The following is a 55,801-nucleotide window of genomic DNA, read 5'->3' as shown; positions in this document are numbered from 1 at the left end:
TAAGAGAACCGCACTTTCAGTTGATATTGCGGGGATCGTGTATGCCGCGGTTGCAGTTCCTCTCTTCTTGTCAACTGAGCCGTCTGTGTAGACCTCAAGATGTTCAACGTATTCATTTTCGAGAGCCACTGCGGTAGCTGTGCGGGCGACAGTTGGGTGAATATCTTTTTTCCGAGGCAGGTCTGGAAGTGTTTCTCGCACGTCTAGCGGTGGGCTTATGAAGTGTGGGGGACGTGAAGAATATAAAACTCCAGGGCTTCCGATGTTACGCTGAAATTGTGCAGCTAGTTGACCAAGATGCGACGATGGTCGTTTCAGCAGGTTGGCAAGAATGTACTGTGCCGACGGGGTCGTGTGAATTCGCACTAGGGAATGCATTGCCACTCTTTCCTCTCGTAGGATGATTGGCATCTTCTTGTGCCTCCGTGAGCGTTGCCACGTTTTTCGCGTATGGGGGAAGTCCCAAACAGAGTCGTAATGCGACAAGGTGAAAACGTTCGAGCGCGTCTAGCTGGGGTCGCCTGATATTGACGAATGGTAGTGCGTATAGGAGCTTCGATTGGAGAAGACCTTCGTAGAGTGTCAGCAAACCATCCGGTGGGATACCTCTCTGGCGGTATGCACGGAAACTCCGGAGGACGCCCAGGAGCTGTCGACACTGTCCTAAGAGTCTTTTCACTGCCGGCCGCCATGTCGCGAGGTCATCGATTAAAAGGCCCAGGTAGAGGTGGGACCTACTCCTTGCGATTTCTACGCCGTCGAGTGTAATTTTAACGGTCTGTCGCCTGCTCCTGTTGGTGTAGAGGAGAGCGGTCTTTGAAGCAGATAATGTCAGTCCCAGACGAGAAATTTCTTTTGCTGTTTTATCCAGAGCAAACCGAAGAATTTGCCCAGTCATGTGTGCCTGGTTGCTTAACCCAACCGTCTAAATTGCGACATCATCCGCATAAATGGCGATGCTTGTCCGTGGCGTAAGTGGAAATGTCATTGGCGGAAGCACAGCAGGTAGTGACGCCATTGCCAAATTGAAAAGAAAAGGACTTATCACGCTTCCCTGCGGTACTCCTTGGGTCACATATCTTGGGGCACTTGTTGTTCCCCGGACGTTTACAATAAGGGTCCTGTTTTGAAGAAATGCACGGATGTAAGCGTAAGCTCTACCTGCGATGCCGAAGAGAGTGAGCTGGTGGAGGGTGGTGGCATGAGGTAGAGCGTCGAAAGCCTTGTGGATGTCCAAGAAGGCACAGCACATCGTTTTCCCAGCAGCCCGCGCGTCTTCGAAAGATGTTGCTACTTCTCCTATGGCGTCGACCGTAGAGCGATGTGTCCTGAAACCAGACAGTTGGTCAGGAAGTGTCTTGTTGGTGCCAAGTTGCCACGTGAGACGGCGAAGAACGAGGCGCTCAAGGAGTTTACTGACGCAACTTGTCAAGGAGATAGGCCTGTACGATGACAGCAACGCGTGAGGTTTACCAGGCTTCGGGATCGGAATAACATGGGGGACTTTCCAGACAGCGGGGAGTTCTGCAGTGCGCCACACCTTGTTTTTTGCCTCCAGGAGGGCGGGATAGTGACTCTTATCTAAGTTTCGCAGTGCCTGATATGTCACTCCATCAGGTCCAGGAGCGCTGCGCTTCGTGCACTTCCGTAGCGCGTATTCTAGTTCGCCTCTGGTGAAGTTGTTATCTAGCTGCATGGGGCCGCCGGCATCAGACGGGCGAGTTTGTGGCTCTTGGTATCCTGGGGGTAGCGGAATAGCTTTTGAAAATTCATCCGCCAATAGTTCCACCGTTTCCTGCAGAGGCTTTTGAAGTGCAACGGCGAGTCCGGATATGGGGTGTTGAATCTGCTTTGCGGAAGACAACGCCTTTGCTATTTTCCATGCTTTAGAAAGGCCGCCTGCCGATCCGAAGGAGGCGCAGAGTTGTCCCCATTGCTTTCGCTGAAGACGAATTGTATGTCGACGAAATTCGGCATCAATCTTGTGGTGAGTATTCCAATCTTTTGGATCTTTTGTTCTTCGTGCCTTTCGTTGAGCTCTCCGGCGAGCGGCGCGGAGGTTCAAGTATACCAGGTCTGGCGCTGGCCTCCAGAGTGGCACCTTTACCGTCCTTGTCGAGAGGCTAAGAGCATTGGCGATTGCTATGATTAGGTCCTTCGGAGGACCTGCTGCTAGGGCTCTGTCAAGCTGCCGTCGGTACATGTCCCAGTTTGTGACCCTGCATCGTCTGTACTTCGGTTTACTAGCGTTGGGAGATACAATGTTGATAGGAATATGGTCACTGCCCCATGAGTCGGGTTGTGGAGTCCAGTTTGCAGCTACATCCGGTGGGGCAGAGGATAGATCAAGAACACAGGTGAAGCGAAGACGTGACACACTCGAGCGATCTGCCTCTTGCAGTAGTTCGCCTGTCACCCCAGGCAGAGTTATGTGCGTTAAAATCGCCGCAGTGCATCGAATGGCCAGGGCATTTAAGCGCTTATTTAAATCTCCCGCGTCCCAGCAGTTAGCACGCCCAGGAGCAACATATGCAGAAATTATAGTGAAGAGCTCGCCTTGGACCTCAATCGTGGCAGCTGCAAATTCTGCTTTCTCTGTGGTGAACGATGAAAGATCAACCGGGTTGTGTGCTAGTCCTGCGGACACAAGGAGCGCTCCTCGAGAACGACCTCCCTTTCGCGCTGGCGTACTGTGGTGAATGACGTAAGGGAAAAACCTGAAGTCGCCCGGTCGCGTCATCGGTTGTTGGATGGCCAGGACGTCAACAGGAGAATGAATCAGGTGCTCTTGTAGGTCGGGAAGACGCTTTCGAAGGCCACGTGCGTTCCATTGGAGGATGGATGGACAGGTTAAGTGGGTATTTCTTCGTCCATGACGTGCAGCACGCACAGACACTGCCGGGGTCGCTCTGATCGAGTCTTGTGCATGAGGGGACGATGACACTAACATCCTTCAAAAAGGGGAAACAGAGCTTGTATCATGGTAGTTAGTATCGTTGCCCAGGATGTTTTGAGGCTTCTAAGTAGGATGAGAGCGATATTGACTGCTGCCTTGACTAAAGGAATCCATCCTGCAGAGTCCCCGGAACTTGACGGCTTCGCATCCGCCTCCCTTACTTGACGGCGCTGGCGCACAGTTGATAGCTGCAGATCAGACTGAGGTGTCTCAGGGGGTGGTGCTTCCGACACAGCAGGCATTTGTATACCCTGTGATGTTGATCCGTGTCGAACTCCTTGAGATTTTGGTGCCTTGGGCTTAGTTGCCTTGAGAACCGACGCATATGGTGTTGCCAAAGCTGTCGGCTTTTTCGAGTGTTCGTTCTTGTTCCCTGCAATGTCCTTGAAGCCAGAAGCACCAGCCAGCTCTTTCGTGACACTGCTGTCAGCAGGAGTGAACTCAAGCGCCGGAAAAAGTTCCTCGTGTTCTAAGGCTGTTTTGGCAGCGTGGAAGTCCACCGAGTTTGCCTTCGAGTAGGTTTGAATCGTTTCAACCTCCCTTCCTTTTGGACAGGACCGTGCTGTGGCCTCGTGGTTTTGCCCACAGTTCACACATTTCGCCGACAATGACAGGCATGTGCTGTCCGTTTGGTCGTGATGTTGTGAGCAGTGTCTACATGTTTTCGAGCGTTTGCAAGCCACCTGTTTGTGACCAAAACCAAAGCAATTAAAGCATTGAATTGGTCGGGCCTTGAACGGAGACACTGGGTGGCGCACATGCCCTAGCAGAACCTAGGATGGGAGTCGGTTTCCACAGAACGTTACTTTTACAGAGCTGGTGTTTCCGAGCCGTCGTACGCTGCCAATCTCTGCATCCGCCCTCAAATTTGAAGTGATATCTCCAATAGAAAGTTCCTTGTCGACGCCATGAATCAGTCCGACAACAGTTGCTCCAGCCAAGGGAGAATAGGAAAGTACAGGAATGCTGCAGAGTGTTGTCATGCTCTGTAACTTCTTGGCAGCTTGTCCATTCAGCGCATCAACTGCAATGAGGTTTAGTCGATGGTTAAACCGAACCTCGCGAACGCATTTGGGGAATTCTTTATCTAGTGCATTTGATACCTTCAGGCTACTGAGATCTGTGAGCACCTTTTCGGCTTTCCCAGGAGCGAATATTACCGTGAGCCCCTCTTTGTCAGGCTTTGGCCGTATAATCGTGTCCGAGCTCAAAGCAGACAGGCTGTTTGTGAGTCGCGTTCTTTTTCTGGTTCGAACTTCGTGCCATATGCCTCCAGCGTCGTTTTCGTGGTCCATGTCGTCAATTTCAGTTGAGGACGATGTCCTCGATAGATCAGAAGAACCAGGTTGTCCTTCCATCGGTGTCATTGAGGGCGCTCCATCTGTTGCATGCTGTGCAGGTGTTATGCTAAGCGCCATATTTTCGACGTCGGTGACGTTTCCTTGGGCCGATGTCATGCCGGGTCACATCTATGGGGAGCAGCGATGGAAGGCTGCAATTCCTCCGAGGTGCGTCTGCTTCTATACGGCGTTTGGGACACTGATATATATATATACCTGGTTCGCAAATATTTACAGGTATCTGGAGACTACAAGGCAAAAGAATTATCGAAATTACTGGGAGCGGAAGATTTGGCGTTCCTCATACAAAACACTTCGTCGTCTTCCTCGCGCGCCAAACGCACCCCCCAAGTCGACTCGGTCGTCTGCGTCGCCGTCCACCGTTGATCCTGGCAAGCTTTTTTTGCACCACGTTTCACAGAAAGGGAGCTACGCTTTGTAATTTTACAAGAAAAAAGCGACCTGCAGTGAAATACACATTTGACCAAAAATTTAGATGGCTCCGTGCAGGCGTCGATTTTTACGGTCCATTTTAGATCGAGCCTGGTGATTTGGTATACAGTTCAAAAGGAAGGTTAGCAAAAGGAGGTGGTGGAGCCACCTCAGAAAGACCACGCCGTTACTGTCAAAGAAATCTTTTAAAAATATCGTCTCTTCTAGTGCTTCCTCCGTGATCAAAAGAGATCGTCTGCTATTTTCCGTCATCGCTGCGATGTTTTCTCTTAGCCTTTGCCCAAGGGCCGGATTATCCCGGCCGTTCCAAAATCGAGTCGAGGATCGTTTACTCGTGATGTCACGGGGTATTATCCGCTGACGTAGGAGACAGGTTACTCGGTTAAGATTTGGAACATAGCCATGGTCTTGCAAGTAGTGTCAAATTGGTCAAATGCGCCAATGCACGAGGCCCGTGTCTCGAGCGACCCTTGGAAGCAAATGGCGACGGAGCACTGAAATGAGCGGCCCTTGGAAGCGAATGGCGGCGGAGCACCCGCTCGTGGCACGTGTCTGGAGTGTTTCCACGGCAATAATCGGCGCCACTTATAAAAAAAAAAAAAAAAAAAAAAAAAAACGCCTTTATCAAGGGGCTTTAGGAGGAACAGCACCAGAAAATCAGGGCCCAGGGGCTGCTTTGAGTTTTGTTCTTCATTTAAATCTGAGCTGTTAAACAATAACCAACTCGCTTTTTTTCTTCTTCTAATTTTTAGGGGTAAGCACGAAGCCCCGTAGCAGCCTAAGGGCCATGTGATGCAGCCCCCTAAGCCCGTACCCTCATCTTGCCACGCTTAGGGGCTCTGTGGATTGCTTGGGTAGAGTGAACCCTATTTTAAAACTCCCTAATGATGCTTGCAGTGGACGAGCGCGCGAGATCAGCAGGAACGCTGAAAACCCGGAGCTCGCTGTTTTAGCTTCCTGAGAATTCGGAAAACCACCGATTCTCGAGCATTTCAACAGAATAGAACCCTTCAAAAATTACGCCCTCTTACAGTCGATATGAAAATACTGCAAATAACGTGCGCAAAAAAACATCAAAATGGAAGTGACTATTATATTAGTTATAGACTTGCGAGCTTGTTGAAGCTTTTTCTGCACGACACTGCAATATTCTCCGACCGACCGCAAGGGGGCGTAAATTTCGAACAGCCACGGCACGCGGAATCGTGCGTGGAAAAGCCGTTCGATTTCGAGACGACCCCTGCCCTTCTTTTCGACACACGGAAGCGGCGAGATGCCCGCCCTTCATGAGCTCCGCCTTGACCAACAGCTGAGTCGGAAGACCGGTAGAACCCGCTTCTACGAGGCACAGGAGGCCAGCACCGCGCTGACCACCTTGGACCAGAGTTCCTTGGACGAAGCTGAAAGCCAGACCACGACTACGGAAACAAGACAGAGCCTCAGTACCACGAGGGTCAGCACCGCGTACCATCGGAAAAACAAAGACGAAACAACCAACGAAGAAATATCGCAAACGAGCGATGCCAGCACGAATGTACCAGAAGGCGACCACAGTTCAAAGGGACGACAAAGTCCCGGGCGCAAAAAATGGTACCCAGACTTTCTTCGACGGCACAGCGGAAATATTTTCACTGGCGTCATCGCTGGGTCTGCGTTACTCCTCCTGTTTCCTGTGTGCATACTGTACTACACGGCCGGCACGCTGGCTGCACGCTTTCCGGCGCCACCCAACATCGGAAGAGACGATCCGGTCAATTACGCAAACCCCGCCTGCGTCGATTACCAGCCCTTGTCAAGCAACGGTCCTAATTACGCCGAACTTTCCTTCGTGGACGACGACTTCGTCCCTTACAAAACCAAGGTAAAGAGCAGGAATGCCATCTTCTGCGTTTACCAGAACGACGTCTTCGAGCGCTTCCCGAAACTGCAATATCGCGTCACCGACGTCCCCGGGGCGTATTGCACTCACCTGCTTTACTATAAGGCGGGCGTCACGGCAGACGGTACCATCTACAGCAAGGACCCCACGTTCGACGAGACCTACGAGGGCTACAGATCGGCCGCGGAATTGAAGAACACTTACCCGCATCTCATGGTTCTTCTCGCCCTCGGCGGAGGACCGGATGCCCGAGACACGTTTCAGTTCTCGAGCTTCACGTCCGACGTGAACCGCACCCGCACCTTCGCCGACAAGGCTTATTGGTGGCTGGTCGGAAAGGGCCTCGATGGCCTCCACATCGACTGGCGGCAGCCGGGAGGAGAGTGCGGCAGGAGGAACGACAAGCAGAACTTTCTGAGACTGGTCCAAGCACTCAGGGAGAGATTTGGCGTCCGCTCCCTCCTAACCATCGCCGTGCCCCACAACGGGGAGCAAAGGCACCGGGGATACCACCTCCCGGCCCTCGCGGACCACGCGAACTACCTTTTGGCAGTCACGCACGGTTTCCACAACACTAGCGCGCGGCGCACCCAGTGCCCCAGCCCCTACGAGGCTGCGCCAAACTACACGGGTCCCACGGTACGCGAGGTTGTGCGCACGCTCAAGCACGAGGTTCCCCGGGAACACAGGGAGCGGCTCTGCTTCAGCGTGTCGCTAAAGGGCCTCTTCTGGACGCTCAAGACTTCTAGCGCCTTCAGGGTCGGCAGTCCGGCTGTCCGAGGGGGTCCACCCGTGGGCGGTTCTCACACCCGGGGCCTGGTCGAGTACCCTCTGATCTGCAAGTACCTGCTCAAGGGCAGCCTGGATGAGGTTGGACTGTGCAACTACGCCGTGCGCTTCCGGAACTGGGTCAGCTACGAAGGCACCACGTCGCTGCGTGTAAAGCTCGACCGCATGCGCCAGGACATGGGCACACCGGGCCTCTGCCTCGCAGTCTGGGACATGGAATTTGACGACTTCTTGGGCACTTGTGGGACGTCCCGGTCCCCGCTACTCAGGACAATCTTTCTCGCGCTAGCTAGCTGAACGGGAGGCATTGAGAGTTCAGGGGATGGAGTCACCCCCAATATTTTCTTCACAGCAGCACTACACGGTGTTTCTTTTATATATTTTTTTTAATCTTAACAGATTCGTTTTACAAAAAAGCCGTGAAAGCTGCTTATGCGGTTTGTGCAGGTGAGTTATCGGTAAAACCTTTTTCTTTTACACTCGTCCCGAGCCACCTAGTAGATAATGGGTGACGGTTACGCTTATATCCTAAATGTATTATATTGGCGTGGCGAGGGCAAAACAATTTTTTCGCCCATACAGGAAGTGACGATATTTCAAGATGGCAGTGCCCTCGTGAAAAATGTCTTAATTAGCCGACTCATCGTGCGATTAGTCGGCTAATTAAGTAAAGCTTGTAAACTTTTTAATTAGATAAAATAGACACATGGTTCCAATTAGAAACTTGCTGAGCGTCATCGAAAACCATTACATATTTTTTTTAATACTTTGAGCTCGTGGGAAGCGCAGTAGTGCGCTAAAGGTACTGTACAAGCAGGAGCTCCGAGACGGAAAAATCGCGCGGGCGCTTTATCGCTCAGTCTTGCTCCTACTGCGCGAGAGAACTTTAGCGCACTACCGGGCACCGCGTTTTCTAAAAAAATTACTGATTTAGTGGTTTTCAATGACGCTCAGCATATTTCTAATTGAAAGCATCTCTATTTTCACTAATTAATCTTTTTTAAATTTAATTAGTCGACCGGCTGTTCAGATTAGCCCCCTATACTATCCCCCTGGTCGTATAACTCACCTGCACAAAGCGCGTAGGAATAGCATTCATGAATTGTTCTCATTTTGTAACCTGTTAAGCTTCAAAAAAATTAATACAAAACACCTCGTGTAGGATATAATCTACATGCGTGACTTGCTGTAACGCAACTTTTACGAAATATTTACACTAAAGGACTAAGTTTGAAGATATTTATTACAGAATAGGTGGTTACAGTACGACAGACAAGCCAGAGTTCCATTCACAGGCATAAACATGGACATTTATTGCACATTTCAGAAAGTTTTCAATTTTTGTTGGATTCCATTAGAGCTAGTTTCTCAGCCAAGAGGTGTGGGTCGGCCTTGTGCTTCATCAGGAACTCTCCATTCAAATGAAAGACTGGAATGTCATAGCGGTAGCACTGCCTCCAAGCCTCGTTTCCAGGCCCCTCGATGTCCACTTCAACAAAATGAACTTTAGGTAGGAGCTCACGCAGCTGTTCTTTCGCGACGTCGCAAAGGGGACAGGGGTGCTTTGTGTACAATGTTAAGGTGGGTAGGTCAAGCTGCCTGCCATCAGGGTTCCTGTGCAGAAATTGGGACAATCTTAGCTAGAACTTGCAAGACAATGAAGCAGCTGGCATCATAATATGGGCAAGTCTGTGTGGCATGTCTTAGCACTGCTCCATCTTCCCTCTGTACAGCATTGCACTGAACGCTACAAGCAATGGCTCCGACAGCTACGTCTAATGCTAGTTGGCCTGGCAGAGGCATATATCAAGCGGCGTCAGCTTCAAGCTATACTTAGCTGCATTCCTCCAATGAGTTGCAGATCTACATCCTGTTCATTTGACCGAACTGAATTTGCTTACTGGCAGAGTATTTTGATGTAAACCCAACAGACCATTAATCAAAGTGGCTAATCTTCCGATTCAGTACTTGGAACCCAAATTAAACACAGAGCTTTTAACATTTGTTAAAGAAAAAATGAGTTTCAGAAATTCCACTTACATTTGGGTTGAATATCCCTGTTGCAGATACTGAGATGCTATAACCAGCATGCAAGTCTATTTGAAATTTCAATTTTATATTTTATTGCAGCTGAGGTACCAAATTGAGCATTTTCTCCCTACTAGCAAAATAAGCTTGGGTTGAAGTTTTCTACTAAAACAACAAAAAAAAATACATTATGAAGACTGCAGAATATGAATTAAAGCTTTTTCCTAAATTCAATTGTGCGAGCTTCTTTAAAGGACTATTGACAACCCCAGCATCAATAATTTTTTGTCTCAAAAGCTTTAGAAGAGTAATATAACACAACCCCCCCCCCTCAAAAAAAAAAAAAAAAAAAAAAAATTGGGTTGATGAATTAATTTAAATTTAATTTGGGAGATTATTCTATCAATTGTACAACCATGCAAACATAGAAAGTAGTTCATGCAGTGGAAGCTGCTTACAAGGCTAGAGCTCTTGTACTTGAAGTGAATGTTTGAACCAAACCTAGTGTGTGAATAGCGGCAACAGCCAGCCTTACACTACATCATACGCAAGCCAGTATAGACCACCTCGAAAAATTTTGAAAAACATAGATGGCACAAGCACACAACCTTACAAAAACGCTTCGCTTACGCAAGTGCCTGTGCAAACAAGGCAGTCCACACCTACTATGCCTCCGCTAACGCTGCAGAGGGGTGGAGGGAGTACAGTACTTATCTGGGCATGTGCCGTCTACACTCCAGTCGGCGGAACCCCCCAGGAATTCGAAAACAACCAACATAGAAAGGTATCAGGCTTTATTCTCAGACACTCACACCCACAATTATATTACTAGTCATTTACAGTTGTCGCAAGCAGCAGTTGCAATGGCCCCCATCCCGGGTAATCCTACCCTCCAAAGGTGCCTCGGTATACAGGAGCGAGTCGAGCAAGCCGAGCCCTTTCAGCCTGGTCGTACCAGACTTACAGCTTCTCGAGCAGCAAGGCAGAGGCGCCACCACCGCCATTGCAGATGCCGGCGAGGCCCAGCTGTCCGGGCTGGAGCTGCACTGCCATGCGGCCCACGATCCTCGCTCCAGACATTCTGAGTGGGGAGAGGGGAAAAGCCAGAGTTTCACCCGCTGGTTGCTACAATATCACACACTTCTATTGCGTGCCAGCTTAGTGGCTCATGAATGGCATGCTCAACATGATTCTAAATTCATCAGAATATCTGAACAGGTTCAAGTCAGTGTTGCTAATATCAATGGCAGCTAATTTCAAGTTATTAAAGCTCAACAAATATAAAATATCTGACTTGTGCTACAGGTACAAACAACTCTTCTTGCCCACAAAACTTCCTTGTGTGAAAACGTTAACCCTTTAACCACCCGGCCCGAGCTGTACTCGTCATGGAAGGTTGTACCAATATCGCCGATGACGAGTCACTCGTCCAGCCAAAATAAGGGTTTGTTTTCACTGCTAAACACGAGACAGGTTCATCCATCCATCCAGCCACCCATCCATCCATCGCGTATCTAGCCTTGTAACAGTGATCAGAGATGGCAGCACACTTGAGTGATGCCGGTGACGGCCCTAGGAAACGGGCTCTCTCTTACGGCAGTTCGAACAGTAGCGACTAGGGATGTCGCGAACCACCCTAGGTTCGATTTCGAAAGGTTTCGATATTTGCGAAGCGAACTGAGGTTCGATTTAGAAAAATTTCGATATTTTCGTACCGACCGAGGTTCGATTTCGAAAAATTCGCAACTTTTGTCCACAGCGGAGTTTCGAATTCGAAAATTTCGAAGCTTTCACGGTTTCTAAAATTTCGAATTCGAATATTTCGAATATTTTTTTACTTCAGGTTCGATAAATTCGAAGATTTCAAAATTCTTTGTAAAAAAAAAATTCAAAAACTTCGAACGCTTCGAATTTTTATAGACATAAAGTTCGAACAATTTGAAGATTTCGAATTTCTTTTGGCATAAAGTTCGAAAGTTTCGATTCTCTTTTAACGCTAAATCAAAAAAAAAAAAAACAAAAAAAAAACCTTCGAAGATTTTGAATTTTTTTTTAATCCAAGTTTTCAAAGTTTGAAGTCCGATATTCAAGTTTTTCTACAGTTTCAGTTTTTAAATAACGTTTTCACGACTCACTGGTTTTCACAAAATCAAGTTTAGAAAAGTTAGGGTGTGATATCTAGATTCTGCGAAGTTGGTCAGGCAATTAAATGAGACACCAGTGTCCCGGACGTGCTAGAATATTTGCCAGTGCAGAATTGTGACCGCCAGCCCCGGGGGGGGGGGGTCTTTAACCTGCATCACGCAGTAGTGATTGCACGAACACACTGTTTTACGAGACTCATCCAGTTCGAAACGGCCAGGGACGAGCAGGAGGTTGAGGCTCAGAAAAACCTTGAAGCGACCTGGCAAACTACCTCGCCACCCCTTGCACGCTGGTAGTAATCCGATCCGGTGAAGTTTATAATTGTCCTGGAGGTTTATTTTCTGGGACGGAGGAATCGCCTCGCAAAAAGCACAAAAGCCGACACAACTCGAGGTCGAGGAGCGTTCTACCATACAAGTGGCGTCGGAAGAGGAAAAACGGGGGGAAAGAGGGTAGCGGGGGGGGGGGGGGGGGGGGGGGGCGGGGGCTTCAGCCTTTTTTTTTCCCTTGCAGGTATTTCAGACTGTTAAAGAAAACAATACGGCGAAAGAGGGCGTGGTCGAGCTTATTTTAATCTGAAATTATTTATGCATATGTATAGCTACTGTCGCTCTTCACTGCATAAAAGGTTGCATAGATGGTCACTGTTAGAAACTCGTTGTCAGAAGGCACTGCTCGTCACATGCTTAGTGGTTCGGAAGTTCAAAGCTATGTCTTTTCGACCTAAACACCTGTGCTGATAGTAACAAAAGAAAAAAAAAAAAGAATAAATGCGGGAATAAAAAGCAGGAGAAAAAAAAAACTATCAAGAATTCGTCGGAAGTGTTCTATTCTTGCATATTCAGAGGTTCAGAACTTCGAAACAAGTTTCTTTTATTAAAATGTGTACAGGCTAAAAGAAACACGTCCCAGGAACGTGAAGCGAAAAAAAACAAAAAAACTTTTCTTTTAATGACGTGCTGAACTTGAACACTACTAGAAATCTTCTGCAATGAGTTAATTTATTCCTTAACGTGAAAAAACAATAAATATATTATTTTGTATTCTGCAGATGGCAATGATATGTACTGTCTGTGGTGATAATTTAAATGCGATACCTCAAACAACTTAGACGAAAATAAATATCAAGTTTAGGTCATAATTGCATGCCGATACATGTTTGGACATTTCTTCGAAACTCAGGTTGAATAACAATAATCACATCTTAAGACGGCACTTACCTAGGCTATACATAGATCATTCTTAAAAAAAGTATAACATATCTACCATAAATAGCTCCGGCTGCAGCGTGCTTCAAATCTGGCACAAACGATAATCGTCAAAAACCCGTCGTCTGTCCTCGCCCCTTCGGGGATTTATTTCTTTAAACCTAAGCATGCCAGAACATTGAAATAAATGCAATTGTCTTTCGTAAGAAACGCAGCACCGCGTGTAAAAGTTCGAGAAAAAAAAAATTACGAATGTACCCCACTACTTGAAATCAAATGAAACCGTCCGCCGGTCTTTCGAAGTTCGACGAACGTCGAACTTTTACCCTAAAAGTTCGAAGTTCGTCGAACTTCTGACTTTTCAGAATTCGAAAGTTCGAAACTTTTCGAATTTTCTTGATAAGTAAGTTCGAAAGTTCGAAATTAATCGAATTTTTTGGTCAGTCAAGTTCGAAAGTTCGACAAGCATCGAACCTTGCAGCGCAATAAGTTCGAAAGTTCGAAAAAGATCGAATTTTTTTGCCTAATAAGTTCGACGGTTCGAAAAGCGTCGAATTTCTTAGCTTAACAAGTTCGAAAATTCGACCTCCGTCGAATTTTACGATATAGACAATTCGAAAAATCGAAATCTTTCGAACCTTTCGAACCGCTTGATTCGATCATCGAAACTTCGATTCGAAAAAAGTTCGCGGAATCCCTAGTAGCGACAATGAAGACATTGAATTTGTCTCTGGAAGCAAGTCGGACATGGATTTTGAATACGAAACGGACTTGGACGACGATTACAGTGATGAAGAAGACGACACGCTGGGTAGTGTTCGAGCGTGGCAACGCGTAAACACTGAAAACCCGCCACCCGTGTCTCCAAGGTGTCCCATTTTGTGCAGTGCCTGCGATTCTGCGGAAACCCACTGACGAAAAAGACACTCTCAGCTGGTTCGAGATTGTTTTTTGTTTTTTATTGGGACCTTGTCGACCTCACTGTGACAGGGACAAACCGCTACGCGGTCTTGCATTTCACAGTGCAGGGTTCTTCATGGAAACCAGTGGATTGCAAAAAGATGATAGTGTTCCTTGCGCTAATAATTTCGCAAGGAATCGTTGGCAAACCGCAAGTTGAGATGTATTTGTAAGCGCTAGTATGAAGAAACGTCTAGGCACTTGACCTTTTGTTACGGTGCGTATGTTCAAATAAATACTGTGCATTTCAGCACGTGTTATTCTATTACTCTTACATGCACTGAGGGAAACCTTCTATAAAAATCAACTTTTTATTTTAAAAGTTTTGTGTTAATACCAATCAGAAACCAATCATGTATTTGCAATATCAGAACGACGTAAGAAAGAATATGTGGAAATAAAATTTGGGAAAGTTTGTACATTTTTGTTTCGAAAATAACTTGGTGGTTAAAAAGGATAAAAAAAAAAAGCCATTTACACTCTGTAACGCCAAATTGGAGCATAGCTCTTGAGGAGATGGAGGGAAGGCTACTGAGGGGAGAGTTATACCCCTCCTCCCTCCTGTTCTGCTCCTCCTTCAAGCTCCTCCCCTCCTCTCCTCCTCAACTCCCCCTCGTCCCCCTCCTCCTCCCCGTGCGTTGCATTACGGGACATTTCCCATAATGCACCGCGCGGTCACGCCGACGCCACTCAAGCCGGAAACAAGCGCCTAAACACTGTGCTCTAAAATAGAAAAAAAAAAAAAAAAGAAAGAAAAAAGCTAGCCAAGTAAATGAGAGAGGGATTAAGAATGCACTTACTTTCTACTTCATAAACTGATAAATGTCGAGCTAATTTTTGAAGATTTATATTAGAAATGTCATTGTTAGCAATCTACAAACAACAAATGAGTTTCACTGACAGATGGGGTGCTGTGGGGAACAGCAATTGGGCCCGTTTTAACTAGGAGGAGTGCTAATTAACCACACAACAAAAACAATCAGGTTTTCTCCGAGTTATTTCAGGGGCAATTTTAATAAGCTTTCACTCATAGTGTCCATCTTAGGAAATGCAGCAGAAAGAATACATGAGTGGTAGCTATCTGTTGGTCACCTCAAATACTAATCTAAAAAAGTTAACCAATCAAAAGCACATAGCAGTACTTTAAGCATTTTCCAAATTGCTGCTGTACATCCTTCTTTTGTTACTGTTGCATCTGACTTCCAGCAGTTGTGCCTCGTGCTGTTCATGTGGGCATGAACAGCACCATGCACAATTCATGCAGCAGGAAGGGATGTTGTTCAGTAGCAACTTCTAGCTACTTGTTACATTAACACATATTCAGTGCAGTATTTGAAGTCACTGGTGTAAAAAAAGACACTCACCCAATGGGGTGCCCCAGGCTGACAGCACCACCGTGGACATTGACTTTGGACTGGTCTAGCTTCAGGTGCTTCATGTTGCACAGAACGACGGAACTGAAGGCCTCGTTTATCTCAAACATGGAAATGTCCTCCAACTTCACGCCAGTCTGCTTCAGAACCTATCGAAACAAACCCCAAACTAAAATGTTGGCAATCGGAAAAAGAAAAACAAAAAAAAAAAGGCTTGTAGGCTTGACCATACCTTTGGCATTGCGTAGGCAGGAGCAATAGAGAAGTGCACTGGCTCGACTGCAGCGTCTGCAAATCCTGCAAGAAGCAAGGGATCGCAGTAAATCTTTGAGCACGGTAAAAAAATTTGACGCATCAGTACAAGAGTGAGCCACATGTTCCAGCTCCTTAGAACCTTAGCAGACTGCTCCATCTGAAAAGGTGTTTCGCCCTGGATGTTCTAATGTTGCAACTGAAACAGGCACTAGCCGTCATGTGGATCAGCAATGCGGGTGTTTCCACGTTGCATGAAATGCCCGTTGCAAGACTTGTGCAACCACTGCACGTCTTGTCCCGAGTTAGCATCCAGCTTGACAGGCATTTAGCAGGTGGCACTGATAGTACTGATAAGCACTGATAGTACTGGTATTGGCCAGGATAGTGCTAGGCAAGTACGCAGCTTCTCGTTTTAATTTGGGTGTTCCATGTTTTCAGAGTTTATTTTGTGCCCAGATATTATCAGAGTTCATTTTTATTTAATTCCCAAATCACCGAAGTTCAGTTTAATTTTGCTGTGTTTCCTATTAAAATAAATACATAAATATTATATGGGTGTAGACGTATGCTTGACAAGAAAATAAAATATGGTTGTATCAATAATTTGTTTTCAGCTCGGTTTAGCACTGGTGTTACTAGTATTCAGAGAGCAAGTCGTCTGCTTGTTGTGCAGGTGGCTCCGACTGGAAGGCTCTCATTGGAAGGATAGTGGGTAGACCTCAATGCTAGATGCCTTGAGGTCTACCCACTATTTTTTTTCAATCAGTCCACAAGGGCTTGGCATTCTGACATCATCGCAACCTCTGTGCAAGAAGCAAACGAACTTGGACTTTGTGTTGCCATTGGCAGTACTAATTTGTCGAATGACAATGGTTGTACATAAGTGTTGCTTCGATAAACGTCCCTGTCTCATAACCAATAAACTTCTGGGCCCGTTTGCTCGAAGCTGGTGAACTAACCGCGGTTAACCGGATTTCCCTACGAGAGGGAATTTTAGGTCACGTGACCGGCAGAGCAAGGACGGCGGGGAAACATGGCGGTGCCCCGGTGAGTGAGCGCCGCTCGCTTTGGAACTAATACGTCGTTGTAGCTACAATATCGGGCGCGTTTATCAACAGTGAATGGTGCAGGAGGCTTTTGATTTGTTCTACCTCACTTAAAACGCAAAGCATGAGCAATCACCTCACCGTATTTTTCAGATAGTCTTTCGATTCTGGCGATTCCTAGGCCTAAATGAACGCGATAGTTGTCGGCATGGCAACGTCTTTGAAAAGTGGATTGCCTTGACTCAATCGGCCGGGTACTGATAGCACACAAAAGCAGACAGCGTCCCCATAGACCTTTTGCCAAATTTCCCAAGCACCGAGGTGCATGCTGCGATACTCCATTTCACCTTATGTTGTACCGCGGAGAAGGCTAGAAGCGCGAGCTCATGGCATTAGCAGCTGCTCTCAACGCACGCGAGCTTGTGCCGCCGAGATGTGCCCTAGAGCAAGGAGCTCGCGCTTTTAGCCTTTCCTGCGGTACATCATGAGGTGAAACAGAGTAGAGTGCAGGTACACGCGCTGCGCGTGCTGGCATCTGCAGTAGTAAGTATTCTAAAGCAAAAAGCCTACAACAAATTTTGCCGTGCACGCGTGTTCGTCATAGATTTATTATGATCATTTACTTCGAATATTCTATAAGTGGAAGGCCAGCGCGCGCGGATCGTTGAATTACACTTCCAGTGTTCTCGTCGATGTTAGGGTAATTTACTAATAACTCAAATTTTCACTGAAACCGAATTACAGGTTTTTCAATTTATGACGGTGTTATATACAGTTCTTACAGGCTGGCCAACCATACTGCCGGTGTAACGCTCGCCTTTCACTGCTCACTTCTTTCTCATCGTTTCTAGGACTGAACTTCATCGTCCACTTTCGAACTCGGAAGGAAATTTCAACGAGGCTTGTCTTCACTTCAGACAGCCAAATATTAAGAAATTTTCCAAACAAGGGTTAATTTAGTTTGACCTTACCGATTACCTGTACCACGAGCAATAAAAATTGTTTCTTGAGCTCAAATGTATGCCGCGCTGTGTCGCAAAAACACGGTAGCGCGCATTTTTGGGTCCCCCCATTTAGGGAACCTCTCTACGGAAGCCACTTATATTCGCTACAGCCAGGAGGTGACACCAGCTACCACCCCAATAATAAAACACGGAGCTATCGTTTATCCAGCCCTCGTCAAACTTGGCTAGGTACTTTTAGGTACCTAATAGGGAAAGGCGGTTAACTTTTAACCGCGGTTAAAGTTAACCGGCTTCGAGCAAACGGGCCCTGGAGGTAGTAGTTGGGAAGCTAGTATTTATCCCATCCTATTCCATCAAGCTACTCCATGGCCACTTGAAATGGAGTGGTTAAAGAGGCACCGACACCCCAAAGGTCATATTTCTTTTTGTCTAAAACGGTGCAAGTTGTAGTCATAGACATGCAAAAAAAAAAAGAACGCACCGCGAAAAGGAATTTTCCCGCGCCTGCGCGCGCCTTTTTATTTTTGGCGTTTATATCTCCTGCCGCTCACCTCCTCGCTTCGTTTAATCGGTGACGTAAAAAATCGGGAAATTTAGAAGCTTTGTAGGCGACATTTCTATAACATTTAATAACGGAAATCGTAAAACGTTTTTTAACGCAATTGCGAACACACTACGGCCCCTCTTTTTAAAATACCAAACATCAGAGTTTGAAAGGTTAAAAGGCGCGAACAAACAGGACGAAAAAAGACACGTACGACACGGACAGGCGCTATGGCGCCTGTCCGTGTCGTACGTGTCTTTTTTCGTCCTGTTTGTTCGCGCCTTTTAACCTTTTAATCGATATGAACCAACTATCCCCAACCAAAGTTTTATTGCATCAGAGTTTGGTGGGATGTCTCTTCCTGGATTTGTATCCTCCCTCGGAAAACTTGGCGGTGCTCAGGCAGAGGATGATCGGAGAGTCGGGAAAGAAACAGTTTTTTTCCCCGCGCTGGCGCCCTTCTATCCCGCCTGCTCACCTCCTCCTCGCTTCGGGTCGCGGCGGCAACGGCGCTTTGCTTAGTAGCGTGGGGCGGAGGTCCGAAAGAAAATAGAGTCGCAGGAGACAGCAAAATTTGACTGGCGCGGATTGTGCGGGAACTTCAAATTCGGCATTTGGAAAAAATTTTTTAAATTCACAAATACTGAATTTCCAAGTTTTGAATTTTGAGAGTAATGTCCCGGCATCGTTTACAATCGTTTCAGATAATAAAAAAAAAAAAAAAATGATTTTGATGTGTCAGTGCCCATTCAAGGGTGTAGTGGAAGAAGTTTCAACTACCCCTCTTCCCATCTTATGCAATCTCTATGATTCATAGCTTTCACTCTTACAAAAACACAACCTCTCCTTCCTCTAAAGCACAAATAGTATGGCCAAAATTGGAAACCAAAACAGTGGCTTTTGTCGTGACCCAAAAGTACAATGACCCGTTGTCCTGAATGAACCTCAATGAGATAAGCGGCAAGACCCCTTCTGACAATGGTCCGAGATGCGAGATAATTGTGGTGGCATTTTCCCAGGACCACTGACCCTATGTGCTAACCAAATTGTAAAATACCAAAGCACCGTCTTTTTTGGGGGGGAGGGGGGAGAGGAGGGGGCATTGGTACGTCAAAGTTTCTAGTTCATCGGATAAATCTGAATTGACCAAAATTTTACCGGCAGGTGTTGTTCGAATTTATCCGAAAACACAGAAGCCTAGCAACAATGTATGAATGAATATGTGGACACAGTCAATATTCATATGTCCAGATATTAACACCGTCTCCTAACTACCTTTGTCAAGCAGAGCTGGCTCGAAGTACTGGTGTTGTGGCTGCGAGAAACAGCGGTGGAAATATTAAAACAGAACTTTGTGCCATTAAGGATCCATCTTCACAAATGCGAGTCTACATTTAAGTACTGTGCAACTAACTAATCCTGATCACACAGCGTGCGAAGCTAGTTTGGCACCTTGATACAAACAATACCACTAATAGCCCGAGAGGAGCTACCATAAAATACCGCGGAAGCGCCCACTTCGTTCAAGCGCCCACTATTAAAGGGGCGCTGCAAGGACTTTTTTACTGGTTTTTACTTTGTGCCGAATCTGAGCGCACTGAACGTAGTGACTTAATGAAACCTTTATTTTCTCGAATTTCACTTTGTTTTAAAAGTTATAGGCAATTAAAATGACAAAAACAAGCAAAAAATAGCCTCCTCCATGACGTCCTTGGTTGCTTCAGTGGCCGTGAATTTGCTGAGGGGAAGTGAGCTCAGCAAGCTCTCACGACTGCCACACTCGTGTCGATGGCTCGAGAGGGTGCAACTAAAGCATGTTCTGGATAGGCTGTATGAAGCGAGCAGCCAGGGCAGCTCGCATTGCATTTGCTGCACGATTAAAGACTAATTCGGCATGACACTTCATTGGCCACAAACAACAGGAAACACGGGCTAAAGATCAGTTCAGAACGGGAGCCACTTCGTGCTGCCATACCGCCAAACGGCAAAACTGCAAGCCAAACCTTTTCGCTGAAGGCCTTAGGAACGCTCGGAACCGGTCGGATCCTTGAGTCCGTATACGGCCGCAGTGCCGCCACATACATCCGGCACCTTTCTACACTTGCCGCTCGTTGGTGCTTGATCCTGCTACCCCTTCCAATATATGCCGCCTTTCCACCGCTTGGTGGCGGGTATGTCGATGGGTCATTTCTAGTTTCCGTACTTTGTAAACTACATTTGTTTCTTTTCTGATCTAAAATACTGAACAAAAACCCACGTCCCTCCCACGTCGGCATTTCGGTCTTCACGAGGTTTGAGTCGGCAGTTTTCGCGGCAAGGGCACAATCTTGCTAGCGAAGGTCTTGCGGTGCAGCAGTGCTAGTGGGCCGATAATCGTACAGAAGCTTACGGCTTTCAAGTTGGCTGCAAAACACGCGCAAACTCCGGTCGTCACAGCTTCATTTTACGCTTATACATTTCCACCCGACACGGCACGCTCCAACAAAGACGCTGAACAAAAGAACCCACTCGCGGCGCTCGCTCTTCTCGGTGTAGTTCGTGGGGTTTCGTCCGCCCGGTGACAGAGGATGCGGTGTGGACTAGCCCCCTCCCGGGCTTCCTCGGCGACCTTTCCAGATCCCAAAAGCGAGCAGAATACGGGCGGAACAAACCCTTTCTGCCAAGAGCTACGCGTTGCCGTGTCACCTTCGTACGGAGACAGGGGACTGGGGAACCGGAATAGAACCCACGAGTTTGAGGGATGACGAAAATCTCTCGCGTTTCCCGGCCGACCCACGGACGGCTGAACCCGACTTCTCGTGTGAAATATTGTTGATATTTTTACTTTCTGCTTTCCTTACAAAGTCCCTCCGCATCTGGCTCCACAGAAATGTATGGATGCCAGCCACGACCTTTGAACACAAACAAATTAAAAAAAAGCCGAATTCATGCACGACAAAAACATCTACACAGCCCCACAACTCACCAACAATTCGAGCAATGGGCTTCACTCCAAGCCTGTTTGCTGCTTGCCTGGTCATCAGGACACACGCAGCAGCACCATCGTTCAGGGTGCTGGCATTGGCTGCCGTGATAGTTCCTGTAAAAAGAAAACTATCCTTTAGAACTGGTCTCTCAACCCTGCACCCTATTTCTATACTTCATAATTTTTACAATGATAAAATAGAACTATCTGACTAACTTTCAAATTCTATGGCAGAGGAAAATACATCTGCATGCAGAATGTGAGCAAGCGCCGATCCCCCATTCGGGCAAACTGTGTCACGTGTTACACTATGATAATGTGTAACACCAACTAAGCAGACAATACTACACCCAACGCACAAATTAGCGAGCCTCTTGTTCCGCTGCAGCAATATGCTACGACAGGAGACTGCCCTAAATTACGAAAATGTCATGCAAGCGTCGGTATATGTGCGGCTGCTCGGCTGATAACACAAATTCAGATTCTGCCTATCGTGTCAGTAGTACTATTGACATTTGTAGTTCAGATCTCCTAAGACCACAGCCCAGTTGGAAGGCTGCAGCTTGTGATCTCTGAACTTTCCTGTTCCCCAGATATTCAGCATCAAAGCTTTGAGAAGCTTCATGCAGGAAGGAGCAATGCTCTGCTAAGTTCTGGGAAGTAAACTTGGATGCCCCATAGAGGTTGGTTATTTTGGCAGCATTTCTCATTCAAGCACTCTCCAAGCACCGAGGAAAACACTGAAGAACGACAAGGGGAGTCCGTTACCTCCGTCCTTCAAGAACACGGTTGGAACCGAGCCAAATTTCTCGAAGTTGGCTTTCTTATATTCCTCGTCCTCGCTGACCACGGTGTCTGGTTTGCCACGCTTCCCAGATATGGTGACTGGCACTATCTCCTTGGCGAAAACTCCAGCCTGTCGTGAAACAAACAAGCAAGTATTAATGCCACCGACAAGGTGCAGATACATTGAAGTCGGAGCACAGCTAGGAGAGATATAGAGCCCCGTAACTCTTTCCATAGATCGCCCATGGGCCATCGATCACCCATATTCAATGGTTTCCGTGCGTTGACAAAATTTGAATTTGGCGTGCAGGAACGCATTGCACCACCTCGTGGACAGCCACAAAAAACTACAGCTATGGTCTTAATTTCGTTTTTAGCTTACTCCCAAGCTCGTGAGCTATCCGAAATAAATTTCTGTCCAGTGGAGGCACTCGTCCAACATGATGTTCTGCTGATAGCGGGGACTGCTATTTGCAACCCCAGCCCACTGCTCGTTTTCTTGCGGACGAACGGAGAACTAGAGGAACAGGGACGGCAACGGCGGTGGCACGGAGACAGTGGCAGGGACTGTCGGCCTTTGTGTCTTGGTGCTGCTATTACTGCATGGTTCTGGTCGGTGTGTTCGTGCGTGAAGCAGTTTTATCGAAAAAAGTGAGTGCGTTTAAATAGGAATTCTTGTGCTCCACCTTGCAACAGTGTTGCACGAAGGGACCAGGATGTCCAATTTCATTAGGGACTTTTCACATATCGCATACGCTGTGAATTTCTGGTCTTGTGGTCGCCAGCTCAATCTGTGCTCGACGTGATGGCAGACACTCCAGCTAATTTTCAGTCTGCGAAAAGTTTATTCTTTGCCCAAATTAAGAAATAACTGGTCATGTAACGGTATGTCGACCAACAGAGATTGGGAATGGGTTCGCGTTTTAAAGACGTCACAAGGAGCATGACCATTTGCTCCAAGCACTTTCAAAAGACAGAATATGCGCTTGCTTCCAGATAATTACAAAGGCAAATAAAGAAATGCTCGAAGCATACTACGCACATCTGTGTTAGCCAGCCGTTTGTGACGAGATTAGAACAGGCAGTCTTGGCAAGGCGGGTCGCAACGTTGCAAACCACCTCGCCATGTAACGAACAAATGTATGCTATATTAAAATATTTATTTTTGATTACCAATTAAATAAAACCCCTGAACACGCTGATAAAGTTAATATATTAGGCAGTTTTAGCATAGCATTACAGCAGGCTACCGTGAGCACAGCCACCGCCCCAGGCATGCGCTGCAAATTATGCCTCAAAGGTGCAGCGCGAGCTTCTGGTTGCAATACGTATGGTAGCCTGCGGTCGTGCTATCCTAAAACTTCCTATTAGTAGCCATAGCGCAGTTTGATCACATGTTGTAATGAACAAAACCGCGACGGTGAGCAGCGAGTTCTGAGCTTCCGACACAAATACATCAATACTGTATGAATGCTGCTCTCCTGGAGCTTGCCAGTCACCGTGCAGGGCTAATTTTTTAGGGCACTGATGGGGCCAGGCAAAGCGCAAACAGCAAAACACCACGGTACCTTCATCATCCTCAACAATATTTTTCCACAAACAGTGACGTGGACGGTGCCCAAAATGCGCTCGCCCTCCACAAAGCTTCGCAAGTTGAGGTTTCCGCAACTTTGAAATATCAACATGCTCGTTTTCCTAACGCACAACATCTCTGTCACCTGTAATATGCTACTGCTCCGACAACTTCGCATTTGTGGACAAAAAAATTATTTTTAGCACACACCAAACAGCATCGGCGAGCAGGCGCATGGGAAATCGTGGAGAATCTATCCCAGTCTCTTCCACTATCTCGGAACTACCGCCCCGCCATCTATAGGGCGTTGGGAGTTGCGAATAAAGAGCCTCAATCACACACATTAACCGCATTTGCTATTTTTTTTTTTTAATGACAGCAGCAGTGAGGGTTTGTCTCTGAGGCGCAGAATATCGACAGGTGCTCGTTGGAGAGCATTAGCTTTCTAGGCTGTCCAGATTCGGGACACAGGTTTTGGGTGTTCTGCAAGCCATAAAACATCAGCAGAGGAGAAATTAGAGTACTGCTATATATAAAAAAAAAAAAAAATAGTTTTGTGCAAAAAAAAAAAAAAAAAGGAATGCTTTGGAGGACACATACCTTCGCATGTAACAGTATCTCTGAATGACATAATGCCATGGAAGCGCCCTTGCCGACAGACCGATAAGAGACGGCATCAACTAGAGCTCACCTACGTACAGAAGTAACAGTGGTGTGCACGAGGCTCACCTTGTGTACTTAGAATTTTTTTAAATCGTAGTATAAATTTATATAGCCACAAATTCTTTTTTGTTTTTCAATTTTGCACAAGTTTTAAGTTTAGCATTTAAATATGACAATCTTTTTTTTATGAGACATTACTGTAAACCCACTTTTTGTTTTTGTCTAAAGAGCAGCTTATTGGCTACATTTTGAGGTGCCACAATTAGCCATATGCTGACCAGTCCTTAAATAAAAAATAAAAAAAAAAACTTTTGTCCATTCCTCAGAAATTGTTACTTTTCCCCATGGTATTGAAAGAGATAAACATCGAAACTGGTAGCCACACAAGATGGGTTGCTCAGCGGGTATTCGAGGAAAGGAAAAAGCAAGGTTGAAAAATACGCCCAAGCACAGAAGAAAAAGGCCCACTGGTTATCGTGCAATCAACTGAGTTGGCTATATGTTGTACAGCACAATCATTGTTGGTTTACACTGCTGCCGGCCACTGGCAAAACAAGGACAGGGGTGTCTGCATTTTGCCCACTTCATTTTGTTCTTTGTTTTATAACATTCTCCCAATATGCCAGCACATAAAAGCGGCTAATTAGAGGAGGATATATTTATGTTACATATATATATATTCTTTAAAAAATTGGCTAGTCTCAATAGACGCGGCGTCGGAGCTCCATTCATTTTTTGCACGTGCCCTGGGCGGCATTTTAGTCGGACTGAACAGATCCGATTAAAAAATAATCACTTCTTTAAAACGACTGGGGAACTTTGCAAGAGCCTTGCCTTTGCTGCAGCTTCACTTCTCTTGTAACTTTCGATGGCAAAATTGTCTTGGTCTTGCCTCGACACCTCATACTTCTTGGCGGTTTGCTCTGCACAAGCACCCTGTAGTGAAAACAAAGGGAGTGACAGCGTGAGCCTCGAGAACTAGCCACCCAACTGTCGACTCTTGGTCTTGAAATAACCCAAGTGCTAAACCAGAGTGTCAACAATAATTGTATTTTCAAATTCCCAGATTACAACCAACAGACCACCTGGAACAAATTGAGAGTAATTTATTGATGCAAAAACATCTACAGTAAACCCAGTGCCATGTCATACTTCACTTACACATACACCTACACTAAACCCAGTGTCATGTCATACTAACAGTGAGAGCACACAGTGATGGAATCAAATACGAAACCGAAACTGTCAAAACAGCGGAAATTTCGTTCCACCCATTGCTATCGCCATCTCAAGATGGCGCCGAAGCTCTTTGCCAAGATGGCGCCGAAGCTTTCCTCCGTGCTTTTAGCAACCATTTTTCCTTCTGCGTTCACGCAAGTCGTCCCACTTGCGCGCTTACTTGCGCGCAATGGCAGCCTGCAACGAAGGTCCGCCGCTTCCACTATGAAGCCGGCTTCAAGAAAAGAGTGATTATGTGTGCCGAGACGGCAACAGAGCCGCTGCGCGTGCTTTCGGCGTCCCCGAAACGTGTGTGCGCGACTGGAGAAAACATAAAGACGGCACCGAGGACGACATATTGTGGTCAGCGGAGAGCGACGAGGAGGGAGATGAGCGACTACTTCGGTAACTAATTCACCTGTTTCTCTCGCATTCATTGTTCTTGATCACGAAGTTCCGTGCGCGTTACAATGGGAGGTGAAAGTTTTTCTGGTTTGTTGGCCTGGAAAAACGGGTGCGCGTTAGAATCGGGGGTGCGTTAGAATCTGGTAATTACGGTAGTCAACGTTTCCGTACCACGTGACTTCCCATAGTTGATGAGCAGGACCAATGTTGCCTGCCGCGAGCAAGGTTTCGGTTTCGCTTTGTGATTTTCGTTGAAACGAGGTTTGCAACAAAAATATTTAACTTTTCGTGAAACGAATGACAGAACCGTTTACAGTATAGACCACTTACAACGTAACTGCTTATAGTGCAGGACCGGGTATAACGCGGTTTTTTTAAACCACCGGCTCCATGTAATTACATACCGCTTAAAATGCAGGCGCGCGAAGGGAAATACCGGTTATAGTGCGGTTTCTGGCACAGCCCGCCAACCGCGCCAACGACCGGAGCAGCGAGCACGCTTCTTTGTGCGACACTAGATAACGGCGCTGACGGCGCGAGCCGCAAGCGTTGCGCAAGCGGCACTCGCGGGGCAAGGAGGTTGCTTGAAGAAGCGGGAGAAGCGAAGAGAGAGGCTTCAGTTGCCCTAGCGACGGAGGGACGCACGCACGTGTCGTTCACGTGCGTGCGTCCCTCCGCTTCCTTGAAAACATCCGAAACAACCGCAACGACAGACCAATCGCAGGTCGAGAAGTGTTCGCGCGCGTCGCATGCCGGTCGCGGGCCGGCTGCTTCTCCGCAAACATGGCATCGGTTGTGATCAACGTTGTGATCGTCGTCTTAGACGGCGTTCATCTCATCGTTCCGCGTAAAAGCGCTATCCTTTACTGTGAATTTTCGCTGTGTGTCGCTATGATAACCCAGCACGTACTAGAAGGGAAGATCCACCTAACCGAGCGGCGATGCCGTGGCGGCACTCTCAAGACAGCAGAAACGCCCGTGTCGTCGTGTTTGTTTACTTAGACTACAGTGGTGATTTCTAAGCATTTGTGTGCTTGAACATCGCCTGGATTTCTTATTTGGCGCATTTCATGCGTGTGCTCAAGTTCAAGGTATTACTGGCGCGTACCGTATGAAGGATCCGAATTTTCACGCGTTTTCATCTCCGGAGAAAAGTGATTAGAGTTAGCAATCCTGAACACTCGCAACGTCCGTCCGCAACCCGCGACGCCGCTAAAAGGCTGCGCCAGGCAAAAGCCGCTCATTTCTTTCAAAATGTGTGACAAACTTGAGAGAGAAGTGTACTAGTCTGGTGAAATAAAGACTTTCCTCAAACTAAGCTTTATTTTTCATCTCGCATAAAATAAATTGTTTTACAAAGGTAAGTTGTCTCATGGCATGTATTTTGGCCTGAAAAATTGATGTTTTGGTTATAACGCGGTATCGCTTATAGTGCGGATTTTTGCAACTACCGCGACATACGTATATGCGGTCAACACTGTATTAGTAGTTTTGACATTTAGCGCAGCTGTGGACAATTCTTAGTAAAAATTTCAATTTGGCACGAGATGTAACAAACTCTCAATCATGGCATGGTTTGGCGCATATGGCACAGCACTTCCACCACTGCACTTTAGTTTTCCAAAATTCCAGAACTCAATGTCTAAAAAAGGGAGATCGGGGCTTATACACAAATAGGTAAATAAAAAAAAGTGCAAAAACACTACACATTTGCCTACAGACGCCCGATACTCGCTGCACATACTGTAGCCCCTAATTATAACAAAGTCAATGGGATGGAAAAAAAAAATCAAAGATAAGCGGCAGTTTGATAAAAGTGAGTTACCCCCAAAAAACAGCGACAGCAACCTCGAAAGTGGATGGGAGCACCGCGAAACACTCGCCTTGGTAATGAACAACTCGCAACACCTTTACTGAGTAAAAAAAAAAAGTTTGCCCACAAGTTTTTTGGGGTATCAGTCGAGTTGCTTCTGTCACCGCTGCTGCACTCCACTTTGTTAAAAAGCATCCGTAGGACGTTTCGTGTCTCTGGAGTCATCGGTATTTCTCGAGGCGTCTCTCCACGAGGGTGCAGGATCAGATACTATCTAGCGTAGGCACGCACAACAAAAAGTATTCGCTGCCCAGGTTGTACATCATTTCCAGCACCCTTAGACTGTACTATGTCTGACAAGGAAACCACGAAACAAAGAACAAACATACCATGTGGATCCTGTCGTAGGCATCAGTCAGGCCATCGTAGACGATACCATCCTGAACAACAAAAGAAGAGCCGTCAGGTGCAGAAATTGGAGACGAAACCAAGAGCAGAAATAGCAGCCCCTATGCATTACCCCCCCCCCCCCCCCCCTGTAACAACGAAGTGACAGAGCACTGGACACTTTCCAAACTAAAATTGTTTAGGTAGTACATTCCGTAGACAAACGAACGGTCAAAGACAAAATGTTTCATGATCATGCTCAAATTAGAGTATGAATAAAGAATTCGGATTCCCTTCGGAGCACACGGTACACATGTAGGCCGGCTGGAAATGCTGGACGTGCCAATCAAACTCTCAGTTACACGGCGCCTACACCAAATGTAGGCCTTATTCAGATTATGGGCACTAACCAAAGCCACCAACTGGGGATCTGTGGACCGGCCTTTTGCGTCAGAGTCAACGATGTGGCTGTGCGCTCGTCTAAATGCTTTGCGCCACACATTCTCAAACTGGGTTCCCCCCAACTTCCTCCAACGTACCCAAACCGCCCATAAATGTGCAACTATCAGCCAAACTGTTCCTAGTATGCGCATTATGATTTGCAGGGTCTGTGGGCGTCAGCACCGCTTTACGACATCAATGCCGAGATCTAGAAGGGTTTCTTGGCCGTCAACCAAGACAGGCATTCGACACCGCTAACTTTGAAGCCCACGCATTGCGGAGTCGCCTGACAAAACCGCAAAAACGTTTGGGGCCACGCCCGTGCGTGGAGAGAGGCCGTGCGATAAATGACAAGAAAAGAGGAAGAAGGCAACACACCGTCAGCTGCACTCCGCCATAAGGAGTCTCGCCCCGTGCCAGGTAGTAGGGAACGTTGGACATGCTCTCCATGCCTCCTGCCACCATCACCTCCTGTCCAGGGAGAGAAAGCGAGGGCTGTGTGAGGTGCAAGGTGGGGCCTGAAAGCTCGACGAGCCAATGCCCGGTCCAACATGTCGTTCGAATTCGATAGGACGGTGCAGAAACATTGGTCGTGCACGTCTCGTGGAAATCCAAACAGGTAATTTGCCAGAGATTAATTACCACCTCGAAGGATATACCAAGCCGAGGTGTACTCAACTCTCTGGATGACGGGCAGGTGCAGTATGGTGGACGACAGCTCGGAAAACCTGGAGCACGCTTGCTAACAAAGTGCATGCTTTGCGATTAGTTCTGCAGCGTTCTCATGCTGCAATCTCATTGGGTGCGGAGTGATAATGAGACGAACCAAACGTGCCGTGCCCAGGTTTTCTTTAGCTGTCGTTAACTAGAGCAGTCGCCCTTTTCAAATTTAGTTGCCTTTAAACAAGATATTTATTAATCGTCACTAAAACAGGTTCGTGAAAGAACCACAATAATCATGTTCTTGGGTGGTGCCAGCTGAACAGTAATAAACACAGAAAATTTACAACCACTGGACTATCAACTATTAAAGCCTTCTTTCTTTGCTACTCTCAATATTTACAACCTGGATTGAAGCCCTCTTCTTCCTTATTTACAGACTGGATTAAAGCCTTCTTCCATACCTATTTACAAACATGGAGTTGCTTCGCGTCCTTCAGGAGAAAGTTGTTCTTGCACCTGCAGCGCCAGGGAAGGCGCACTGAAACATTGATCTTTTTCATCGATGGCCAATGCTTCAAGGATTTCATGCGCAAGTTATTCTTTGTTTTTTTCCTAGAACCTTGATGTTTTTCAGACTTGCACCGCACCGGAATTCTCGACACTGGAGTGGTAGATGTCCCCCTGCTGGTATGTTCCTTAACAAAGCAGCATGTTCCCTTGTCCGGTCGTTGATGCAACGATCAATTTAGTATTCAGCTGGCACCACCCAAGTACATGGTTCAACTAGCTCAGCTCCAACAAGTAGAACTATAATCATATAATCACCTTTTAAAATCTCCAACAATATTTTCTAAATTGCGCGTTTTCTCATTTAGAGACATTGGACTGACAGAAAAGAAGATAAACAAGAAATCTAGAGAACTTCCTTATTGCAGTTCTATGCTTTGCAGATTTGTATGGTATTCATTACTATGCTGCAATTACAGAAAAATGAAATGTGCTTAATCTTACTGCAGGTATGGCCCAGCGATTCTTCTAATCTGCCAAATTTGAAACCCCAGCAAATTTTTTTTTTTTTTTTGTGGGAGTTTGGCAGTTTAAGGGAGGGAAGGAGGGAGGGAGGGAGGGAGGGAGGGGGGGGGGGGGGCATGGCCTTAAAATAACAAATATTTTAAAAAGTCATGTTTTTGAAAATTATTTTTACCAGCTTGTATAACTCCTGAAGAATGCTGCCAAAAATATTTATTCCTGGAGATAAAGTATTGACTCAGAAACAAACAATTTTTTGACCTACCGGCGGGCAAGTATGCTTCGTACAAACGCCTGTGGTCACACTGAGTTGCTATTCTCAAAGCGCGCTCGCTCCGCAATTACTAGGCCTAGCACAGACAGACATCCCTCATTGAAAAGAGTGCTTAATCTATCTTTCGGTATAGAGCTCCTTGCGAAACATTGTGCGCAGCAAACGTAAAACCCCATAGAAAACAATACTGTCTGCTCTCTTATTGGCCACACTGCTGAAGAAGGAACTCTGATTCGCTCAAACCTGGCGCGACTCCACACTCCATGCAGCGTGGAGTGTATGCCAGTCTCCTGCATTCATTCCCCACCAACGAGTATCAATTCATCAGTGTGTCGAACCGAAAAAAATATGGGTTCGGTTACGGTTCAGGTTCAGGTAAATTTATTTTGTTCCGGTTCGGTTCCGGTTCGATTAATTCGATCCGCTAACCGGTTCGGGGCGCTGAACCGGTTCGCGAACCGGTTCGGAAATTATAAATGACAAATTGCAACATCAAAATAAATTACAAATAAAACATCTGAAATCAGCACATACGAAACGGGATACATCGCAGTGTAAGGCTCAGGGATTTCTACCAGGAATGCTTTCTTTATGTGCACTCAAAGGTTACCTCACCGACGTTTACGCATTCGGACTTCATCTAATTGGGTCCGACGCAGTAGCTGTAAAATTTGCGACTTCCTTACAAACCCACTTACAAGTAGAACTCGCTAACTATCCCGCCACCTCGGCGTGTAAGCAATTGAAGGAACAGTGGGGAGAGAATACAGCTTTCTTTATTTGAACTAGCCTTCGGTAACTCAAATTAGACCCTTAAAGAAGTTTTCATTAAACAAGATACGGAATATGAAAAACACTTCACCGAACGCAACGCCAGAAGGACGAAATAGGGTAAATATTAAAATAGAAGAGTTCGCTGTCTCACAAATATGTTAGCTTCTAAGTGCCTATAAGAAACCGGAGGCATTATTATCAAACTCCACAGCCTTTTCTTTTCTCATTCCGATGGAAGCAAGCTTCAAGAACTCGCGCGTTCTAGAAACGTGTTATGAAATGAGCACACAGCAGCATTTAGGATTTACGAGATTGTAGGAAAATGAAATCCTGTGACGCGATTTTTTTTTTTGCACAGCCTTCCAATTTTTTTCCGTGCAAGCCGCGACCAGCGCGATACTGGTTCTTATGTCAAGATTCATGGATGCAGCGATTGTCAAGATTCATGGATGCAGCGTTTATATTCCTAAGACTAAGTGGAGAAGAAAAATATGTAAGCAAGGTGTGTGTCAGTTGACAATACTTAAAAACAAATGGCATTGATAGCACATTCATTGTCAACAGCGCGTGGCCGAACCGTTTTGACATGAGCCGGTAACCGTTATTTTTTTTTCCGGTTCAGTTCCGGTTCGGGTTCATTGCGATAACAATACAACGGTTCGGGTTCAGTTCCGTAAAAAATACCGGTTCGGTTCCGGTTTTCGGTTCGGTTCCGGTTCGACACCCTGCAATTCATATAGCTTGTTCCAATAGGATGGACTCCTGGTGCCACTTGAACCGAAGCAAGGCCCCCGAGGAAGCGCAAGAATCACCAGCATCTCGGCCACATAAGACAGCCTTCTCCATGGAGATAGCAAAGGAGCTAGTGCCCTTATACAACCGCCTGTGACGGAGGGATTTGCTTGAAAGATGCTCCCAGATGAAAACCTGGAACTTAACCGATTCTTTGAACGCCTAGATTTGAAAGAAATGACCAAAGGTCGCTTCTCTAGCAGGGTGTCTAGGAAATTATTACTTTGAAATTCCCCGACTTCCCATGTTTTCCCTGGCAAATTCAGGTGAATTTTCCTGACCACTGTAGAGGTGATTACGAATATAAGACCATTACAACACAAGGCACTGAGCATTGAGCACTGTGAAGATCATTTTGCACGGGCTTAAAGGGGTACGGAAACGAAATTTTAGCGCCGATCTTTCTGCATAAATATGGGCTAGGGACAGGCACCACCTCGGGAATATCAATATCGCGCTGTAAAACACAGGAGAACTAATTTTAAACCTAATTAAACAATTTCAAATTCACATCTGGTGGATGGTGGGAAGTTTTCGTGACATCACTTGTGGCATAGGAGCAGCGCCGTTCTGCGGCAATACGGCGTGCCGGCAGAATTAGCCTAGGCCTGAACGCGTTTGTAAAGCCTTGACGGAGAAAGCCAAAGTGTAGTTGGCCACAGTGAGCTCGTTCTCGTTGCAGCTCTTTGCCCGACACGACCCGAGCATGCTTCTGGCACGGCCGGTATAACTTGCTGTGAGTTGCGAGCTGTGAGCCGACGTTAAAAAAGATAGGTTGATCAACGAGAGTGTCAGCAAGAACTGTTTACACTCGGAGCGGACACGCGCGTTTGATCGAAGTGCTGGATTCGCTCTGTTAGTACGTGTTTCGGTAAGCGCTTCTGGACCGATCTTTTACGATGGCAACTCGATAGTGACATGACACTCGGCAAAGAAAGGTTGGACAGACATCGCGTAGCTCCCACGAACTGCTATAGCTCAACAGTGACGTAGCGTCGTGTCAGAATAAAAATGGCACACTAATAACAAAGTGTATGTACCGTGTTTCGAAGGTAATCAGTATGGCGTTTATTTGAGCTCTATATCACACAAAACAAGGAGATAAAATCAATGAGAGTCCCTTTTCGACGACAGCGTTCGTCACCGCTGTCTCGGGAAACAAGGAGATGGAGATGACAAGGGGAAAAGAATGACCTCTGAAATTTAGTTCAGGGATCAAACTATTCATCCGGGAAGGGTCCACAAGGGTCACGCGGGCATATTCCATTCAGCTGGCCAGCCGGTCATGGGCAGACGGTCTTGGCCAAGGACCGCCGGAGCAACGGTGCGCCGAGTCGGTGTTGCTGCTAGGCCTACTATATTCTGCCGAGCTCGCCTGGTCGGTAGAATCGTGGCCGTTGGAGCTCTTCTCGGGTGTTTGTGGATCCTGCGTTCTTGATCGTCGTGGTCTGTTTCAAGTACGCCTTCCTTTTTTCTTGCTGGTTGAAGTCGGGACGCACGAGAAGAGCACGTAGAAAAATAAATGTCCATTGGTCGTCGCTACCAAGTAACAGCGACGCTGTTGGCCATGTTGATTCGATCGTAAAAAGTGCGTAAGACAGCTGCGGAGCTGTCGTAGGATTCTGTCGTAACCTGCACAAAAGTTACGACAATTTCGTTTAGAGAATACGGGTTCTTCTCATATTTGTCGTACCCACTTTTTTCGTCGTAAGTTCGCTTTGAGAATCCGGCCACAGAGCTGGTTTTGTCAGTGGTGCCGTGGTTGCCGACTTGCCGTGGTGCAGCGTGCGTGCAGCCCTTGCATATCTCAAACGGCCACGTTGTCACACCATATCACAGGTCGTAAATCGTCGACGCGCCACCAAGTGGCAACGCTCGTAACCACAACAGCCACGCCGTACCCTTTCCCGTCTGGCACAAGTGACGTCACGAATGCGCCCAATATCCCAAGACGTATCGCGCTCTCCGATGGCAGATTTTTGAGCACGCGACCAATCGGGGCCCCTCAGGGTGAAAAATATAGCCATCCGTTCAAAATACAAACGCGCGATTATGATTTACGGATATCATTGATCATATTAAACCTATTTCTGACCATAATAGGTGTATTTAAAGTTTCGCTTCAGTATCCCTTTAATGCAACTTTCATATTCCAAAATATTCGGGTTCGTCCAGTCTGGATCGAACGAGCCCTTTCTTGCCGGCGACATCGTCAGTGGGGAGGCCACTTCCAGAAACACGATGAAAACTTGACGCTCAACCACACACGCCTTGGCGGCCACACACAGCATGGCCGCCAAATGGACAATTTCAGATACTTTCGGCTTGGATTGGATAGGGGTCTGCGGCTTTCCCATTTATTACTAAATTTAGTAACTAACTAAATTTAGCCTAGTGTTGCACCCTCAATTCCATCCAATCCAAGGCTTAACTGGGTTTGTCGGCTGTTCCCTTTGCATCAAGTAGCACACTCTACATCGGGTGAGCAGAGCCTGGGCTCTGCTCCAAGCAGAATTTATTGCCCATTTTTCTGCACCCAAGTCCTCAAGTCTTTGCTCAGGGCTTTCGATGGCGTTTCCAGCTAGTTTTCTTTGACTGGGCTCGCCTTTTGACAATACCCCTGACAATTCCCAGATTTTTCCCGGTAATTAAAATTTCCCTGACAATTCCCGGTTTTCCCGGTCGCTGGACACCCTGTCCAAGTACTGCAGAGTGTGCTGTGGCTCTTGCAGTCTTCAACCTGGGTCCTCGAGGCTGTGAGAAAGTTTTTGTGCAGATAGGCATTGAGCGAGGGAGCCACCAGACATCGGAGGCCGTGAAGGTCACTCGGACGAAGGTTGCAAAGGCCCAAGGTGAAAGCACTCGAGTCCTCTGAAGCATAGCGCAAGAAACAAAAGATGGAAGCTGTGGCCAAAGCACAGAAGGACAATGCAAAGTACAGACTGACCGACGCAAATAATCCCAGGAGAAGGGGAACAAGAGGGACAAAGGACAAACACAAATCCAAACACAGCTAGGTGATTGGTGTGCGACCGACGTACGCTCGTGCAGCATTTTACATCAAGTGGCAAGTGCCATCTAAAATGGAACACAATATGGATTTTCAAACGCGTTTTCCTCAGCTTCATGTTTTGACCATTTTTTTTCATTGCTCAAAAACTATCGTTCGATGACTGAACTACCTTCCTAACTGCTGCGCAGTTTTTCTGGAGTGAAATTTACTGGAGAACTTGACTACATACCTATTTCTTCAAGATTGTTATGTCTTTAGCTAGAAAATGTTGACTTTTTTAACAGTAAAAAAATGAATGAAATTAATCCCTTTTTCGAAGTTTACTTTAACGCTAAATACGGCATTTAAAATTATTTGAAACCTACTACTGATTAATCTAATCACTTGTCCTTATATCCAAGGAAACAAATTGTGACATTTTGGTATTGTTTTGTAACAATAGTTTTTTTCCCTCGGCACTACTAGTTGTATATTTTTGACAATATGAGGCTGTAAATTGGCACGAAATTGACCTTTTCATCTGAAAGTTAGTGTAGCCTCCCAAGTTTGCATGCCTAGTATATCCTGCCAATTTCATTGAAATAGCACCAGCACTTAAAAAGTACACCCTCCAAGGTGGTGACTGCACTTAAAGGGCAACTTCGCTTGATTTTTAGTATTGAAAAAACAATGCAGTCCTCTTCAGTATCACCTAGGAAGACCACACGTGAAATGTTACGACGCAGTTCTGTCTAAATGTTTCTTAAACGGTCCGGCAAACTTTGCAACTCGCCAAGTTGCCAAAATCGGCTGACTTGAGCGAACAAATTCAGGCGCAACCAACAGCGCAGTCAAGGCTACGGCATGGGCGGAGCCAACATCGAGCTAAACGTCATTATCATGGCCCCCTTTTGCTTGTTTTCACTTCTCCGGGCGAGTGTAGCACATGACGTCAGCAACGTTGCCTCTTGGCGCTCAGCGGTGTCCACGTGGTTGGTGTAACGCGCCTGCGCAGCGCGTTTCTTGGGAGCCGTCCAGCCGCCCGCCGTGGTCCCGCCGTTACCACCGTCTTCCGCGTCACAACCGCCGTTGTCGTCTCACCGATTGTGATTATTGGCTCGTCCACACTACGAAACCCACGTGCGCAGACTTATGCCGCAGTTGTGCAGACGTCGTCAAATGCCGTAGACACCAAAACGTGGCGAAGAGTGCGGTGCAGACGACACTCGCACCTGCCACACGCCAGCCCCAATCCCGCCCGTCGTTGGGCCGAGGATCACGTGACATCTCGTACCACGTGATAGCCATGTACTTGGTGACCCGAGGCCAATGTTGCCGGGCAAAGCCGAAGTTTCGGTTTCGATTTCCGCTCGTGTTTAAAATTAGATTTAAAAATATATATCCCATTTTTCGCAAAGCAGACGACGTAGTGTGTTTTACTAGGGCTTTTTAATTCGAAATCAATCATTATCCCGAAATCTTCGGAATTGAGCGGAGTTGCGCTTTAAAGGAGTCCCCATCACACACTCCACTAGATGGATGGAGTGCATGATGTGTCCGCACGTTCAACTCTAGAGATATTTCACCAGAAAAAGAGTATAGGCAATCTTTCAGGAGTGGGCACTAGTTCGAGATATCACGTAGTCAGTGAGAGGCTGGAAATAATAAGGCAACTTTTTACAAATGCCGCACTTCTAGTGAGGGTTGACTAGTCTACAGCACTGCTCCTTTTGCGTGCAAAACTAAAGCTCACATTATGCTAAGGCACCAGAGAAGAGAGCAAGCCTATATCAGGGGTAAGACCAAAGGAAAGGCATTCGCAAACAGTCTAATCCCACCACTGTCAATTATTTAGGGTTTGATAAATAGACCCTTTCCGGAATTCAGTCAGGCCACTTTGATCACTATCATCATCATCATCTGAAAACGGCATATGTGCTATACTAATGGCGGCCTTCTGTTTACTGATGAAGGAAGAAGTTGGAAGATGCTCCTAAGGAGATGATTCGAGGCCTACATTCTAGATGTTAGCGCGGCGTGAAGCAGGAATTGGACGCAAGAGCTGCATAAGCGTTCATTTCTAACTTGGTCGCATCAATGTGTTAGTAGCCCACACTCGGCTTCAAAGCCCCTTGATGTATAGAACTCTATCAAGACGTCTGTGTGGGTTGGCGCTTCGTTCCGATTGCCTGCATTTGTTTCGCCATCGACACTAAGAGATTGAAAAATAATTGTAGTGAAGTGCACATTCTCGTTTACCGTTGACCTTTAAGTGACGGTGCCCCATTAAATACTGCACACCACAGGTTCATCGCCGCCATTAGTATAGTAAAACAAAAACTGCCATTTGAGTCACCAGATGGCACTGAATTCCGGAAAGGGTCTATTGAGAACTTGAAATGAAAAATGCCGACGGCAAAGGAGTGGCTACCTGAGCTCCGCACATGAGGCTCTGCGCTGCCAGCATGATGGCCTTCATTCCAGAGGCACACACCTTGTTGATGGTCGTGCATGGCGTCGACTGCGACACGCCTGCAGGGAACAGATAATCCATTACCATTACTTGGGCATTAGAACACTTCTTCACAGCACCTATGAACATAAGGTAACGTCATTAGGGCCTCTAGTTCCCAGATGTGCGACCCATCAATCGGCGATTAACCAACAGGTAATCATGTTGGCCGAGCCGAAATACCGCACAAGCCCGACAGAATAAAACATTTGGTCGGCCGTGATCGAGCAATAAAAGCTTGTACCAGTGCCAGAGACTGTTTGCCCCAGTCGAATAGACTTGTGCGGAAAACAAAGACCAAGGCCAATACCAAAATGCCTCACACCAGCCTTCTCCTCCCTACTCGACAACTCTCAATTATTGGCTACAATGTTGCATGTCTCAGCAAAAACTACGCTGTACCGTTAGATTTCCACTTGCACACTTTAAACAGACAGCTCGCTATTACAGCTTACTTTCGCAATTATTTTGTCGGTCCCATCGGTGTCCTCAAAACGCGACTGCGAATATAGGAGAATTCTTGTGAACATTTCTACATTTTTATAAAAATTGCCACGAAGTGCAGACACACCTTGTAGAAATTACGTACGTGGGACACTAGGTTTCTAGCCGCAGAACCCAGCAGCCGTCGGATCGCCAATCACAGGGAAGACTGAGCGTGTCACAAGGAATGACGCACCAGTGGCACGTATCTTACGTGGACGGCGCAAACCGGCCGTCGAGGACACAGATATTGGCGAGAACTTACCTGCCCCGAGGGCAGCCTGCCTCGCAGGTGCCTGGCCTCCGGCAGCAGAGATGACGTTGCCCATGAACACCTCCTGGACATCGTCGGCTGAGATCCCTGTTCGAGAGGCAGACGTGCAACAGTGAGATCGCCATCGGTCGACACTTATGGCGCCCCAAACGAGCGTCCGACCGACACGTCTAGAGCCTTATTCTGGCCACGCGTCAAAAATAGTCTCCAAGTGGCAACAAACGACGTCGCAAATGCCGGGGTGCCACGCCGTTGGATGTCAAGATATTGGCGGTCGGTCGTAGACATGTTGGCAAAAAGCACGAGTGAATGCAAGTGACCCCGTCATCCCAGCGTCCCAACTCCTGGCTGCCGAAGCTTCCGTGGACTGTCCAGCTGGAGAGAGACCCGTAGTGGAACGGGCGCCTGCCACATCTGCCACCGCCGGGATCGCGGAAAGGCGACAGTATGACACTTACATCATCAGGCGGAAATCGAGGGACCACTTCTTTTGGACGCAATAAACGTACCAGTTGGGGATGCGTTCCAGGCATCATAGTTGGTCCTACGACTGTCTAATAGAGGTAAGAAGCTTCTGGGGACGACATGAGGTGGCTCTCCTTGTTTGATGGAATCTCTTTGTTTTGGTCATTGTCGAGGCCGAGTCCCTCCACACTTCTCGCTTTGCCTCTGGTGTCCTCGTGTCGCCTCCACAAGCTTCCCAACTCCGTGGACGGTTTTCATCCAAAAATGCTGCCCGTTGTTGTATTGTAGTCGGCGACAAGACAAGGACGGCGGGGGTCTCGGGCACACGTTTGCCGCCTTTCAACGTGCGTTGGTTGCATGTGCGCGCTCGAAGCCTTCTTCAAGTTTTGAGGCGTTATCAAAGGTAGGAAGCTCACGCTGGAGGCGGGACAACCGAAGTTCTTCCCTGCCGTTCTCGTCGCGTCATTATCTATAAAGGCCTTAGCAATGCCGCAACTTTCGTAGTTCTTCTAACGAATGAAAGATGGCTCAATACTGCTCGTAACAGGAGTAAGCGGTCTTTTCGGCGCATTCTTCCCCCTTAAACCAGAATCTGTAGATAAACGTGACCCGCACTTGTCAACCCCATTCAATGAGCAGTCGTGCACGGCCAATGTTGGCTGGTTTTGTTGCTGAGAGTGTAATTTTGTTGTCTACCGGGACAAACAAAATGTGGAACCGAGCACACAATTTCCACTCCCTTCTAAAAAAAAAAAGAAGTTTGCATACGTTGTTGCGCTAAGCCAACTTCCTCGTAGAGCATCCAAGGTTAGGACATTCCTCAAACACCCTAGTCCACACAAATTCTGGGGCCTCTGCAGGAAATGGCCTTTGTGCGTTTATTCTTTAACGCGAGTGCCATATTTGAACTTCCTCAGTTTACACATTCTAGGCGGTAAAAGAAAATGTGCAAATAATAAACCCAAAAAGGGGAGGAAAAAAAAAAAAGAAAACAGGACAAAGGGGTGATGATTGTAGTGTCACCACGTCTCTGCTCCATCGCTATCTATCGAGAGAAGTGTTAACCGCAAGAATATACACTTTATACAAGCAGTCAGAACTAAGCCTGTAAAGTAAGGGTAGATCGACACCTGGCCTGATACCATCTGATTTGCATTTCAGCTTCAATTTAGATCTTTTTGCCACAATCAACCACAGGACTAACTCCCCTCTGCCGACAATTTGAAAACTTGACTAGAGAAGCCCCAACTACCTGTTACTGCTAGTAAAACAACAGGTCCATGACCAGTTTCCATTTGTGTTAGGCTTGCACAAACGAGACTCTATGTAAAATTATAGATGTTCTTTATGAATGTCACTCAGCTTCACCACCTTCAGCAGTTATCCTGACACCTTACAAGTTGCAATTATTCTTCCCAGGAATGGTACACGAAACGGCAAAGAGGAACATCGTATGCAGGGCATCAAAGCCCAACCTTTGAATATGTGCGATATATTGAGCCCGAGAAAACATCCGACTTTGCTACTGACCATTGCTGAGCAAGAAAAATAAATGCTCTAAAATTTTCAGCTACAACTTGGTAAGGATGCCAGATCAGATACTATCTAGCATAGGCACGCACACATTGTGTTTCGCCGCCCGAAGTATACATCATTTCCAGCATCCTTATTTGTCCCCATACTGCTGCCCACCGACTTGTGCCCAAACACAAGGAGCAATATCTTACCTGCCCTTTCGATGGCTCCCTTGATAGCAACAGAACCCAGCCGCGTGGCAGGAACAGCAGCCAAAGAACTCCTGAACGACCCAATAGGTGTCCTTGCAAACGAGGCAATTACAACCTCCTGGAAGAGCACGAAATAGAGCATAAAAAGTAGAGATGGACGATACTCTTGGCGAATTGGGGCAACAAATTTGGAGAGATTGAGGCAGCCCTTCTCATTTTAGTGAGATACTGCGTACAGCACACATTAAAATATAGGATTATTTTTTTAGCTCGTTGAAGACGAGTTTCCTTCAAAGAAGCTTTTTTTTCTCTCTTTTTTTTAACGGCACCTATTGCTTCGTCCAAGGAAGTCCCAAATTGAGTATCAGACACTGGATGGAGGAATGTTCAGCCAACACGGCTCAACAGCAATCACGCATGAGGCATAACGTTGTGTATACAATCAGTTCACCTATTTGCATCTTGAATACATAAAACAGAAAGCCTGATCATCTGGTTAGCCTTCGAATAGGGTTCTCCCACTCATTCTATCTTCTCCACACTTGAAAAAATTTTGGTATGTGCTGCCGGGCACATGCTAAGAAAGTTCTGTTCGCACTATCAGACTCATGGATGCTGAAAAACAACAAGTTACAGCCAAAACAAAAACAAAACGATAAATTGGTGAAATACAAACACTCCACAAAAAACCAAAGAAAATTATGGAGATTTATTAGGGTTTTTTAGTCATTCACCAAAAGCATTGTGGAAAAAACTTTGCCGTTCAACTAAAATGCAAAAGCTAAATAAAAAAAAAAAAAAAATCTTCATTAAGTTGTTTAATGTTCAGTCTTAGTAGGGTCACGTCAAACAATGCTGTACAGACCCTGTGGTACCTGAACCGGTTAATTTGCCAGAGATTAATTATCACCAGGTTGGATGCGCCAAATCCGGTGTACTCAACACTCTGACCTTGGACGCGCTTACGCACTGAACGAAAGGTCACAGCTCTCTAAGGGGCCCGAAGTTGCAGTGGGTAGTATTGCAGCACCATTCAAGGCACGACGCATTCAACTTTGCAAATATATTTATAACTTACATTCAGTGCACCAGCAGTGCCGTTGCCGTTGCTATACATTTTCCGTGATATCAACGTCGCAAGCTGCAAATAACAAAGAGTTAACACCCGCAAGTGCACGCAATTTGATTTACGCTAAGGGAAACGTCAAAGCGTAGCTAACGCCATATGTTGCACTACTAAACACCAAACTAAGCCGTCCCATTCGGCGGCAGCGAATACCCAGACAATCAGACTGATACTTACGAAATAACTTCAAACCACATGCTACCACGTGGAGGCCACAGCAGTGAAACATCACTGAGGTTAACGGAGCCCGTCAACCTCCTTGCAGACGCTTCTTATTAAAACACCATCGAAAGAAGGGAGTGCCTAACTGCGCAAACTGCATCAACATCTTGTTTCAAGGAGTTACAGTGCAACACGCGGAAACGAAGGTAAGCTTGTGTCCTTGCGTAGAAACGTGGTAGAAACACGACATGACAACGTTATGGTGTTCAGGCTGGATTGGATCGTCTGCGGCCCAGACTTGCAGGATGAATGAATGCATGGATGCATGCATGCCGGTTATACACATTGGATTGGGCGGTAGCTTGCGCCACCAAGGCAAATAATAATTTTTAGTTTTTGTTAAAATTATATTTAAGTCAATTTTATGAAATTTAATATCCGCCTGTTCCTCACGTTTCGCCACAATCCTCTAATAGTATAAAGTGAGCTGAATTTGGGTACGAGGCTGGATGAATAGATTTAACGTGACGGACGATATCGGCTTTCGTATAGGGCGGTAGCTTGCGCCACCTCTTTGTGAGCGTAATCCTTTTCTTCGTCTGGCCATGGTCTGACTAGTCTGGCCAACAAAGTACGAAAAACCAACTGAAAATCTAAGGAAATTCGGAACTTGCGAAAATTGCCCCGAACTTCTTTCAAGAAACGTAGGAAAGCGCTCATATCACAGGAATGCCCAAATAATTCGTAAAAAAAAAAAAATGAAAATATTAAAAACTTTTTTTGCAGTTAAAATGTGCGATTTTCGGAAAAGAAGCACGAAATTTTGAGCACGCGAAGATCGTTCCACGCTATTTCCGGCGTACGGGGGTATTTACCGCACGTAACTTGCACATATATCACTGCAATGATATTTGGTATTTCTATACAATTAATACACACACGTGGTTGAATAAAAAAAAAAAAAAAAAGAGCGCAACTATTTTTTTTTCCTCCGAATGTTGTGCAATTTTTGCACATGTCCCCAGCCTTGAATTTATACATGCCTTGCAAGTGACGTCACCCTAGGGAACATCTAGGGAAGGACGGGGCCCCGCACCATACTGGTGGTTGACTTCACATCGCGCGGATGCGCTTACCAAGGCGCAGGATGCTGCTAACGGCCCGGACATGCGTTAACATGCACCATATTTTCCACACAGGTACCGTGAACTTAGAAAAACGTGCTGAGCTTACGATGATGACGTTTATCCAGTACGTCGGCTCTGAAAAGCCCAAACGAGCGCATGGCTTAGACAGAGCCGTGTATTGGGAGAGTTTGGCCAACAGGCGGAGCAAAGGCCGCCGCCAGCGCCGAATATTCCCCCCGCGCTCGAATTGTTTGGCATTGGTGCGACTGCGCTACGAGCAGAAAGTTTCGAAATGCCGCCGGCGAAGTTTTGACGCAAAGGGATATGCCGTGTCGCCAAAAAAAGAAAAAAGCTTAATTGCGCGCTTCATAATTTGACGAGCGGCTCTAGGAGTCGCTTCTAGACAAATTGTTACGATTTTGCGAAATACTGGTAAACAACGCAATGTTACCGTCATAATCTTAACCCTGAGACAGGGATAAATCCTAACCGGCTCGCCTGCATACTTTCGCTCGTTGCAAAGGTTATCGTGTCGCGAAAGGCACAAACCGATGACCCGGCGGCTCGGCGAGCTTGCACATGGGGGCCGCCGATCGCCGTCGGGCCGGGCTCGCGGCGCGACACTCGCCCGGATTCGGCCGGGAGGCCTGAAGGTGCGCTCGAAGCGTGAAAACGGCGTTATGAAACGAAGGTCAAAGGCTATATACACCACGAACGAGCAAAAGCCGATGCAAAGGCGTGAGCGAACGTAAACAACGGTAGAAAAGTGCCGCCGTTCGCCGCTATGAAATGCGTCCCGCAAACTCGATAATCCGCGGCCGCATCTTTTTCCTGCCGCTCGTAGTTTCTCTAACTTGACGGCTACCCTGTCTCACGGGGCATGCCGACGAAATGATCGGGTGAGCATCGGGATACGGGGTGATTGCTACAGCCGAGCGCGGCGCAGTTTACCATTGCTCTCGCTGCGAAGGGCCGTCGAGTCAACCACCAGCATGGTAGATACCGGTGTTCCACGTCATAAGGTGACGTAGGTGCAAGGCATGTATATCTAGGGAGTATTTACTGGCGGCCATAGCTGTGGGCGCGGCTGCTGAGCGCGTGCTGACGGCGATCTTCCGCAGTTTTTCCGCAGTTTTTTTGCAACCCGTATTCCGCACCATCAAGATTGCCGGTCTTAGCAGGCTATTAATGCGAGCTCGTTCTGAGCATGCGATTTAAACGTCGCCCTCGAATATTCCGTCCAGGGAATATCCGCTATTTACTGGAGGGAATATTTGAGGGCGATGTTTAGAGCGCATGCTCAAAACGAGCTCGCATAGATTGGCTGCTAAGGCCGGCAAATTAATCTTGATGGTGCGGAAACGTTTGCCAGATCCTTGCATTTCTCGGCTATGAAAGATTTCGCCCGAAAGAGCAATACTCGGCCAGAGGAATCCTAAAAATTGCAGGAAAAAAATAGTTGGCCGACTTGGTACTTGACTCTTTCGAACTACCCCAAGTCAACGCTTCCAAAGGAATATAATTTCGCATTGTGAGTGCATACATTGCGGTGACATCTTACAATGACACACATAGGTGTGCCATTAATCCATACATACTTCCTTTTATCCTTTTCCGACATCGTCTTATCCTTTCTCTAAAAGAAAAAAAACAAACAAAAAAACTAACGATTGCTTGGCTCGTTTTGTGCCCTGCAGAGCACGCAAGTACACGAAAATAACCCCACGAAGAGAAGAATAAATCGAAGCCGCAACAAATGAAACCGTAATGCGGACAGGCTACGCTAGTTACGATCGCAACTGGAAACCTTTAAAACAAGCCAAGTATAAATACTTCGACCAAACTCTGTAAGTTCATAAAATCGGATCCCCCAAAATTTTGGAGGCACCTTACTCCGCGCCAGCACAGTTTGACCAAACTGTGTGTAGACGACAACCTGGTCGTCAACCCAGCAGAAGTTGCTTCCTGTTTAAATAATTATTTCAGCACAGCTCTCACTCACGATAACAGCATCCCAGCAGATGTATTGTCTCGGAGGCTGTGATATTTTCACGTTTACTCACATTAGACACTAAAAAGACGTGCGGCCAAGACGGCACTCCGAATGCGTATTGATTACGCTATGCTGAGTGGTGCTCCATGTTTCTGCTTGTATTCCCTGCCGATGACTCGCTCTTCGCGGCCAGCTTTAAGCCTATTCCCCCCCCCCTCCCTCCCTCCCTCCCCCTCCCCCCCCCCCCCCCCCCAGGAGCACATCGTATTCAAATACGTGGCCACCTTCCTTGAACGATCTAACTGTTTGACGCCCGCCCAGATAGCTTTCGATGTCGACTTTTAACAGTGACTCAGCTGATAAAAACATTGCATGACATGGCGGAAGTTCCAGATAGGCAAGGGAAAGTCGATGCAGTGTTTATGAACTATTCTAAAGCTTTCAACCGTGTGACGCACCCAGGGGTCTCCCCAGGAATTAAAATTAGGGGGGGGGGGGGGGGGGGGGGGGGTCTAAATTTTTATGGGAGGGGGGTGCATTTAGAAAGGTGGAGTTGTTGCGAATTAAGGGGGTGCCTTTAGAAAAACTAGGGAGGGGGGTGTACACCCCCTAGGGGTGTGTGTAAGGAAATCACTAAACAAACGCACCTCACATTTCTGCAAAAAAGAAAACAAAAAAACAGAATCATTTTAATAAACATTAACCTAACCAAGTGGTTCGAATGATGTCTTATAAATCGAAGTCAAAGTGTAATTGTAGGAGAAGTTGCCTCCGATAGCGTACCAGTTGCCTCTGGTGTTACCCAAGGATCTGTCATACTCCTGGGGCTCCTTCTATTTCCTATTTTTAGGAACGACCTGGGTAGGTAGTCATCTAAATGCGGAGGTAAGAATGTTCCCGGACGATTGCATCTTGTTTTCCGAAATAAAACAACCGTTAGACCAACTTGACCTCAATAAATTCTTGCAGGTTTTCTTGAGCTGGTGTTCTGCCTGGCAAATACCACTAAACCTAAGCGAATGTGTCAGTACGACACGTTTGCTTGAAAAAAAGTGTCCGTTTACTTTTTCCTAGAGTCATAGACCATAAACAATCCCTCTCTCCCAAGTGTGTCTAACTTTAAATACCCTGGCGTAACTCTTTTAGCAGACCTACGGTGGAACATTTATGAGGATACAATTGTATGCAAAGCCCAAGGTAACCACTGGTTCCTAAAACATCATCTAAACTTCTAAAGAATTGTACCAGCTCAACCAATTTGATTGCATACAAAACCTTGATTTGTCCAGTACTTGAGTATGCATCACTGTTTGGGACCCTCCTACTCAAGCAAATATGAACAAACTGGAAATGGTTCAACGAAAAGCACTACGCTTCATATATAATAAATATGTCACCCTTGATTTTTTGTCCTCTCTACGGACAAGCCAAGTTGAACACACTAAAGGAAAGGTGCCACCACACTTGAATAGTTTTCATGTTTTCGTTACTAAAAGCTTTTAATATTGACATATATAAATACTTGCAACTGAGATTGTCTCGCATAGTTAAAGGCACCCACAGTAGGTCATTGATGCCCTTCTTGAGTTGTACAGAGTGTTTCAACCAATCATTCTTCCCAACCTCCATTGAGAATTGGAACAAGCTTCCACCAGACATCACAGACTGTGACAGCATTGATAAGTATTTAAATTAGGGCTGGGCAATTGATCAATTAGCCTACCAATTAATCCATGAATGCTTTAATCGCAATTAAATTTTTTAACCGGTGAATCGGTAAAATTTTGACGAACCACCACGCAGACGTGGTTGAGTACACCTGTAAAAGGGCAAAGTTTAGGTCAAATTTTAGAATAACGTAAACTGTAGGGGCGACATATTTGTTACTCCAGATAAGTGCAGAAGGTTACACATGTGCCCGGCCACTTCAACATCGTTCGAGTGTCTGTTTAGCACAGCAGAGACTATTGTGAACAATGAAAGGAAGTCACTCTTTCCGGAGAATATCAACATCTTTGCCTCATGCAGCAAAAGTAATATTCTGTGAAAGGTCTATGATACTGTTCTTAACTACACAGAGAGATTAATTCATAATCAAAGCTGTATATTGCACCGTTTGTCACATATCCAGCAAAGAAAAAAAAGACTTTTGTGATATTTTGCACAGAAATAAACAAGACCGATTAAAGGGTGGCGATTAATCAGGTTAAAACTTTTAATCGACACCCAGCCTTAATTTAAACTGTTTACGAAATACTCCCATGTGCTTTGATGCAACCGTAATCGTATCAAGAAACATTTTAAATGCTTGTCTTGGAATGTCACCTTTTGAATTTTGTCGCAAAGCATATTTTATGTCTTTTACCAAGTCCTGTATAACCTACTTAAAAGTACTTTTTGTTTGCCTGTGTATTGATCTTATGTACCACCCGCACCTGCTATGGCTCTCAAACGTGAGCCAACAGTATGTCTGAATAAAAAAAAAAAAAGGTCATGTATGATGCCCAGGTCATTCTGAGATTTCTGCCGGCCATAAATTACAATGCCCTCCCTGTTTTATTTTGTTGTTTTTTGTTACGTTAAACACTAGTTAATTAAAGTTCTCAATGCAATACTTCCTTCACTCAATCATTCAGTAAATGAACGAGAATAAAAAATATATATTACGCGAGCAATGTGACCTGGAGTTTAACTTTCGAGAAACCACAAATTAGGTAATATGTTCGGACGGATTGTCCTCGCTCTGGTGGCCTCCACTGCCTATCGCGATTCAGTTAATCGGTCGTAAATAGATGTCGGCGATTACGAGTACGAGCTCGTCACACAAGAGAATGACTCTGCAGCGCGAGGATGTATCGCGACATATTTGAGATCGCCCTTGCCGCAAACTTTACTTCAGCGACGACCGACAAACATGCGAGTCACCGCCGTTTGTTCTTGGTTGTTGAGGTCAACGAACGGGAAGATGTGGGTCAAGCAAAACATCGCATGCAACAGCGTCCCAACACCGTCAGTTGTGCAGCAAGCTAAACGGGAAATAAGTTCGGTGTTTGCTATCCCGCGAACATCCGACCATTGGCCTGGTAACAAGAAAAAATAAAAAGCCAGAGAAAAGATAAAAGGGAAATTTGACGCTTTTGCTCCGGTAGTTGACCCTCGACGAACCAAAGATCTCGCCAAAAAAAAAAAAGTTCAAGGTCTGGAAAAACTTACATACCTGATCAAGTAGGCTGGAGCCTCTGCAGGAGCTAACTGACGGGGATAGCGGAGCACAAAACGCTGCCACGGGAAGCGGAGACCGCGGAGCAAAAGGCAACGAACGAGGAAGCACCCAAAAGTTTTAGGTACATATATACATAAGAAAATATAGACGGCCGAAACAATAAATTAGAAGTGCGCTAGAGGTTACGGTCACGAACCGGTTTCCTCGTTCTCGAATAGCACACACAGAGAACAAGAAGGACGTGCCGTTAGTTCGTCACGAGGATTGCGGTAAATATGCCATGGGGAGAGTCAAGCACGGAATGCGCCTGCCGCTGACGTATATGACGTTGTGGTTTGTGTGTTCGATTTCCTGCGCGGTTATGCATTGTTCGATCTCATTAACAGTCCGCGTTGAGTTTAAAAGACAAAGTTACAGGACGATCTAAGCAGCAGACGCACCGGTCCTGTGCCCGTCCGTGGTGGAGCCGGAGGTCCTACGATTTGGCGGATACGGTGACCGTTGCAGGTGGTTATTTGGAAGCAGCTTGTACCAGAATAGCTGTGCCCCTTACCTTCACGTTATGCCTCGCCGTAGCAACAAAAGCCATGATTCATTCGTAAGGGCAAAGCTAGCACCAGAGAAAAGTTATCTTGCAGACGGTCGAGGACTGAGGCGGCGCAAAAGACTTGATCGAGAGGCAGTCATTCTCGGTTTCAAAAGATGGCGCTGGTAGCCAGATTGTTAAAAAAAGACAGTTCATGCAGTTTGGTTGAACTAAACATAGAACTATTACTAAATAACCAACAAATTTGACTGTTGTAATATGTGATCCTGTCTATGTTAACTATAAACTGAAAATGACGCACAGTTATACATGGTTTTCGGGCCACTTTCGGCCGCCATGACGTGGAGCCGAGAACACTTCCAGTTCGGGTTTTGTTTGTATGCTTCTCAGAGGCAACATCACCGCTATGTTTCGCGTGTTCCGCAATTAAATCAGTCTTTTGTTATGTTTCCCGCGTCCAGTCGCTTTTTGAAGTGCTGTAATGCTTTTCAATTGACTGGGAAACTTCGCTGTGGCAGATCTTCGCGAAATAAAAGACGTAGTGAACCGCGGCCGCCGTGCGCGAACAGTCTTTGTCACACGCGCGCAACGATTTCACGTTCAACGCTATGGATCGCTTAATTTTGAAATCAAAGATGCACACATTCGGCTATTCCGGATAGCGAGGATACTTGAATAGCACTTCAGTTTTTATGCAAATGAAGATTAATTGAAAACCTAATTAAAATTCGGCCAAATATATACTGTATATATATATTCTAGGGTTAACACAGGGGTTTATAACACAGATCAACTTGTTACTGCATAAAACATTTAATGCATAAAAATAAGTTTTTGTTTGTTTGTTTAAGAGCAGAATCGCTTCCTCACGTTAATTTTCGTGTGCATGCGAGCTTGTGAACAGACGGCTTATGGGAAAGCCCTGAACAAACTCTAACAAAATCCCACAAACAAACTAAACAAAATCTCACAAAAAAAAAAAAAAAAAAGAAACGTAAATTTTGGGAGTTTGTGTCAGCGGAGGACTGCAGAAATGGAGGTAACTTTTCACCTGAAATCGAATCTGGGGTTCGGTTCCACGTCAATTTCGAAGTTCGAAAGCCAGATTTTTTTTTTTTTTTTTCTGTTTTTTTTTTCGGCGTGCGAATAAGCGTCAGATCGTGACACAATCGAAGCAAGATGTGGAACAGAAACCACTGGTACGATTCTTTTGATTTTATCACTCGCCCACGTCGTCAAACATAACAGCGTTTGTGTGTCTGCCCAAACAGAACAATTCGAACAAATGCGACATGTCCACAGGAGTGTCGCGTGATCGTAACAAGTCGGACGCGAGACTATGCGGTGGGCAAGTTCGTCTGCTTCTTGCGCAGGGGTTGCGGTGACGTTAAAACGCCGAGCTCTGATTGGCTCGCCACTATCTGAGCGTCGTCTGCTCCTCTGTAACGTCGTCTGCTAATCAACAGCTGTCTCACCGTTACGAGCAAGCTCGACTTCGTCTTTCAGAGACGGCGGACGAAGTAACTCGCGCGGTACGATGTGTTTTTGTCTAACAACTAGCAGACGCGTATCAAAGAGCGAGCGAGCGAGCGAAGAATGGTACCTCGAGTTTGGTGAGTTGCTCAAAGATAATCAGCTAAAGACAGATGACAGCCGATGTAGTGACTGGAAATAAACAAATGCAGCTTGTGCGATCGCTACTGTGAGCACATCATAGACCAAAAGTGCGCAATCGTTGCTAGTTGTCACATTTTCCTCGCGCGACTAAAAGGCTATTGTCAATTAGCGTATTCGGGTATGTATGTTTGGCATAAACCTGAGTGGTAAAAGTCTGAAAAGCTGTGCTAATCCGTGAACGAGAATCCGAGCAAGATCGATCGAACTACCTGATCGGCGTCGAGCGTATCGTGGAAGTTATGTCGTGGACTCGTTGACACCAAAGAGTAATTACTGTTTTTATTTTTGGCGAAAATTTACTGGAAACTTATTTTTCTATGCCCTGTTATTTAAACGGATGAACACTTGCTCAGGGTAATCCGACGGACTTGATTTAGCCCTCTGTATTTGCTCGAGCCACTTTTTTCTAAGCTTACTGTCTTAACAGACAGGAATAAAAACGCGCTGCTTCCCTCAGTGTAGCGCGCGTGCGGCCCCGGACCAATGCCCCTGTCAGACGGCAGCTAAAATGGCAGACCTGTTATTGCTCTGTTTCGTGCGGCTAGGAGCCGCTTGTCCCTCTAAGAAGGGTGTAGGGTGCAGAGAACCACGCACCTATTTAATAAGCTAGAGTCCTGTTCGTTATCGGAATTAACCAGACAAATCACCACCAACTTAGAACGGACATGTACCACCATCGACCGAATCAAGAAAGAGCTCTCAATCTGTCAATCCTCCCAGAAATTTAAAATGCGACACACCGTCGTGAATGCGCCCACAATATCCGAAGACGCAGCACGTTTTCATTTCCCCTGGTAACACTGCCCCGTGGACAGCGCCTGATCGAAGCCGACCTCCAAATAACACAGGACAGAAGCGGAACGTCCTTTACTTTTTTTTTTTTTTTTGAACCAGCAACCACGCGGTTTCGCGGCTACAGCGAGTGGCGTAGCCAGGATTTTATTTCGGGAGGGGTTCAAAAACCCTTTAACCCCCCCCCCTCCCCCCCCCCCCCCCCCCCCAAATGACGAAGCAGGGTGAACTCGCGCTTACGGATGCTCACGCAAAGATTAGGGAGGCGCTGTTAGGATAAAACGGGTGAAGCTGCATTCTGTTTTTCTTTAAAACGTTGCAGGCTTCATTTGGGCTCCCTGTTCTACTGTCGTCGTAGTGGGGCCCATCAACTTTAAAAGCTTCCTCACAGCACAGAACTCCCTCCGCTTTTTGAGGTAGCACTGCGTTACCAACGCGTACCGGCTAGACAAAACAAAAGGTAGCTATACTGTCACAAAACATTAAATAGCAAAAAAAAAAAAAAAAAAGCAACGTTGAAAAATTAGAGCAAACGTCCACTCACAAACACTAGGCCATATACCAAGCCGCCATTAAAATGGCCGACAGCGGAAGTTCAAATTCAGATGCAGCGAGTAAGAAGTCAGCAACGTCACCGCTAGAAGCACGAAAGAGCAGTTTCTTCCTTTCATGAATTACCTGATCACACAGTTAAATGGGAAATTTAAAAAAAAAAAGAAGAAAAACAACGTACGTTGCAATCACCTTTGTCGCTTCTGCCTGCAAAGATCTTGGAAAGCGGGGCAGCTCCTGGCGCTGAAGAGGTTTTGGAGATCTATTTAGGCCTGGTTTCAGTTCCTGAACTCCAATGCGAGCTGCTCATGTGGGCTTCCAAATGCAAGACGGAGAAACGTGAACAGCCCGTCACGTTCGTGCCGTCCGCGCTACAGGTGGTCTTTTCGCCACCACGCGGGCGCCCTCCTACGACGCAGCTGGTAGGATGCGAGCAGACGACGCGCTGTCAAAGCACGGAGTGGCTATGTTGGTTCGCCACTGTGCAGATTAAAACGGTTTATTTGTTAAAGAAACGCGTATAACGTTTTTGTGAGTAATCATTCTAACAAATAACAGCGCCTCGAAGTTGCTTTTTTATTAGAAAAACTTTAAAATGTTCAAAAACAAGCCTGGAGCATTACATCACAGCTTGCGCGGCGTGGGTCAGGGCTATTCAGAGCCTCTCTGACTCTTGTTTTTTTTTCTTATTATTTCAGATCTGTGGAGGTTGCTCTAGGAAAAGGTTTTGCATTCACCAGAGTAACTGACGTAGTGTCTTCTTAGCCGTGCACGTGCGCACACTGCAGTTGTGTTGGAAAGCGCCGCACACTTGTTTTTGCTGCATTGAGCTTGCCGATACCGACGCTTTTATCCAGGTGTGACTCGACTGTTGTTACCGAGCAAATGCTCGTCAGCCACTGATGCTTAGTTCCTGCCGAATCGAAAACGCGGCAAAGAAGTTTGTCACATCACGACTTCTGCTCGAAAGAAAAGAAGAAATTTTCGTAAATTCTTAAATTGTCGGCCATGACCCGGCAAATTCGGGCTATTTATTAATTTGTTTTATCCAATTTTTACCAAGAATTGTTTACAAATTTAAAATCGCTCGCTGAGGAGCGCATCACGCATTATGCGCATTTCGGTTCGCAAAAACGAAACATACAAACGGTAGTAATTTATAGCAGGTATAATCCTCATTTTTTAGGACGCTGAAGTGTCCCCGACTTACTAGATTACTTCCATGGCGAGGGGGTCTCGCGCGTTTCGGGTCGGCCGGGTGAATAAGCAGGAATTTAGTCCAAACGACTCCGGAAGCCAGCCTCCACCTCTTCCTGCCAGTTATTTTGAGGAAATGTTCGTTTACTGGTTTACAAAATTTAAAGAAAAGGAATCAACTCGGAGCTAATAAGAGACCAACACTCACCGGACACATTGGAACCAAGAGGATACACGGAGTTGCTTTCACTGAAGTGTTGACTACACACGGGAGGGGTTCTCGCATTTCGCTTTCCTTTTTTCAATTTAATGATATCTTCCTTTCTTAGTTTCATTTTGTCCGAATCATAATGAAAAAAGACACCCTATTCGTCGTGGTAGACGGTGCGTCTTTGTACGGGATAGAGAACAACAGCACACCACCATCCCACCACTTCGACGCCCCAGCTTCAAAAGTGTCTTTTGGCACGACTACGCGTGCCACATGCGGTTCAAAGCTTTAGTAAAATGTCCTACCAGAAATATCACTTCACAAAATAAACACAACGTGTAAAACAGGCTTCGCCGCCCGTTACCCGAACAGCGCATGAAGCGAACTATCGAGGAGAGGGATCCAAGAACTTCACGGTCTGCCCCCAGTCTCTCATATATACCCGTGACGTTGTGCCGTGAAAAGGGAAAAACAGACGCCGTCGGACAATTGCTTGGGCGGGAAGCACTTTGGGTTGAGTTCATGGATACTTGTGGTCATCAGATTTATTTGTTTTGTTCCAACATGAACGCCAGAAAACTGTCAAGTTGTGCGGACCACCTGCGAACTACGTTCAGTGCGTCTTCAAGTTCAAACGGTTGCCTGATCGTTCGAACTGTCGTCTGCTCTTTCAAACGTTTCTGCTTGTCGTCTGCTCTTTTAGAGGACACCGGCCCGCAGACCAAACGTGGGCCCGGTACTTGCGATAAGAAGTAAGTGCAGGCCTCAAAAGACTTAAGCTTGAAGGTTTGTAAGCAGGCCCGATGTAAACAGTAGATACAAGGAGATGTTGATCATTGTTACCAGTGATCCATCACCAGCCTGTTATGCCTAATTCACTTGGTCCGATTCTGCTTGCGATTTTTAGTATCGACGTCGATCATCTCAGCTACGGTTCACGCTTTTGCAGCCCGAGCGGCGTCGCGACTGAAAATTGCGAGCGAAATCTCATCATGCGAATTAGGCTTTAGCCTACATACGCGAAATGAATCGCCACATGTCACATTATTCACGCGAAGTTTTGCGGTGTAACGAGCCTCGGTAATTTCGCTGACGCCGCTCAAGTAGACAGACATCGCCAGGAAGACGTAAAATCAACAATTCGAACGCGAAAAAGGGCCGGGGGACTCACACCGACGCCGACAACATCGCAATTCAATAGTTTGTTTATGGGCGACGGCGAGCTTCTTGCCCACGCCCCGACCGCGCATGCGCGGCGCCGGTGGCGTCCGCTAGGGGCGCTCCGGTTTTTTTGTAAACATGAGATGGTGTATACTTGGCCTTGAAATTGCCATCTTTCACCCCACAAATGTTTTGAAATATTCGTTCTCTATATATCTGAAATCAAGTTCCGCATCCCATCAAATAAACATGAATGAAGAAATACTGTCTATTTTATTTATGCCAGCATTCTCTACCCCACAAACACTTTTCCCGAAAGCAAATAAATATAATCCGCACTTCCCCTTTGCTTCATGCCCAGTGCAAAACCAACTGCGTGAGCAGGGGAGCAAGCGGGCCCGTGGGGGAAAAAAAGGGGTTTCGACGCGCCCGCGCCCCCCCCCCCCCCCCCCCCCCCCCCCCATTGCCTACGCCACAGGCTGCAGCCACAGCTGCTACAGCACGTCCGCCATTGCCGACGCCGGTCTCGGCGGCGTAACTTGCTCACCTTTTTCGCGGTGTGGTAATGTGGTGGCGGTATGCGGCCAGTGGCTGGCCTTGTGTTTTGCTTTGGCGCTGTGTCGATCACAGGTGCCACCATCGTGCGTGAAGGTGAGCCTTAACCAGAAGAAGAAGAAGAAGGAAGATAACGCAGATTTACGGAATCTGGCGACTTGGTGGCGGCGTGGCGGCGGTGAGGTACAACAAGAAGCGGTGAGCGAGGGAATGGCGGGACCACAGCTGGGAGAAAAAACCGGAGCGGTCGGTTTGGAAGGGACCCCATACTTGGGCGCCATCTATCCCCGTGCGAGTGAAGCGCTCGGTGCGCCGAACATAATGTGGCCGCCGCGTCAGACAGAGAGTCATCACCTAAACGTGTTTCTTTCACCGTGGTTTGGAGTGACCTTCCAAATTATACCCTGAAAAAAAAAAAAGAAAACAAACTGGCTCTATATTTTATTATTATTTTTATTCTGAAGTGGCCAAAAAAGCAACTTGTAAAAATTATTATTTGAAGAAAACTTTTTTTAATATTTTATTTGCAGCAAATAATACGTCATTTGATGCATGTCGCAACCATAGAGGTTTTAGTTTTGACGTAAATTTCTAAAGCTATTTTGCGAAAGAAATCACTGATCATCGGCCTATACTCTGCATGCACTCTAAAAAAATCTGGGCCGGCTTATTATAATCAGCGTCTTAGCTGAGACCGAAAGAAAGGGGGGATCGATGGCCGAGTGGGCTAGCGCACACCAGCTCGGAGCACGTGGAGTGAAAGCTCGAGCTGAAGAACCCAGGGGTCCTAGGTTCAATCCCCACCCCTGCCCGTCTCGATCTGGATGAGCATCGTACCGGCATACGGTCGTGTATCACTACTGCGTGGTGCACGTTAAAGGCCCAAGGCTAGTGGTTGTAAGGTGGATCGGTGGCCGAGTGGGCTAGCGCACACCAGCTCAGAGCGCGTGGAGCGAAATCTCGAGCTGCAGAACCCAGGGATCCTGTTCAATCGCCACCCCTGTTCGTTTCGATTTGCATGAGCATCGTACCGGCGCGCGGTCGTGTATCACTACTGCGTGGTGTACATTAAAGACACCACTGCAGGCTAGCGGTTGTACTGCACTGGCTAAATTGCTAATCTGCAGCGAGTGACTCGTCGCAGCTTTGAAATGACTGACCAACTACACGCTGTATAAATATCCACACAACTCCCATTATTTTTTGCTAGCGGTTGTACTGCACTGGCTAAATTACTCACCTAAAGCGAGGGAAACATCGAAATTTTGAAATGACAAGTTAAGAACGACAGGACGTAGCTC

General features: G+C 46.5%; 2 protein-coding genes across 3 annotated transcripts; one reads left to right on the top strand and one right to left on the bottom strand.

Moving 5' to 3' along the window:
* Positions 1 to 5,994: 5,994 nt before the first annotated feature.
* On the top strand, positions 5,995 to 7,817 carry LOC120838265 (chitotriosidase-1-like). The gene has a single exon (XM_040208102.3). The coding sequence runs from the start codon at positions 6,023 to 6,025 to the stop codon at positions 7,712 to 7,714; it is 1,692 nt and encodes a 563-aa protein (XP_040064036.1). The 5' UTR covers positions 5,995 to 6,022; the 3' UTR covers positions 7,715 to 7,817.
* Positions 7,818 to 8,705: 888 nt separating this feature from the next.
* On the bottom strand, positions 8,706 to 48,455 carry LOC120838272 (acetyl-CoA acetyltransferase A, mitochondrial). 2 transcript variants are annotated; one of them, XM_040208116.2, is made up of 14 exons: positions 48,362 to 48,455; positions 41,256 to 41,318; positions 40,178 to 40,295; positions 37,977 to 38,072; positions 37,148 to 37,248; positions 28,571 to 28,663; positions 27,754 to 27,804; positions 24,763 to 24,864; positions 21,675 to 21,822; positions 20,907 to 21,020; positions 15,364 to 15,428; positions 15,123 to 15,280; positions 10,410 to 10,526; positions 8,706 to 9,031 (listed from the first exon to the last, which is right to left on the bottom strand). In XM_040208116.2, the coding sequence occupies exons 1-14, from the start codon at positions 48,395 to 48,397 to the stop codon at positions 8,752 to 8,754; spliced, it is 1,542 nt and encodes a 513-aa protein (XP_040064050.1). In that variant the 5' UTR covers positions 48,398 to 48,455; the 3' UTR covers positions 8,706 to 8,751. The 2 variants fall into 2 exon arrangements, with proteins under 2 accessions (XP_040064050.1, XP_042147890.1); XM_042291956.1 differs by lacking the exons at positions 8,706 to 9,031; positions 48,362 to 48,455 and adding an exon at positions 48,249 to 48,350 and having other exon boundaries at positions 10,223 to 10,526.
* Positions 48,456 to 55,801: the final 7,346 nt, after the last annotated feature.

This window comes from Ixodes scapularis, unplaced genomic scaffold, assembly GCF_016920785.2.
Source record: "Ixodes scapularis isolate PalLabHiFi unplaced genomic scaffold, ASM1692078v2 PGA_scaffold2__306_contigs__length_199485367, whole genome shotgun sequence".
NCBI lineage: Eukaryota > Metazoa > Arthropoda > Arachnida > Ixodida > Ixodidae > Ixodes > Ixodes scapularis.
Note: the sequence above shows the minus strand (reverse complement) of the source record. Positions and strands in the feature narration are given on the sequence as shown.

Bases quoted from the DNA above. Each gene is read 5' to 3' on its own strand.
- LOC120838272 (XM_040208116.2), bottom strand. From the start codon at position 48,397: ATGGCTTTTGTTGCTACGGCGAGGCATAACGTGAAG. The intron at 38,073-40,177 runs GTAAGATATTGC...CCTCTCGAACAG, and splicing joins GGGAGCCATCGAAAGGGCAG to GGATCTCAGCCGACGATGTC. The intron at 37,249-37,976 runs GTAAGTTCTCGC...TGTTCCCTGCAG, and splicing joins GCAGGCTGCCCTCGGGGCAG to GCGTGTCGCAGTCGACGCCA.
- LOC120838265 (XM_040208102.3), top strand. From the start codon at position 6,023: ATGCCCGCCCTTCATGAGCTCCGCCTTGACCAACAGCTGAGTCGGAAG.